The sequence below is a fragment of the Schistocerca americana genome, chromosome 2, assembly GCF_021461395.2.
Source record: "Schistocerca americana isolate TAMUIC-IGC-003095 chromosome 2, iqSchAmer2.1, whole genome shotgun sequence".
Lineage (NCBI taxonomy): Eukaryota > Metazoa > Arthropoda > Insecta > Orthoptera > Acrididae > Schistocerca > Schistocerca americana.
The window spans coordinates 1,014,666,113-1,014,738,201 of record NC_060120.1 but is presented as its reverse complement, the minus strand read 5'-3'; the positions used below and the strand labels follow the sequence as shown (position 1 = coordinate 1,014,738,201).

Here is a 72,089-nt window from a genome sequence, read left to right as displayed (position 1 = left end):
GTAAAACCAACTCTTCTGGTCCAGAGTGTATACCAATTAGGTTCCTTTCGGAGTATGCTGATACATTAGGTCCATACTTAACAATCATATACAACCGTTCGCTCGACGAAAGATCGGTACCCAAAGACTGGAAAGTTGCACAGGTCACACCAATATTCAAGAACGTTGGTTGGAGTAATCCACAAAATTACAGGCCCATATCGTTAACGTCGATATGCAGCAGGATTTTGGAACATATATTTTGTTCGAAAATTATGAAATACATCGAAGAAAGCGGTCTACTGACACACAGTCAACATAGGTTTAGAATACATCATTCTTGTGAAACACAACTAGCTCTTTATCCGCATGAAGGCTTTGACACAGTACAACGCAAGCGGCTTGTAGTGAAATTGCGTGCTTATGGAATATCGTCTCAGTTATGTTACTGGATTTGTGATTTCCTGTCAGAGGGGTCGCAGTTCTAGTAACTGACGAAAAGTCATCGAGTAAAACAGAAGTGATTTCTGGCGGTCCCCAAGGTAGCTGTTCCTTACCTATATATGCCATATGGGGGACAATCTGAGCAGCCATCAGAGGTTCTTTGCAGGTGACTAATAATGTCATCAGAAGATCAAAACAATTGCAAAACGAATTAGAAAAGATATCTGAATGGTGCAAAAATTGGCAGTTGACCCTAAATAACGTAGTGTGACGTAATCCACATGAGTGCTAAAAGGAATTCGTTGAACTTCGGTTACACGCGAAGTCAGTCAAATCTAAAAGCCGTAAATTCAACTGAATACCTAGGTATTACAACTACGAACAACTTCCTTCCTTGGAAGGAACACAAAGAAAATGTTGTGGGGAAGGCTAACCAAAGACTGCGTTTTATTGGCAGGACACTTAGAAAATTTAACACATCTACTAAGGAGACTGCCTACACTATGCTTGTAGTCCTCTTTTAGAATACTGCTGACTGGTGTGGGATACTTACCAGATAGGGCTGCCGGAGTACGTCGAAAAAGAAAGGCAGCACGTTTGTATTGTAGCGAAATATGGGATACAGTGTCATAGAAATGATACAGGATTTGGGCTGGACATCATTAAAAGAAAAACGTTTTTTGTTGCGACGGAATCTTCTCACGAAATTCCAATCACCAGCTTTCTGCTCCGAATGCGAAAACGTTTTGTTGACACCGACTTACATAGGGAGAAACGATCACCATGATATAATTAGGGAAATCAGAGCTCGTACGGAAAGATATATGTGTTCGTTCTTTCTGTAAACGAGATTGGAATAATAGAGAATTGTGAAGGTGGTTCGATGAACCCTCTGACAGGCATTTAAATCTGATTTTCCGAGTATCCATGTAGATGTAGATGTAGATATAGATGTAAATCTTAAAGTCGTTCTCTCTTCTCTGTGAAGTGCGAACTCGACACTAGCATTTCTTTGATTCCAATTTGTTTATTTAATGGCTTCAAACGGCATTGCAAAAATTGTGGGTAATGTAGTGTATGCCCACAATTATATCTCATCGAATATTGACACGTAATCATCTAACGCTTCTGTTTTATGTAAATCACTTTATTAATGTTAATGATAGCTGCACAAGATGTAACTTTCATTTCTGTTAATGTTTAACCTAATCTGTAATAACGTCATGATTACAGAAATAAATAAATAAATCTTGATACTGACCATATGGTAAATAAGTGGATATCTGGTGAAGGAGGTTTTCGTGCTATACAAATATTAGCTTCTTACGGTCACTGAAAGTTTCGCCAAACAGGTGCTTGCAAGACGAATTTCATCTATTTGCCTAAGAAAACATGGTAGCTGTCATTACTTATAACAAGAACAGATCCAACACATCCTCAGATTCATTAAAATAATTAAATTACTACATGAAATTAAAAGACATTTTTCTAGTGTTAGTCCATGAGGCTTCTGTGCTCATTCTGCAGCTCTCAAGAAGTATAATTGAATGTTTTTTCTCTTAAAATTAGTCTAAATTAGCTGAATGTCTTTAAGGTTCTTGACATCAAGATATGCATTATGAATCAACATGGAATTCGGCTGATGCATTATATACATACAACTCCTTAAAACAACTGACCTCAAATCTTTAAATAATAAGTTCAAATGTTTTTTATTCCAGTCTTTGATCACAATATCAATTCTTTAGACGATGAGCGGTTTCAGTCCGTAATGACCATCCTCAGATCTAAAATATATAAGTATATGCATCTAGTGAGCAATGTGTCTTTCAGCATAAAACAGCCATATGTATCACAATATACTGTCATACACCCAGGGAAATGTACAGATAAAATATGGTATAACGTACCTTTTTTACACCATATCCTAAGGCCATAATGGCACCGTCAAAACGTATACATATAATCAGCACAGCATCGTCACATGGATCTAAAGTAAGGTGTAGAATAAGCGCCGGCCGGTGTGGCCGTGCGGTTCTAGGCGCTTCAGTCTGGAACCGCGTGACCGCTACGGTCGCAGGTTCGAATTCTGCCTCGGGCATGGATGTGTGTGATGTCCTTAGGTTAGTTAGGTTCAAGTAGTTCTAAGTTCTAGGGGACTGATGACCACAGATGTTAAGTCCCATAGTCCTCAGAGCCATTTGAACCATTTTGTAGAATAAGCCACATCGTTCACATAGTGATTACTGCAACTGGCTACCGAAGTACAGTAGCAACCAGAAACCTGAACGAGATTTTCACTCTGCAGCGGAGTGTGCGCTGATATGAAGCTTCCTGGCAGATTAAAACTGTGTGCTGGACCGAGACTCGAACTCGGGACCTTTGCCTTTGCGGGCAAGTGCTCTACCAAATGAGCTACCCAAGCACAACTCACGCCACGTCCTCACAGCTTTACTTCTGCGAGTACCTCGCCTCTTACCTTCCAAACTTTGCAGAAACTCTCCTGCGAACCTTGCAGAACTAGCACTCATGAAAGAGGGAGATCTTCTGTAAAGTTTGGAAGGTAGGAGGCGAGGTAAGAAGTAAAGCTGTGAGGACGGGTCGTGAGTCGTGCTTGGGTAGCTTAGTTGGTAGGGCACTTGCCCACGAAAGGCAAAGGTCCCGAGTTCGAGTCTCGGTCCGGCACACAGTTTTAATCTGCCAGTAAGTTTCAACCTGAAACCTGTTTGCCTGCATCCTCCTTAGATGTCGCTACTGTGGGTTTGCATAGATGTACTCATCATTTACGCAAGAAAACATAATCTCATAAAACCACATTAGGTAAAATGCATGTATCAGACTTATTAAAACTGATGACTATCATGGTTTTTTTCTTTTCTTCATTGTGATTTTGATACCCGTACAACAACAGGTAGGCTGGCAACAGCACCATACGCCACTTATCAGCCCAAGAGTTAACAATGATAAAAATATAGAAGACACATGAGATTGAACAATCCGCACATGAAACAGTAGACACAGTAACATAAAAAAAAAACATGAAGCCGTTCACACTCGACGATAATCCACATGGCAAACTGTTGACACGACGCACATGTGAACGATTGAGTGTGACAGTGAACACTAAACACAAAACACGACGGCACACACGAGAAACGGATGGCGATGATCTCCAACGCGCGAATGTTCACATAATGTGTGCGAGTCCGGTGACCTGCCAAGAGGGGAGAAGGGTGAGGGGGAGGGAGAGCAAAGATGCCAATAGCAGAGGAGATGGGAGGAGGAGGGACAGGGGTAGGGGAAGCCCAGGGGAGGAGTGGGGAGAAAGGGAGGAGGGAGGGAAGGAGGAGAGATGGGAGAGAGAGGGTGCTCAAAGGAACAAACACAGGAAGAGGGAGGGAGGATCAAAGTTGGTAGGAGGGGTAGATGGAGGAGGGAATCATCAGGGAGGGGGAGCCGGCGGAAGCCACCTTGGGAGAGGGTCAGGAAGGTGGAGAGATGGAGAGCAGGTGGGATGTGGGTATACAGGCGCGGCAGCGGGCAGGGGTGGGAGAGGATGGATGAGACAAGCGGGTGAGGAGGATCGAGTTTCTGGGAGGTGTAGAGGTTACGTGTCCATTCGAGGAGATGGAGAAGGTGGGGGAATGGAATTAGGTCATACAGGATCCACGTGGGGGAGGGGAGATGGATGCGATAGGCGAGGCGAAGAGCATGGTGTTCAAGGATCTGAAGGGATTTGTAAAAGGTAGTGGGGGCGGAGATCCAGGCAGGATGGGCGTAACAGAGGATAGGGTGGATGAGGGATTTATAAGTGTGGAGTATGGTGGAGGGATCCAGACCCCATGTACGGCCAGAAAGGAGCTTGAGGAGACAGAGTCAGGAGTGTGCCTTGGCTTGGATTGTCCAGATATGTGGGGTCCAGGAGAGGTGACGGTCGAGGGTGACTCGGAGGTACTTAAGGCTGGGGTGATGATGGTGATAGGACGGCCATAGATGGTTAGATAGAAATCGAGGAGGCGGAAGGAAGGGGTGGTTTTGCCTACAATGATCACCTGGGTTTTGGAGGGATTGACCTTAAGCAACAACTGGTTGCACCAAGTGGTGAACCGGTCAAGATGGGAATGGAGGAGGTGTTGGGAACGCTGCAGGATGGTGGCAAGGGCAAGGAAGGCGGTGTCATCGGCAAACTGGAGAAGGTGGGCAGGGGGTGACTGCGGCGGCATGTCCGCCGTGTACAAAAGGTACAGAAGGGGGGAGAGGACAGAGCCTTGGGGGACACAGGCGGAGGGAAAAGAAGGTGTAGGAATCCGTGTTATGGATGGTGACGTAGGAAGGACGCCGGGAAAGAAAGGAGCCCATCAGACGGACGCAGTTAATGGGAAGGGCGAAGGTTTGGATCCATACGCTGTCATAGGCACGTTCGAGGGCCAGGGAGAGGAAGATAGCGGAGCAACGGGAATTAAGCTGTTCGGAAAGGAGATGACTGAGGTGAAGGAGAAGGTCATCTGAAGAGAAGGACAGCCGAAAGCCACACTGGATAACAGGAAGGAGGCAGTGCTGGTGGAGATGCTGGTGGATGCGGTGGATGAGGATGGATTCCAGGACCTTGCTGAAGACCGAGGTAAGGCTGATGGGATGGTAGGAGGAGACGGCGGATGGCGGTTTACCGGCTTTAAGGCACATCAGGATATGGGAGGTTTTCCACTGGTCGGGGTAGTAGCTGATGGACAAGACTACATTATAGAGCCTGTCCAGGGTGGAGAGGAAAGAGACAGGAGCTTCACGAAGGTGGCGGTAGGTAACACGATCGTGACCAGGAGCAGTGTTGCGTTTTGTGCGGAGTGTAGCAATGAGATCTTGTGTAGTGATAGCAGCATTGAGTTCTTTGTGTGCCATGTTGTCCAAGTACTGGAAACCAGGTGCGAGGGGGGCGGGGGACAGAGGTGTCAGAGGTGTCAGTTCGATCACAGACATCCGGGAAGAGGGAGTAATCGAACTGGGGACCATCGGAGATAAAAAAGACACCGGAGAGGTAGGAGGCAAATTGATTGGCCTTACTAAGGGTGTCAGGGAAGGGGTGATCGTCATGGAGAAGAGGATAGTAGGGGGAGGGTTTAGTTCTGGTAAGGCGATGGAAGGATGACCAGAACTTGGACGAGTTCATAGGAAGGGTAGCATTTAAACGGGTTCATGTCTGTCGCCAGTCCCGGCGTTCCTCTGCCGCAAGCAAGGTTTGGATGTGCCGCTGGAGTTGCTGGTGGCGTTGTAGTGTGTGGAGGAAGGCACGGTAGAGACGACGGGATTCACGGAGGAGGAGGATTCCCTGCGGGGGTAATGACGGTGGGGGTGGATGGCGACAGTAGAGACATGGGCCTCCACGGCCTCAGACAAGGTCTACTGGAGAAAGGGGGCGGCATAGGTAATATCATCAGGGTGGTGGTAGGTGAAGGGGTGGAGAGGGTATCCTGGTAGGCATTCCAGTCGACATGGGAATAATCATGGACGTACTTCGGGGGAGGGTCATTACGAGGGTCGGGGCGGGGGCGATGACCATCTGAATCGGTGAGGACAGGGAGATGGTCGTTACCAATGGGGTCCAGGACATCCACCGCTATGCGGCCAAGGAGGCTAGGGGAGGAGAGGATGACATCGGGAGTGGAGATGGATTTGGGGCGGGTGTGCCGGGGAATGGGGACGAGGTCGCCTTGGAGGGAGGAGACGAACCGATGCCACCGCTGTAACTGGGTGGCAGAACGACTATGGATGTTGAGGTCGGCGGCGATCACGTAGGAGGAGAAGGTACGGTCAATGTGGGAGAGGAAGTCGAAAGGAATAAGGGCGTTAGGGCGGACATAGATGGTGGCGCAGGTGACGGTAATGCCGGGGAAGAAGAGACTAAGGATCAGGTGTTCAGTGGGGTCTGGAAGGAGAGGTTGGAGCCGACTTTACATTAAAAAAAAAGAAACAGTTCGTGGGATCGGACCCTGTCACATTATGGAAATTATTAGTCTCCTTTAACCTAGCCTTGACCACTCAACGATGAGAGGAGTAGCCAGGGAGTGACTTGGCTTCCACGTTAAGCTGTGGGTCCCCTTCCCCCTGTTGTATATCTGAGGTAGATTAAGGCCACGTAAGTCGCCAACACAAAGACTTGCAGCTGGCCAGATTGCTACACGAAACTTCCATTATTATTGTTATTATCGTCACTTTGGGTATAAATCTCAAGTCGATGTGGATGTCCAGGTACGTTGGTGGATACCCACAATAATAATTACCACTTTGGTAAAAGCTGAGGTATAACATCAGTACAATGGTTACCATGTATTCGTATTATCTATGGTCTGTAGTAATAATTGTTATTGTTTCAGTTTATTTTATTACCCATTTTTGACACAGTGTCACTATGTTGGCAGAAATGAACAGTTTCTAGGGAGAATAGGTGTGTTGATGCCATATACTAGAATTAAGACATGAGTTTTTCCTACTTTTCCACACAGTTACAAGTAAGTAGGCTTCACCTTTCTCCTATTGTTCCACTGTATCTTTTGGAACCATCGCTCCATGTTCTGAGTCCTTTTTGTGTTCCACGTAAGACGTATCAATGTACAGTATAAAATCAGTGTGTCTCGATGTATCATTCCAATAACTTTTTCACGATTAGTACATTGACAAGTGTAGCACTTTAACACCATCTAACTGAATGATGAATTAACTGATTTAATACGGACTACTAGGAATTCCTACCCTGTGTCAAAATGTTCATCTCAGTGTATCCATTGCAATGCACGTCTTCAGTTATTTGCTCGATGTATTCCAGTTTCCATCCTCCTCTACAATTTTTACTCTCTACAGCATCCTCTCGTATCAAGGAAGTCATTCTGATGTCATAACAGATGTCCTGTCATCTTATCCCTTTTTCTGTTCAGTGTTTACCATAACTTTCCAATTCTACGCAGAACCTCATTATTCATTCCATATCAGTCAACCTACTTTTCAACATTCTTCTGCAGCATACCAACTCAAATGATTCGACTCGGTTCTGTTCCGCTGTTCCTACCGTCCATGTTTCACTAAAATACAACGTACATTCTCAGAAATTTCTTCATGAAATTAAGCCTTATGTTTGATACTAATAGACTTCTGGTGGCCAAGAACGCCCTTTTCACCAGTTGTTGTCTGCTTTTTATGTGTTTCTTGCTCCGTTCACCGTAGGTTATTTGCTGCCTAGTTAGCAGAATTCCTAGACTTCAACTACTTCGTGATCCCCGATTCCGATTTTAAGGTTTCTCTGTTGTTATTATTGCTACTTCCCATTAATGTTACCTTTCTTCTGTTTATTCTCAATCCATATTCTGTACTCGCTAGACTGTTCATTCGATTCAACATATTCTGCAATGTGTCTCCATAAAAAAATTCACTGAGGATAACAATGTCATCAGGACAGCAATGTCATCAGCGAATCTTGTCACGGATATCGTTTCACCTGGAATTTTAATCCCACTCTTGAACCTTTCTTTTATTTTCCTCATTGCTTCTGGATGTACAGATTGAAAAGCAGGGGCGAAAATCTAAATCTCTGTCTGACACACTTTTTAATCCGTTCGCGTTTTTCTTGGTGTCCCAGTCTTACTGTTCCCTCTTTGTTCTTGTACCTGTTGTAAATAACCCATCTCTCCTGTAGCTTACCCCCATTTTTCTCTGGATTTCGAAAGTATTCAACCATTCCACACTGCCGAACACTTTTGGTAGGTCGATAAATCTTATGACCGTGTTTTAATTGTTCTTCAACCTTGCTTCAATTACCAACCGCAACGTCAGAATTGCCTCTCTGGTGCCTTTACCTTCCCTAAAGCCAAACTGATCGTCATCTAACACATCCTCAATTTTCTTTCGCATTCTTCTGTATATTATTCCTCTCACAAACTTCGATGCATGAGCTGCTAAGCTAATTGTGAGCTCTTGCAGTCTTCGGGATAGTGTGGGTGATATTTTTCTGAAACTCATGTGGTATGTCGGTAGACTCATACATTCTTCAGACCAACGTGAATGGTGTTCCTTTTTTTTTTTTTTTTTTTTTTGCCACTTCCCCCAGTGATTTTAGGAATTTCGATGGAATCTTATTAGCACCTTCTCTTGTATTTGATCTTACGCCGTCCAAAACTCTTTTAAATTCTGATTATAATACTAGATCAGCTATCTCTCCCCTGTCGATTCCTGTTTCGTCTTTTATTTCGTCATTCAAGTCCTCGCACTCATAGAGCACTTCAGTGTACACTTTCCACCTATCCGCTCTCTTCCCTGCATTTAACAGTGTTATCCCAGTTGCACGCTTTGTGTTATCACGCTTGCTTTTAGTTTAATAGAAGGTTGTTTTGATTTTTCTACACTCTGAGTCAGTCCTTCCGACAACCATTTCTTTTTCGATTTCTTCACTAGCAGCCATTTCGCCATAGCTTCACCGCACTTCGTATTTATTTCGTTCCTAAGTGACTTGTATTTTTATATTCCTGAATTTTCCTGCCTACTTTTATACTTATTTCTTTCGTCGATCAACAGAAGTATTTCTTCTTTTATCCATGCTTTCTTCGTAGTTGCCTACCTTGTACCTACGTTTCCCTTCCCAAACTCTGAGATTGCCCCCTCTTTTAGAGATGTCCATTTCTCTTCTAGTAAACTGCCTACTGAACTATACATCAAAGTGTCTATAGCATCAGAGAAAATGAAGCGTATCACTTCTTTCCCCTAGTAGTACCGTATCACACTTCTTTGCACACTGACTCGTTCTGAGTAGTCTGCTATACTTCAGCCTCCTCTTCATCGTTACTACGTTGTGATCTGAGTCTATATCTGCTTCTGGGTACGGCGTACAATCCAATATCTGATTTTGGAATCTCTACCTGACCATGACGTAATATAACTGAAACCTTCCTGTATTTCGTGACCTTTTCCAAGTATACCTCCTCCTTTTCTGGTTCTTGAACAGAATATTTGATATTAATAGCTAAAATTTATTAGATAATTCAATTAGTCTTTCTCCTCTGTCATTCCTAGCACCAAGCCTATCTTCTCTGGTAACTACACTCCTGGAAATTGAAATAAGAACACCGTGAATTCATTGTCCCAGGAAGGGGAAACTTTAATGACACATTCCTGGGGTCAGATACATCACATGATCACACTGACAGAACCACAGGCACATAGACACAGGCAACAGAGCATGCACAATGTCGGCACTAGTACAGTGTATATCCACCTTTCGCAGCAATGCAGGCTGCTATTCTCCCATGGAGACGATCGTAGAGATGCTGGATGCAGTCCTGTGGAACGGCTTGACATACCATTTCCACCTGGCGCCTCAGTTGGACCAGCGTTCGTGCTGGACGTGCAGACCGCGTGAGACGACGCTTCATCCAGTCCCAAACATGCTCAATGGGGGACAGATCCGGAGATCTTGCTGGCCAGGGTAGTTGACTTACACCTTCTAGAGCACGTTGGGTGGCACGGGATACATGCGGACGTGCATTGCCCTGTTGGAACAGCAAGTTTCCTTGCCGGTCTAGGAATGGTAGAACGATGGGTTCGATGACGGTTTGGATGTACCGTGCACTATTCAGTGTCCCCTCGACGATCACCAGTGGTGTACGGCCAGTGTAGGAGATCGCTCCCCACACCATGATGCCGGGTGTTGGCCCTGTGTGCCTCGGTCGTATGCTGTCCTGATTGTTGCGCTCACCTGCACGGCGCCAAACACGCATACGACCATCATTGGCACCAAGGCAGAAGCGACTCTCATCGCTGAAGACGACACGTCTCCATTCGTCCCTCCATTCACGCCTGTCGCGACACCACTGGAGGCGGGCTGCACGATGTTGGGGCGTGAGCGGAAGACGGCCTAACGGTGTGCGGGACCGTAGCCCAGCTTCATGGAGACGGTTGCGAATGGTCCTCGCCGATACCCCAGGAGCAACAGCGTCCCTAATTTGCTGGGAAGTGGCGGTGCGGTCCCCTACGGCACTGCGTAGGATCCTACGGTCTTGGCGTGCATCTGTGCGTCGCTGCGGTCCGGTCCCAGGTCGACGGGCACGTGCACCTTCCGCCGACCACTGGCGACAACATCGATGTACTGTGGAGACCTCACGCCCCACGTGTTGAGCAATTCGGCGGTACGTCCACCCGGCCTCCCGCATGCCCACTATACGCCCTCGCTCAAAGTCCGTCAACTGCACATACGGTTCACGTCCACGCTGTCGCGGCATGCTACCAGTGTTAAAGACTGCGATGGAGCTCCGTATGCCACGGCAAACTGGCTGACACTGTCGGGGGCGGTGCACAAATGCTGCGCAGCTAGCGCCATTCGACGGCCAACACCGCGGTTCCTGGTGTGTCCGCTGTGCCGTGCGTGTGATCATTGCTTGTACAGCCCTCTCGCAGTGTCCGGAGCAAGTATGGTGGGTCTGACACACCGGTGTCAATGTGTTCTTTTTTCCATTTCCAGGAGTGTATTTCTTCTACTCCTTCCTTTACAACCGCATTCCACAATTAGATTGGCCGCTCCCTTTACGTACTCAATTACCAGCACAATATCATCATACATTTTCTCTATCCCTTCATCTTCTACCTGCGGCGTCGTCATGTATACCCGAACTATTGTTGTCGGTATTGGTCAACTGTCGGTTCTAATGAGAACAACGCTATCATTGAACTGTTCACAGTAACGTACTCTCTGCCCTACCTTCGTGTTCATAACGAATCCTACTCCCTTATAACGTTTTCTGCTCCTGGTGTTACCACCCTATACTCGTGTGACCAGAAATCCTTGTCCTCTTTCAGTTTCACTTCACTGACCCCCACTATAGTCTGAGCATTTATATTTGTCCTTTTATTTATCTAGCTTCCGTACCACGTTCAAACGTTTGACATTCCATGCCACGACCCGTAGAACGTTGCGCTTTCGCTGGTTATTCAATACTTTTCTGATGGTCACCTCCCCCTTGGCGTTTCCCTACTCGAGATCTGAATGGGATCCGGAATCTTTTGCCAATGGAGAGATCATCATTAGACTTGTTCACTAACATGTCACATGTATTGTGCATACATATTATGGGTCCTTACTGCAGTAGTTTCCATTGTCTTCTGCATCCTCATGTCTTGATCATCGCTGATTCATCCTGCTTTTAGGGACAGTTTCCCATCCCAAGAGAGTGGTTTCATCTTTTATCCGCTCCTCCGTCCTCTTTGACATGGCAGTTGGCAGAACGAGGGTGCCTTCCTACGCCGGAAGGCCTCTGCCGCAGTTGGAGACGCTTTTGTTCGAAATTTAAGCAGAGGTGAAGTTCTGTCCCGAGTCTCGGGACGTTTTGATTGCGAACTAAGAATTTGGAGGCTGATAGCGACCACATTTTAATATAACAGTCTATCATATTTTTTAACTGAAACTTACTATTAAAATGTGGTCATTATCAACCTCTACGTTCGTAATTAATGGGGTGTAAATTACAAGTGCGAAATCAGAGCATCATCGGCTATCGTGTATGTCATAGAAGAAAACACATGAAATGTGCCTCAGTTTTTACTCTCAACTCAATGGTGTCTGGTGTACTTTCTCAATAAAACTCACATAATATGATGTCACATAATATGATTTCGCATACTACTCACATAATACACTGAAAAAGTCTTACTTGGTGATACAAATCCTATGGCGTCAAATAGCAAAGATTAGTTTCCTATCTAAAAGGTAATGGTATTTGATTAGTGTTTTCTAAAGATCATTTTTAACTTCGTTAAATTCAACTAGTTACGTAATAAAGTAAGAACATATTGGCAAAGCATATTTTTATTCATCCGTCAGTAATGGTGGTTGATACAGAAAATTATAAACCTGAGATAAAAAAGAATTAGTGCTCTTGAAAGAACCCTATTGGATCGTGCTAAAAATAACCCGCAAAAAAGTGCCCCTGTTTGATACTACTTCAAGTGTAGAAACAGGAAATGAAGGTAGCAAAAATGCTTATTCAGCTTTGATGCTTTTGTTTGATTATAAATCTTCACATCAGTCTCTCGGAAGAATTAATTTCGTTAATTTTAAGACTTCTGTTTTTAATATTAATTGTCATAAGATTAACTTGATAAGATGTATTCTGAAAGCTATCTGCTTTTGGGTTGTTAGGGTAAAATGTAACACAGGCCAGAGTCCGTCGAGATAACCGTGAGAAACCTTCCAAAGGACGCTCAACTTGACGAGTAGAACCAACACTTAACAACCTGGAATTGGACGAATACAGTCCTCGTACCCTCAGTTTGGTACATTGTCTTGTAGTTAGTCATTTGGTTTCATGTTCCATGTATTATATCGCTTGATAAATTGTAATGAAGTGGAACGAGTCATTTTACCTTCACATCGCAAATTAATTTGTACATATGCTTACATGCTCAACGTTTATAAATCCTTTATTTCTTTTTAAAATGTATAGATGTTGGTACTTTCCACCCACCACCTTTTCCCCCTTACAATAATAGAAATTCTTCTACGGAATGGAAGGAATTGTCAAGGAGAAATTTTCTCTGTTTGTTTTCAAATTTTACTTTGCTGCGGCCTTGTACAATAGGTAACAAGACGCCTGGATCTTGTACTGTGTTGAAAAGATCTTAGATCACATTTCGGCAATGTTCTCTAAAGATCGGCATCCACCATGACTGAGAAAGAACACTGAAATCGCCGCTGCGTCGAGATAACGCTATAATTTAATGTGGACAGCATGATAACCAAACAAACCCAAGTTCCATTGTACTTGCTCAAGCCACAGTGTTGCCGTTGCACTCAATATTACTAAATCTGGGATTTAGTAGCATCACAGACAATCATTTCTAGAAATGGGTGTGAATTCTATTATGAGTAATGAATCTGTGGCACAGATTTCAGCTGGAGGGCGAGGGAGGGGGGGGGGGAAGAGGCAGGCAAGTGCCCCCCCCCTTGCTGTCAAACTAATTCTCCCCCCCCCCCCCCTCCCGCCGTAGTTGCGCATGCCTATGCTTCAGTACAGTGCACTGATACAGTGACATCATCATCATCACTACTTTCATCTAGCGATCCAGGAACTTTGTGAACGTTAAACATCCTTGATCTCTGTCATGGTGTAGCTTTCATACTGTAACACCTATTTTAGCGTTATAGAATATATTAGGTTGTGTACACTATAATGTAATGTAACAAACAAGATTTATTATTGATCATGTACTGAGTATGAACACTTTTAGTAGTATCACATTATGTGATGTATTTTTGATTTCTGTGACTTACAGAATGTTTTATGTTGTCTACGCTGATTGATTTACATAATTATGTAAGCTATTTTAAATATTTTATTTAAGTATGTGATATCTCGTTACGTGAGTTTTCGTGAACATGCACACCAAATAGCGTTGTTTTGACAGTTAAATATTATATTCATTTCACATATGCTCACCTTTCGTACACAGAATACGTGATGTCAGTCTAAAGACTGAAACTGGTTGTAATAAAGAATTGTTTTTTAACTGTTTTTTGGGGGTAACCATCACATTTTTAAGTACCTGTGAGTATTGGGACATTATCTTCTCAAAATAAATAAGGAGTGTGCCGGGAGTATTGATCAATACTCAGCGATATGACAGGAACGATCATTCTAAGCAAAACCGTCTTGAACATGGGCTCTAAAATTCATACCTTAACGGCTATAAGCACTTCTTCATCTTCGATACTATGAAAGAAACCTCTTCGATTGAAAGCTCTTTCGTTTACATATTTTGAGAAGTGGACCAAAAGAATAAAAAAATTCCAGTAAACATGCGCTCTAAAGTGCATATCTTAAGAGCTATTAGCAGTTTCATCTTCGCTAATACGAAACACTTCTCTTCTACTAAATAAATACTCATAGCTCTGAAAGTATGCATTCTGGGTACCATGTTCATTGGTGAACTTTTTGTTGTTTCCATTCATAGGACCTCCTCTCAAAATACGGCAAGCAAAGAGCTTGCAGTAGAAGAGATTTGTTTCACAGTATCGAAGATGAAGAAGCGGTCATAGTTCTTAAAGTACGCATTTAAGCGCCCATGTTTACTAGACTTTCTTCTTCAAATGGTCGTTCCTGTCCTATCCCTGATTATTGTCTATATCACCTGGGAGACCCTGTGGTGCACAAAAGTTTAATATCCACTGATGAGGATAAGAAATTTTGCGGGTGATGGTGCGGAAGCGGTTAGTATTACTGTTACTCTCGTAGACGATATGGAGTCACCGCTGTTTATTGTGTCTACATCTCATCTACATATACGTCATTACTCTGCTATTCACAATAAAGTGCCTGGCAGAGGGATAAATGAACCAGCTTCATGCTGTCTCTCTACCGTTCGACTCTCGAACGGCACGCGGGAAAAACGAGCATTTAAATTTCTGCGTGCGAGGCCTGATTTCTCTTATTTTATCGTGATGATCATTTCGCCCTATGTAGGTGGGTGCCAACAGAATATTTTCGCAATCGGGGAAGAAAACTGGTGATTGAAATTTCATGAGAAAATCCCGTCGCAACGAAAAACGTCTTTGTTTTAATGATTGCCACTCCAGTTCACGTGTCATGTCTGTGACACTATCTCCCCTATTTCGCGACAATACAAAACGAGCTGCCCTTCTTTGTACTTTTTCGATGTCATCCGTCAGTCCCACCTGATGCGGATCTCACACCCCACAGCAGTACTCCAGAATAGGGCGGTCAAGCGTAGTGTAAGCAGGCTCTTTGGTAGACCTGTTGCAGCTTCTAAGTGTTCTGCAATTAATCGCAGTCTTTGGTTTGCTCTACACACAATATTATCTATGTGATCGTTCCAATTTAGGTTATTTGTAATTGTAATCTCTCAGTATTTAGTTGAATTTACAGCCCTCAGATTTGTGTGACTTATCGCGTTATCGAAATTTAGCTAATTTCTTTTAGTACTCATGTGAATAACTTCACAGTTTTCCTTATTCAGGGTCAATTGGCACTTTTCGCACCTTAAAGATATCTTATCTAAATCATTCTGCAAGTCGTTTTGATCATCTGATGACTTTATAAGACGGTAAATGACAGCATCATCTGCAAACAATCTAAGACGACTACTCAGATTGTATCTTATGTCGTCAATACAGGTCAGGAACAATATAGGGCCTATAACACTTCCTTGGGGGACGCCGGATATTACTTCTGTTTTACTCTATGACTTTCCGTCTATTACTACGACCTGTGACCTTTCTGACAGGAAATCACGAATCCAGTCGCACAACTGAGGCGATACTCCGTAGGCACCCAGTTTGGTTAGAAGACGCTTGTGAGGAACGGTGTCGAAAGCCTTCTGGAAACCTAAAAATATGGAATCACTTTGAGATTACCTGTCGATAGCAGTTGTTACTTCATGGGTATAGAGAGCTAGTTGTGTTTCACAAGAACGATATTTTCTGAATCCGTGCTGACTATATGTCAATAAATCATTTTCTTCGAGGTACTTCATAATGTTCGAATACAAAGTGGTTCAAATTGCTCTGAGCACTATGGGACTTAACATCTGAGATCATCAGTCCCCTTAAACTTAGAACTACTTAAACCTAACTAACCTAAGGACATGACACACATCCATGCCCGAGGCAGGATTCGAACCTGCTACCGTAGCAGCAGCGCGGTTCCGGTCTGAAGCGCCTTGAACTGATCAGCCGAAAAGGCCGGCTGTTCGAATACAGTATATGTTCCAAAACCCTACTGAAAATCGACGTTAGTGATATACGCCTGTAATTCAGCGGATTACTCCTACTTCCCTTTTTGGGTATTGGTGTGACTTGAGCAATTTTCCAGTCTTTAGGTACGTATCTTTGTGTGAGCCAGTGGTTGTATATAATTGCTAAATATGGAGCTATTTTATCAGCATACTCTTAGAGGAACCTGACTGGTATACAATCTGGAGCGGAGGCCTTGCCTTTATTAAGTGATTTAAGCTGCATTGTTACAAAAAAATGGCTCTGAGCACTATGCGACTTCACTTCTGAGGTCATCAGTCGCCTAGAACTTAGAACTAATTAAACTTAACTAACCTAAGGACATAACACACATCCATGCCCGAGGCAGCATTCGAACCTGCAACCGTAGCCGTCGCGCGGTTCCGGTCTGTAGCGCCTAGAACCGCACGTGATTGTTACACCGAGGATATCTATTTCTATGTTTGTCATATCGGCAGTTGTTCTTGATTGGAATTCAGGAATATTTAGTTCGTCTTCTTTGGTGAAGGAGTTTCGGAAAACCGTGTTTGATAACTGTGCTTTAGTGGCACTGTCATCAGTGACTTCACCGTTGTTATCGCGCAGTGGAGATATTGATTGTGTCTTGCCACTGGTGTGCTTCTTGTATGACCTGAATCTATTTTGGTTTTCTGCCATATTTCGAGACAGAATTTCGCTGTGGAAATCATTAAAAGCATCTCGCAGGTGCGATCATGTCCACACTCCCACAGTCGAAGGACTGTATCGCTATTTGAAACGAGTAAGCAGTTGCTGTGATTGCGTTGAACAGGCCGTCAGCGGCTGGACGTAGACTATTTGAAGCCCTGAGGTGCGCTCGGCGATTGCAGACGGCCCGGCGGGTGGGCGGTGCGCACGGCCCACGGCCGCTATATACGGCGGAGCGGCCAGGTGACCGGCGACCCAGCGCTTCGCCGCCATGAAGCTGCTCCTGGCCGTGGCCGCGCTCTGCGCATGCGTGGTAGCAGTCCCCGTCCCAGAAGACAAGGGTAAGTCACGGGCCACGTGGGTGGCCTGCCTGTAGGCGCAGCAACAGCAACCATGTCGTCATCGCGGGTCACATTGCAACGTAAAAAGTACTAACTTTTACCCAAATCTCGAAATAATCGATGCGTTATGAGGACCATTAGGCATATAATTTTCGCTCGAGTTAACAGGTCAATGACATCGTGTTCAATATCTCCATGTTTACGATATTTTTCGGTGACCAAGGCTTCCTCATTAGCCCTCGTAATGGTGTCTGGGGTCTTTTTAGACACTGTGGCTCGTTTAGCTACAAAGTAACAGTTTTAATGTGGATGCAGACTTCTTTACCTCCAGATACGATTTCCATGGACTTTTGATTATACTCGTAAAATTTATCATTCTTTTACATAATTCAGGTGGACGTAGACTTCTCATCCTCCAGATATGATTTTTATGGACATTTTATTATACTCGTAAAATTTATGGCACCATCACAGCTCATAGTTTAACTTGAAATTTTTGCAACGTGGTCAGAAAATACCCCAGATATACAATATCCGATTTTCAATGTTATATTTCAACTTTATTACGAAAATCAAAAGTTGGCAACAATGCATCTTCTAAATCGACATTTATATGTCGATTGTTGCAAGCAATTTGTGGAAAATATATACTTGTGCAATGTTAAGACAAATTCGCAGTTAGGAATTGTGTTTGATACACGTTTTGAAATAGGCTATAGTCTCGAGTTGGCTTCAGCAGATTATAACAATGAATCAGTTTCTGTAAATGAGGATGAGAGTGATGGTGTTGTAGATATGACAGAGAGAGATATCTACAGATCAGAGACGAATGTGATATGAGTTAACGTGAAGAAGATGATAATGGTATTCGGGAAACTAGTGCACCATCTCTTTTATCTAGAAGTGGACATATAACATATGACTGAGTATCACCCGATGGGCGCAAGCAGGTTTCAAGAAACGCAAAAAGTGAAATTTCACATATTCTACGTCACCGTAGACCAATATTACAGACGTGGGAAGACTGTCTCAGAGGTTTTATCACCAGTCACATGCAGAATGTGATACTAATGCCTATCAATAATCGTGCAGATGACAGTAAAATTCTATACACGTATATTGAACGCTGGACTGAACTTCACTCTACAGAACTCCAGGCATTCTTTGGTCTATTAATAAAGGCTGGCTTATATAAGGTAAGTGGGAAACCTTGGAGTGAATTTTGGTCAGATGAGTATGGCTTACCTATTTTTCGAGCCACTATGAGATTTTCAAGTTTAATTAATTACAGTATTTAACGTCATATGTGGTAAATGAATATTTTGTGTTAAAATAATTTTTGGAAATAAAAAGCTAAACAATATATATGTTTTGATTTTACAAACACAGCTAGTAGATAATTACAACTTATGCATAACTTAATTGTAGGAAGAAACTATGGAGTTGTAATTTCAATATTGTACACGGGTGTTTCAATAACTCATTATTATTTTTGTGAAAATATTTTGCGTTTTATCGACATAAATATAATACGTTTTCCAGAGACACTACCATGCGAGGCTTATGTAACATAAACTTACCACAGGTAGAACCATAAGTACGCTGATGCTGTCAAGCAAGTCGAATTCATAAATATTTAGGAAAGCATGAATGAACTTTTCTTGTAATTTATGTTAATGCTGGACATGACCTCTGAGTAGCACTGTAGTGAACTAAAACAAAAATTTTATGAGAAACATTCATAAAATCAAAGACAGATAAGACTGTTTATGTCATTCCAACAAACGGTGGAGTGAAATAAGATTCAACATTCTGTTATGATTTAGTTATTTCTCCAGTTACTAAGAATTTCATTGTTACAGTATTGATACCGTTTGTGGTGAGCCCAGTGATGACGTAGGGGCTACTACCGGTCATTTCTAGTGTATTGTATACCTTCTTTTTTTAATTTTCCGCTGTTGTGTGGAAAAGATAGTTCTGTGTGCCCTGCGTGTCGATGGAAATGAGTTATGAGGTGTTTGAAACGCAACAGCGGTGAGGTGCAACAGGAATCAGGAATGTAGCTTCGACACAGTATTTGTAAAGTCCTATAGTGCAGGAGGAATCACGGACACAAAACATAACCGAATTTGTGCCTGGGAAGTGTAATGTAGCCAAACACGCGATGGACGTAGACAGCGTCTACAGGAACAGAGATTAGAGGATTTGTATCAAGTGTGACAGCAATATCGTAAAACGATCGATTTTGAAATAATTGATGCTTATCTCTTCTTTGCGTGGATGTTTCTGTCGAAACTGAAAATTAAGCTATTCATTTACCCTTATATTGTCCACCCTACAATTTGTAGGATTTTCCGCAGGCAGAGAAAGGGCACACAAAGATGGATTTTCGTAAAGCATGCGCAGATAGAAGTAATTAGAGAACAGGGATTAGATCGGTGTCCTGTGAGACCAACCCCGCTCTCATGTGTTCCAGCAGGGAAAGAGGAAACGAAAGGTTTAGCGTGTTATTTATTCTTCTAGCCTAGACTGCTGCGTTCCATTACGCATTGCGTAAGCAGTGAAACTAGTGAAAACTGAGTTAGTATACACTCAGGTAACATCTAAACAGTATACTATCCACTTAGATGTTCGACTGGTAAAGACATAAGAATAGGGGTGGGGGAGGGGGAGTGGATCAGGACGAATCCTATGGGAGTTTCCTCTGTTGAACGGGGCAATGATCGATGTATACTCAACCATCTTCGAAATCAGAACACAGGATTCTGAGTGGCTGACAGGCTTTCAGGTCGAACAAACGCTGCAAGTTTGTAGTAATGTAGGTTACTTAGCTCCTTTGTTGAAGCAATTTCAACACCAGCTCGTTAAATTTATTCTCTTCTTTTTTGTGAACAATCAAGTCATTTAATGACCAAATGATTACAAGAAATCAGTTATTGATTGTTGAGATGTACGGTGATAAGAAAATTATTTAATTCTATCCATGTGTAAAGGTTATAAGTGCAGATATTTCTAATGATGACTAAGGACGGTGTACTGATCTACATTACATCATTGCGGCATTTTCAGTTTTAAGTAGTACACTCGCTGTTGGTTAATACGTCTGAGTATATGTGGCAAGAGCAAGCCGTTAATGATTATTTTCCGCTGGGCAACAGATCAGGTGTTGAGGTGCAGACACCTGGACACAAAACCATTAGTCCATACTGACAGGCGCTGTTGACTCTGCGGCCCAGGTACGGCCATGCAGAGAACAACAAGTCGTAACGTTTGTGAATTGCTTGTGGGAAGACTGTTCGACGCAGAGAAAAAACAACCAACAGGCTAATATGTGTACATATTAAGGTGCTGATACCACATATAAAAAGTATCTATACTTTTGCTCATTAACATCCTGTTACAGCCTGAGTATGTGTGTGTGTGTTTAAATTGGTCTTGATTAATTTTGTGAGGATGCCATTCGCAATTTATTTCTCTGCAGGTTTTTCTGAGTGCCATGTTTGCCTATGTTTGCTGGAGTGAGTTCACTTGAGTATTCCACTGTTGCAGCCGATGCAGTGTTCCTGAAGAGACAGCTGCTGGTTCTGAAGCTGCTCAAACACATCGGCCAGCCCGTGGCAGACCCCGACCTCGTCAGCATCAAGGACTCCTATGTACCGCTCGACAACCTCGAGAAGTACTCGGTAAGTTCCGACGAATGATGAGGTGCTCTGTGAATATGCCTGAGAGAAATAGACGGACAACTTTGTAGACAAGAGGCAACTCAAGTTAGTTTACCGACGACTGACAGAGATCTCACGACAAATGTCTCTTAAGTACAGTTGCTACTATTCACCATCCACTAAAAGCTCCTGTTTCCATACAAACCGATATTGCATTGACACTCTGTGTTTGGTGGGACAGGATACAAGTTCGATTCACAAAGACTTTTTCTAGAGGGGTGTGTGTGCTTAGGGAGGGGGGGGGGTGCAGTTTTCCTCTCCTCCGCCTCTCTGGTTCCGCTCTTGTTTATACTGATTAAGTGCAGATGTAGAGCTCAGCATGTCTAATTTTTTCCGTTCCTCAGTTGACGGTTTTCATATCATTTGCAGCTGCAAATTAACAGATGTATAACAGCGAAGATGTAATCAATGCAAATGTTGGGATGAACACCAAAATGCTTCACTATGCGTCATCCTATTAGAATTGTCGTGATCTGGTCTCCCTACGACCTTGAGCTGGATCACCTAACGTGCTACATAGAGACCTACACGTTCTAGGTGCAATTTGAAATTTTTACATTCGCAGAGCAGTTCTATGTGTGAAATCAGTGTTCAGTTGTAGAGGAATTTATATGAGCGCGTGGGACTTTAGCTGCTGTCAACTTGCTGCACAGAAAAAGGCTAAACGAAACATTCTTCCTGTTATTACTAAAATTTGGCTGTTACGCTTTTGCCTCCTAAGCGGCGCACAGTAGCAGAGCAGAAAAATTTTATCACCACAGGATTGTAATCTGCTGAACTCTGTTATTCTGTATCGAACATCAGATTATAAAAATATGTTTCTGTTTTGCCTGTTTGATTTTTAACTGTCGTTTGAAACAACTGGTAATCGCCAATTTTCATTTTCGCATTATGCTGACATATCTTAGTTGGATTCCTTACTCGTACTGTCTACAGGGAGAAACAGGAATCAGGAACGTAGCCTAGATACAATATTTGTAGAGTAGTAAGGTGCCAGAGGAATCATGGACTCAAACACGCGATGGACGTAGACAGAGAACGTTAACACTAGCCGAGAATTGAGGACTGATTCAAGCATTCGATGCAAATTATGACGCAATTGTTTTCACAAAGAATTGAAGTTGTACATTCAAACTGCAATAATTACATTTCACTTCGGCGGAATTTCAGATTGGGTGCCGAAATGTGAATTATGAAAGTAAAGTACGTCAATGTTAATATGCTATACAAGGATCTGAATGAAACATAGGTAGAAATTTCTGGAAAAGGGAGTCACATACATCGCATTTCCATTTCTGGCTTCGAAGTTTGCTCAGTGTTACAGAGAGGAAAATACTGTATGCTAACGTCTGAATATATATATGAACTAAAACGGACAACATTCCGTCGTACTTAACAGGCTTGAATCAGCAATGTTTACCTCAGGATGCTGCGGACCAGTAAGTAGGATGATGGAATTCTCCGCATAGTACATTTCATTGCTATCAGTGTGGACATATTTCATCTCTCTGCTGAGTCAGTCCATTTCTCCATCTAATATCTTTTATGTGAACTGTTGATAGCCCCCAAGAATTTGTTTCCTCAAAGGTTGAGGCAAAATTCAAAGTTAAATTTCTGCCGTTATAGAAAAGAATGTATTTTGAGATCTCAATCTTGAGGATTAATGTTCAGTTCGCTTTACCTTACCAATATCTGATAGCTATTCGTACTGCTTAATGCGCGGCGAGCTGGCTGGCGAGACTTGGAAGTGAGCGAGACCGGTATCGAATACATGCGGCCGAGTAGCGATTGTTGGCCTGATACATGATTAAGCTTGAGGTTAGTTTTTCAACGGCTTTACGGTCAGGCTAATTCTTTGCTATTCCTTAATGTCTGCCTCGGAAAATACGACGCACAACCAGTTAACATACAATAATACACCCCCCCCCCCCCACACACACACAAATGGTTCAAATTGCTCTGAGCACTACGGGACTTATCTTCTGAGGTCATCAGTCCCCTAGAACTTAGAACTACTTAAACCTAACTAAACTAAGGACGTCAGACACATCCATGCCCGAGGCAGGATTCGAATCTGCGACCGTAGCGGTCGCGCGGTTCCAGACTGAATCGTCTAGAACAGCTCGGCCCCTCCGGCCGGCGCACACATACACACACACACACACACACACACACACACACACACACACACACACACACACGGATTGCGCACACAAGTACGTTCTTTTAGGTTCGCTGACGCCTGTGGTGACAGGAAAGGCAATCGGCAACACCGTGCTCTACGCTCGCTCGCGGTGGTCGCCTCCGGCCTACAGAGTCTTTCGACCCTTGGGGTCACAGTACACAGCTAACTGCAGCTGATGATGGGTATTTGTCAGCCCAAAACCGATCGTAAATTTTAAAAATAGAGGCCTTATAATTGAAGCTGTGATTTCCGTTTCTATTACCATGCAGAGTTGCGGATGTTTCACCAAATGGATTATTTGCACAAATAAATTCGTCAAATTCTGAAGAAACTGGATCCCATAACACTGGATAAGTGTTAACAAAGAGGCAGAGACAGAGATATGGTGTCGGTGTTCTTTCCTTGATTATTTGTTGATTATATTTCGAAGTGGTGTCTGAGTGTTAACTTCAAAACAGCGGATCAGAGTACATGGAGGGTTTAACATTCCAGCATAAAAGCCACTAGGTAATGCTGAAAACATGCTGCTTCTTGCAGTGTCAGGTTATAGTAGCTAATTCCTTCTGTAGGGGTCAACTGTGCTTTTGTGTTTAAGCCACGGCTTACACCGGTTGGGTCCCAGAAGATGTTACGTATTCATACAACGCGCTTTCTGCACTGTACCGAGGGACTGTATAACTGGCCCTTAGCACTATAGAGATCTGGCAATAATTTGCTGTCAAAATTTCATTTACATGGATGTACCGAAAAGATAATATGTAATCTTTTTACCTGTTATTGCCGTTAGTCGTTTATTTCCACTCTGGTAGAATCTGCGAATTTTCACTCTACAGTGGAGTGTGCACTGATACGAAACTTCCTGGCAGGTTAAAACTGTGTGCCGGACCGAGACTCGAACTCGGGACCTTCGCCTTTCACGGGCAAGTGCTCTACCAACAGAGCTTCCCAAGCACGACTCACGCCCCGTCCTCGCAGCTTCAATTCCGCCAGTACCTGGTCTCCTACCTTCCAAACTTCACAGAAGCTCTCCTGCGAACACTTGCCCGCGAAAGGTAAAGGTCCCGAGTTCGAGTCTCGGTCCGGCACACAGTTTTAATCTGCCAGGAAGTTTCAGTTATAACCTTGTATGTGGTTTATTGGATGTACCAAACAGGAATTGGCATTCACCCGTTCGGGTTTATTCAGCTCACCTCATATGGACTCGTCCTCTATTTTGTCTGTGGGAAAGTTTTTTATTTCTGGATGCGACGGGGAATCCCCCTGGCGGAGACGGCACGTACAGTACGCACGCATGCAAAAATCAACTTTTGGTTCGTTCAGAAATCAACTTAGAATGTGTTCAAAAATGTTCGGAAACCGACAGGGATGCTCTTCAAAATTATGTGAATAATCGATAGACCAAAGCGTGCTGGATGCTAGGTGCGTTGTGAAACAACGTCTTTTCTTCAAGAACATGAATTTTTTTTATTTCTGGATGCGACGGGGAATCCTCCTGGCGGAGACGCCACGTAAAGTACGCACGCATGCAAAAATCAACTTATGGTTCGTTCAGAAATCAACTTAGAATGTGTTCAAAAATGGTTCGGAAACCGACAGGGATGCTCTTCAAAATTATGTGAATAATCGATAGACCAAAGTGTGCTGGATGCTATGTGCGTTGTGAAACAACATCTTTTCTTCAAGCTCATGAATTTGGCGCCCTCTGAAATTGCCGCCCGGGGTAGATACCCCGGTTTGCCCCCACTGCCGCCCCTAGATCCGGGCCTCGTTTCTGCACAAGAGTCGCTCCGCAGTCACCTCAGTGAGCAGTGTGGCAGCGTTGTGGGTGTGTGGAGAGGTGCACTGGGCGCTGAGACGTCGGCCGTGTGTGCCCGCAGGACCCGGAGGCGGTGCGGCGGTGCTGCAGCTACGTGTCGACCGGGCGGTCGCTGGCGAGGAACGCGGTGTTCAGCCTGTTCGACGAGCGCCACCGCGAGGAGATGGTGGCGGTGTTCGAGGCGCTGTACGCGGCGCGCGACTTCGACGCGCTGCTGGGCACGGCGGTGTACCTGCGCGACCGCCTCAACCCGCGCCTCTTCCTGTACGCGCTCAGCGTGGCGCTGCTCCACCGGCGAGACTGCCGCGGCCTCACGCTGCCCCCCGCCTACGAGATCACGCCGCACATGTTCCTCACCACCGACGTCGTGCGCCGGGCCTACCAGGCCAGGATGCGGCTCGTGAGTACACAAGTCTCTTAATATCTTTTAAGAGGGGTGGCACATCAAACGGACCGACTTGGAGCAGGAGTGGCACCACAGGACATTTCAATTTCCACTTGCTGTTGTTGTTGTTGTGGTCTTCAGCTCTGAGACTGGTTTGATGCAGCTCTCCATGTTACTCTATCCTGTGCAAGCTTCTTCATCTCCCAGTACGCACTGCAGCCTACATCCTTCCACTGTCTGTGATGTTGTTGTGGTATTCAGTCCTGAGACTGGTTTGATGCAGCTCTACATGCTACCCTATCCTGTGCAAGCTTCTTCATCTCCCAGTACCTACTGCAACCTACATCCTTCTGAATCTGCTTAATGTATTCATCTCTTGGTCTGCCTCTACGATTTTTACCCTCCACACTGCCCTCCAACGCTAAATTTGTGACCCTTTGATGCCTCAGAACATGTCCGATCAACCGGTCCCTTCTTTTTGTCAAGTTGTGCCACTAACTACTCCTCTCCCAAATTCTATCCAATACCTCCGCATTAGACATGTGATCTACCCATCTAATCTTCAGCATTCTTCTGTAGCACCACATTTCGAAAGCTTCTATTCTCTTCTTGTTCAAACTATTTATCGCCCGTGTCTGACTTCCATACATGGCTACACTCCATACAAATACTTTCAGAAACGACTTCCTGACACTTAAATCTATACTCGATGTTAACAAATTTCTCTTCTTCAGAAACGCTTTCCTTGCCATTGCCAGTCTACATTTTATATACTCTCTACTTCGACCATCATCAGTTATTTTGCTCCCCAAATAGCAAAACTCCTTTACTACTTTAGGTGTCTCATTTCCTAATCTAAATTCCTCAGCATCACCCGACTTAATTCGGCTACATTCCATTATCTTCGTTTTGATTTTGTTGATGATCCACTGTCTATACTTGTACACTGTCTATACTTGTACAGCCCGCATCTCGTGGTCGTGCGGTAGCGTTCTCGCTTCCCACGACCGGGTTCCCGGGTTCGATTCCCGGCGGGGTCAGTGATTTTCTCTGCCTCGTTATGGCTGGTTGTTGTATGCTGTTCTTAGGTTAGTTAGGTTTAAGTAATTCTAAGTTCTAGGGGACTGATGACCATAGATGTTAAGTCCCATAGTGCTCAGAGCCATTTGAACCATTTTTTTAAATTTATAAAACTTTGTCAGCGTGACCAGGAAGGATTCAGAATTCACACTAATAGCAGTGGAAGTTGTAAAACATAACGAAATAATGTTTTTTACATGTGAAATTTTTTTTTACGTGTGAAATTTTGTCATTTTTTTCCACTTACTAATGGCAGCATTTGTTGCTATGGGTACACTTTTCTTCATAAGTAAGAGAGATTCTTCGATGAATTTTGCACAGCATACAAACCATACTTAAAGGCGTATGGAACTCTAGAATTTTCCAAATCTATTAAAAACTGTGCTAAAAATTGAGGTAATTAACTACAAAATTTGTGTTTCTTCTAAACATGAAGTTTAAAATACAACAGCTCATTCGTTTTTCCACAAATTAAATAAATTCTAGAGTTTCATACACCTGTAAGTATGGTATGTATGCTGTGCAAAATTCATCTACATCTACATCCATACTCCGCAAGCCACCTGAGATGTGTGGCGGAGGGTACTTTGAGTACAGTACGCACACATTCAACAATCAACTTATGATTCGTTCAGAAATCAACTTAGAATGTGTTCGAAAATGCCTCTTCAAAATTATGTGAATAATCGATAGACCAAACTAATTTATGAAGAAAAATGTACCTATAGCAACAAGTGCAGCCATTAGTAAGTGAAAAAAATGATGAAATTTCGCACGTAAAAAAAAATTATTTTGTTATGTTTTCGAACTTACACTGCAATGAGTGTGAATCCTGAATCCTTCCTGGTCATGCTGACAAAGTTTTATGAATTTATTTGTAAAAGTATAGACACTAGAAATTAAAATGTCCTGCTCCAAGTCGACCCGTTTGACGTCCTACCCCCCCATAAGTATGTTCCCAAATCCTCCTCCTGAGACCATAAGGCAGGCCAGTTGGGAGCTCATATGGTCTTTGTTTGCAGCGTCACACGTACTTTATTTCATTTCAGGAAAAGCGAAGAGTAAGACACGGTTATAGAAAGAAACAACAACTTTATCTTCACCAGCCACTAACTATTTATTTCCACAACGTGTTTCGGAGATTTCAACCTCCATTATCATAGACGTGATATTTATCAACGTAAATCCACCTGATGGTGGAGCTTTAATCATACGATACGAACTGTGCAAATAAATAGATAGTCACGTGTAACAGAAAGCATGTTGTTTCATTCCATGCCAGTTATAGCGACGAAATACATTACCAAAAATGTTCGCATTTGTATATACTTCCACAAAAAAAATGGGACATTTAAAAATTAAGGTCGTTCACATTAGGGCGCATGATGTTAATAGCATCTCGTGTGGACCGATAGTTTCTTTCTCCTCGTCCCATTTTACGGTATTTACTGCCACTTAGTTTTCCTACCTTCCTCTCTCTCCCAGACTTTCTTTCTCCATTCATTTTATGTTTCTTCATGTTTCCTCGTAGTATTACAAGATTAATGGCTTGCCAATGTTCACTTCGCCTTTCCTTCGTATGTCCTTAACAATGGTTTTGCACTGCCATACTGACCCATAGGCTTATCGTAGAAGATACCGTAGAAGGGAGACTGAAGAAACGCTAATCAATATTTTTAGAATCAAAGAAAGGTTTTGACTATGTTGACTGAACCACACGTTCTGTTTTGTGTCCAGGTGAAATTAGCTTCGTCCGGCTACCACTGTGGCCGTACTCTGCGAAACGCCTCATCAAACTATAAGACAAGAAATACAGGGTTGTTCAAGAAGAAGCACTAGATTTCAAGCATTTATTGGTACCAAACTACAAAAGATAGAAACTCTTTCCATGAATGTTGGAATTGCGTTTTTATCCTTTGTAGTATGGAAACAATATACGTCTGAAATCTGTCCCCTATTTTTGACAAGCCCAGTATTAGTTTATTTTATTACGTAAATGAATGAAGGATTTATTTAAGTTCTTTGCCACAGGTTTGCTGGATAATTTACAACTGTCAGTGATTACGAAAGCATTACTAAGTTACAAACTCTTCTCATGCAGTACAACGTTCGACATTTACAACTTCACAATGCGTTTAACTACTTGTTGGCCCTACACTACGATGGAGACTGCTATATCTGAGGTTACTAACTGGTGTGAGATCTTCATCCTCTAAACTATGTTGATTTCAGCATGAGAGCCCTGCTATTCTCAGAGGGGAGAAGTGGTGTTCAGGAGAGCCTCTCATATGTCCAAATGTCTTTGCGGATTGCAGCGAGCCGTCACAAAATCTGTGGTATAGATAAGTGTTACCGACTTTCGTATGGCACAGCGATCTTTGGACGACACCATACTTTGTCTTTGAAACTCTCAAGAGAGCTGCGATAAAATACAGATATCGAAAGATTATTTACAACTTGTACAGCGCAACAAGACGAGATATTCCGAGCTCTCTAATATCCAGAACCTTTGAAACACTGAATACCACAACGGAATTTTAAGATAAGTGTTATTGTTGTAACACCGACGAAGCAGCACATGGGTATTAATGTCAGCACCAAGGCCTGTTCTGTCTGACATGTCACTCATAAACTGCTGCCGAGAAGAATGTGAAGAAAAACAGAAGCAAAAGAGAACAGTTACCAGATGCTGAACAATTTCAAGTACAAAATGTACAGAAGGAAACAGCATTCTTCTGGACAGAAAAGAAAGAATGAGGAAAAATACAGGCTATCATCGTGGTACTACTTGACTTACAGAAAGTGCTCGAAGAAGAATTAGCAACAGAGTAACAGACATGCTGTGGAGAATGGTGAAGAAGGGAATAGGCAGAAGGCGAATGTTTAACATGTACATATATGAAGAATTACTTTTAAAAACTGGAGTACAAGAAAAACTTGTTCACAAGTGTTGGGCATTTGGGAACGTTACGCTTTGATGTAACCCACAGAAAATGTAAAACGAGAAGATATATTAAAGTTAGACTTTGAAGACGACATAACATTCCTGAAAACAGAGAAGACTTAGAAGAAGTGTTAAATGTGGCGGACACCACTCATAGCCCAAGAATTATCACTAACTACACATAAAACAAAAGGAAAACCGATGAGGAGTTGTACGATGTAGAATAACGACCTCCGTAATATCAGAATGTCAAAGACGCATTCGTACAAGTGGGAGAAATGAAAAAAAGCTCACCTCTCAAGGAAGAATGGTTACATATGCTGCAGAAATCCAAACGATAACTGGAAGAAAACGCCCTTCAATAACACTAACAATTAATTGGATAACGCAGCTTTTGTAATGGTGTGTGTGTGGTGCACAATGTGAATGATGGATCCTGAGAAAAACAGAGACGAACTGGAAGCACTCGAAATATTTTACAACTGTTGGATAGAGATCCACAAGATTTCGAGGTACTAGATCGAATGTAAGAGGACAGAAATGTGTGGTTAAGCGTCACCATGAGAACCTGTCAAGCCTCTGGCTCAAATGGCTCTGAGCACTATGGGACTTAACTTCTGAGGCCATCAGTCTCCTAGAACTTGGAACTACTTAAACCTAACTAACCTAAGTACATCACACACATCCATGCTCGAGGCAGGATTCGAACCTGCGACCGTAGCGGTCGCTCGGTTCCAGACTGAAGCGCCTAGAACCGTACGGCCACACCGCTCGGCCACTCCGGCCGGCCCAAGCCTCTGGAAACACATTCTGGAGTAGAGAGACAAATCATATTTTGTCTTCTCCTATATTACTTACGCTTAGTCCTGGAATGGTCCCTTAAAAAAATCCGAGGCCGCCCCCTTCGCCCTGGCCTGCAACACTCAGCTGCTCGTCTACCTTTATCATCTCGCTGAGGACGACACGTCCTAACCTACTGTTGCTTGAAAGATCGGATATAACTTGCTAAGATAACCATAACTAATATTCGAATATGACAACTGTATTGTCAATTTAGGAGGGCAAGTCAGAAATTAAAGGGGGCTGTTGTTCAATGTTCTTTGCCCAACTTTCCACAGGTTTTTGATTTCGGAGGCCAGAAAGTTGTTTGGTTGCATCTGTAACCAGTTTTGCACCTCATCAATGACCCCTTCTTACCCTGAATCCTTGCTTCAATGAAGATAAGATATGGAAATCGCTTGGAGCCAAGTCTGGGCTGTACGGCGGGTGTCCCAGCAGTTCGAATCCTAACTCTTTTATTGCTTCGGCCGTCCGCTTGGCAGACTGTGGCCGAGTGTTATCTTGCTGCAGTATTACTCAACGTTTGGATCTGAATGCAATTTCCAGTTTAGTTCGCAACACGTGACAATAGTTCTCTCTGTCTCTGTCAGTCCATAATGGCCTGGGGGACATCGGCTGGTACGTATTTCTTGACTCTTGAGTCGTGATAGGCATCTGGCACCACAGTGCGCTTGCTTTCTACGAATAATATCGGCAGGTTTAACACCTTCTACAAACAAACAGCGAATCACTGCCCTCCTTGGTGCAGATGGACTATGGAGCTGTCATGTTTCACGGTCTTCTACAATACTACGACTAACGCGGGAATAAGAGTGACACGTTAAATAGAATTGTTGCAGATGAAAATACTTCAGCCCTGGATACTGGCAGTGTTACCAACACCCAAGGCGAGAAATTGCGAAAGTCCGTTTACTTTCTGACTTCCCCTCGTCAATACCTACATTAATCTATATGTTACAATTTTTGCGTTACATGTCGTACACCAAATGTTAATTATTGTCTGCAGAAACCAACTATCATCCCTATGAAATTTACTGGCTCGGTGAACAACCCGGAACAGAGGGTAGCGTACTTCGGCGAGGACTTGGGGATGAACTCGCACCATCAGCACTGGCACATGGACTTCCCGTTCTGGTGGAAGCCGACCTACGACCAACCCAAGGACCGCAAGGGAGAACTCTTCTTCTACATGCACCACCAAATGACCGCCAGGTATGTGTTTGAGAACATGCAGTTATAAAGCAAGGCTGCCTACCGTTATCACGTTTACAGTCACGGCGCCATGCCGTGTAGCACATCAACTTGGCACTCACATATGAGAAACATGTTTCCAATACTCGGCAGTAGTTTTCTTGCTCTTAAAGTTCGCTTGTCTACCCGACTGAGCTACGAATAAAAGTTCGAACACGTCTGACCCTAGTCGCATATACACAATTTATTAAGTTCTAGGTTTCGCAGGCTATGTCAAAGTAGGTTTGGTGTGCTGACGTTTCGTACGAAGCAACATGTCACATTTTCTGATACTGGATTTGTAACTATTTACTCTGAGGATATTATCAGTCCATGATATTTACAGACAGTTTCAAGTTCCCAGGTGGTCAAAGCAATCTGGGACAAAAGATCAACAACAAGTCTTTCTTTGATCAGACAGCAGGTTGCTCACACCTGCGAGATTCACAGGTTCGTTATTGGAATACACCCTGTGTTTCAGTTGCACGTGAATTTTCTTTATGACAAAGCGAAAATTTACAAAGTAACCTAATGCATAAACACAGGCGTATGCCAAGGGGCCATTCTCATCATAAACTGTTTTATTGAATGGTTTCTAGAAAATTATGATATTTTATCTACTTGACATCTCACCCACCTAGTTCAGTCTAGTCACATGGTTTTCATATATAATTTGGTTAACCATGACTCTCTGTATCGAGTTACGTACTTAACAGGTGTAGAATAAAACAAGAGAATACCTCATATCGTTAGATCTGAAGGTAGTGCTTGTATTTCCAGTGCGGTCTGTCATAACTCCCCCCCCTCCCTCCCCCCCCCCCCACCCCCCAAAAGCGAGGATCCTTCAGAGGATACATTTGCAATGTCGTTGCTGGACTATGTGTTAGTGTGCGTTATAATATCAGTGGAAGAAATCAGCACATTAATTTGTGTTTATAAAATTCGCACAGTCTAATGGTGAATACGTTTATTATGGAATAAGTAGCCTGTTTCATCTTGACAAATTAAAATTGGACGCTGTTGCGTCTTACATTAAAACTGAGCCATCTCTGAAGTCATGAAACTCTAGCTAGAGGATCAAAACGGATCACTAATTTCCCTTTCAGAGTAGCGGCAGGTGGCTTAGCCATCTTGGCTGTTATACAATCATTCTCGTTTTTATCACAAGCTCAGCTGTTTTCAGATGTGTACCATTTTGAAGTGTTTCTCCTACCGTCCTAATTTTATGTCGTCACCCCCTGCGGGTACAAAAATGATGGCGTTGTTTAAATATACATGTATTTGTTTTTTTTAAAAAAAATGCCAAAACTAGAAGAAAATTTACGGTGATGATCTGTCCGAAAACCAGTTCCTATAGATATGTGGGCCGGTGCAGATCCGCAATTCAGCGTTTGTATTTTAATTACAGATGATGCAAAAGTCACAAAAGATGCAAGAGTAAATTACCGCAATACGCATGCGTGGACAGGTGCAAATCCTCGAGGCGTGATGCACGTAAGACATCAGGATTGATTGAGTATGTATGTAAGGGTAGAAATTATGATGATGAATTTTGCTTTGCGGGGCGTGGTTGTCAGCGCCCGTACAAATCCCCAACGTGTCCACATTCCAGTCTCGCCAATTACTGAATGACGATGAAATAATGAGGACAACACAAACATCTAGTGTTTGGGCGGAGAAAATCCCCGACGCGGCTGGGAATCGAACCAGGAGCCCCGTGATCCAGGGTCAACAACGCAAAACTTTTTTTTCATTGTTATATTTTGTTCGTTATTATTCGTTGTTGCATTTGGGAGTAAGTTCCTATGGGACCAAACTGCTGAGGGGTTGCATTTGTTGGGGGAGTATCTCCCGTGACACCTGTTGAAGTTTATCGCTGGTCCCTTCCCTCAGCTTTTTATTACAGAGAGCAGCTAACCGTCTCACCGAACACGCTGAGCTACCGCGCCGGCGCAACTGGATCGCGAGCTGTGGGCGACAGGAATTGTCGATGACGGACTGATGGGGCCATAAACTTCAACAAAAAGATTATCAGGTGCTATGTATCACTGATTTCTAAGCGATGAATCACCACGCTGTTGGAGAACGTTACCTTTGCGGAAAGTCAGCGACTGCGATTTATTCATGGTGAAACACCACCCCATTTTCTACGGTTCGTGTGATAGTACCTGAACGCAACGTTTCATGGGTGACGGATTGGCCTACGAGGTCCAGTAGCATCGTTTTCCCGTTCACCGGACGTGAATCCGTTAGATTTCCGGCTACGGTGACATTTAAAGGCGTTGGTATACGTCCAAAACCATTGACAAGGGGGTTGTTGTTGCAGGAGTGTGTGACCAATGCACGTGAGGCAATCCCAGTGGAGTTAGGTGTATTTGAAAGCAGTGCGTAGTTCACTGTGAAAAGAGCTGAAGGATGTGTCAGGATAGGTAGTAAACACATCCAGCACTGCCTATAGTATCTGCTTCCACATAGCAGACAGATGTGTATTAGAGGACACTTTGGCCCATATCTCAGCAAATATTACTTTCTGGAGATATCATTGTAGGAATTGGTTCAAGTGGCTCTGAGCACTATGGGACTTAACTTCTGAGGTCATCAGTCCCCTAGAACTTAGAACTACTAAAACCTAACTAAGGACACCACACACATCCATGCCCGAGCCAGGATTCGAACCTGCGGCCGTAGTGGTCGCGCAATTCCAGACTGTAGCGCCTAGAACCGGTCGACCAATCCGGCCGGCTTATAGGAATTCTCTTTTAGTTTTGACGCATACTGCATCCTATAGGTTAGGTTAGGTTAGTGTTGTTTATTGTCCCGTCGACAACGAGGTCATTAGAGACGGAGCGCAAGCTCGGGTTAGGGAAGGATGGGGAAGGAAATCGGCCGTGCTCTTTCAAAGGAACCATCCCGGCATTTGCCTCAAACGATTTAGGGAAATCACGGAAAACCTAAATCAGGATGGATGGAGACGGGATTGAACCGTCGTCCTCCCGAATGCGAGTCCAGTGTGCTAACCACTGCGCCACCTCGCTCGGTTGCATCCTATAGAAATATGCGACACTTCTGTTAAACACCCTGTAACACATTGCACAGAACATTGCTCTACAGGCTACCCGCCAGGGCAGTGGAGAGCGCTAATGCGCTGCTTCCTGGACTCGGGTAGGCGCGCCGGCCCCAGACAGAATCCGCCCGGCGGATTAACGACCAGGGCCGATGTGCCGGCCAGCCTGGATGTGGTTTTTAGGCGGTTTTCCACATCCCACTAGGTGAATACCGGGCTGGTCCCCTTGTTCCGCCTCAGTTACACGGCTCGCAGACATCTGAACACATTCGCACTGTTCCATGGATTACACTCGACGCAGACAGTTGGGGTACACTAATTCCGTCTGGGGGGGTATGGGATGGCGGCAGGAATGGCATCCGGCCACCCCTTAAACATTAACATTCCAAATCCGATTAACGATGGCGGGACAAGGTTCAAGCGATAGATAGATAGATCGATTGCTCTACACAGGCTGATTCGAAACTTGCAAACGACAAATCACCAAGCTCAGCTGGTCATATGATTATATAACAGCCACGGGGGAAAACGGAACTGACTTTCACTAAATTCGTGGCTGTGGCACCGGACATGAAAGAAAGTGGACCTCCAGAAACTCGCCGGCCGTGAGGCAAAGTGACAGAGAGAACTCTTTGTGGTGCAGATTCGACGCCGAGCGGCTGTCCAATGACCTGCCGCCGGTGCGGCCGCTGGGCTGGTACGAGCAGATCGAGGAGGGCTTCGCGCCGGGCGCCATGTACGAGAACGGCCAGGAGTTCCCCATGCGACCCGACCGCGTCAGCTTCCGCGACCTGCCCTGGCTGCGCATCTCCAGCATGCAGGCCTACGAGGACCGCATCCGGGACGCCATCGCTGCCGGATTCGTCAGAACGGTAAGATCTGACACGGAACACGCTGTAGAGTGTATGCTGTGATGTAAAAGAGGATCGTCTTTAGAAGTCTTCGAGCTCTGTTCAGTTGATGTACCTCGATGTACCTCGATGTGTACAGCCCCGGTCGGGGCACATATTTTCAGCTGTCCACATCGAGGTACATCAACAACACCTGTCGGCAGCTGAGGTTGTCAGTTAGTCATCATTTATAACATAAATTAGTCTAGTAATCGCGAAGTCGCTGTTTCGAATCTCACTAGAAGCGACCTTTTTTAATCCCTTTTTTTTAAATTGTGTATTTATTGTTGTATAAAAATATTAATAATAATAATGCCGTGTGGCACACCACACCAGCCTGGAGCAACTCTTTCAATTGGACGCCGCTTCGGCCACTTGCATTTCCGTCAGCCCCTGGCATCTCGTTTTCCCCGGACTGTCACCCATCCAAGGACTAACCGAGCCCAACGTTGCTTAACTTCGTTGGTCGGCCGAGAACGTGGCAAGGCCGTTGGGCAAAATGTTAAACAAAAATATAGAATTAATCATTTTGAATCTAATATCTTATTAGTTTAAATTACTGATTGCATGAAAATACGAGTATTCGCAACAAACTAAAATTTGGTTCAAATCAACCATAAAATAAAAACTCCTTCATTTATAGCCAGTCAACAGTACTATTAATGCACAATTTTAAACATGGCTGTGAGCCAGCAGGCGTACAAGAACGTGATTTGTATAATACAGCTAACCAGTTGCAAGAAGATGTAACTGACCTGGTTTCAACACCGACTACGGGTGTCTTCATCAGTAAAAACAAAATCAATTACATGTAGTGACAGATGAAAAAAGATTTACAAGAAAACTGCTCTCGGAATATAAAATAACTTCTTAAAATCATTTTGTGGCAGTTCAGCGTGCTACACATGTAGCTATAATTTTTACTGGCAAGTGCCATTGTTACGTCAGTTCCAATACCTGTAATTTTTATATGGTTTTAAATATGAATTTAAGAAGTTATTTTATATGACGAGAGCAATTTGCTCGTAAATCTGATTTTAGATATAACTATTTTTGGTTTTGCTGATGAAGACACCCATAGTCGGTGTCGAAAGCAGGTCAAGATAAATCTTGTTGCAACCGGGTTGCTGTAGTATACAAATCACATTACTTATGTACATAATTTTTTCATTTAACACTAAGAAATTTCACATGTATCCATTAAATTCTAATTTCTCTTCATGCGGTTGTTAGTTAAAAATAAAATGATGTATTTCTTTTAAAACAGTTTGATCAATATTTGTTAATTAGCGTTTCCATTCCATAATAACTAAAGAAGTTAAATAAAAGCAAAAAGGAGTTGGCAAGTAGCGAGATTCGACTCCAGCAGTAAACTAACATCGCGCTAGACAGCCAACAGCGACTACGTTAATAAGTTACAAAAGTTCTATACATAACAACGCTCGGAAACCTCCGTATCTTCAAACGAGAACTGCGACATACTGGTTTAAAAATTGATAGCCGTGCACTGACCTTCTAGTTCCATAAGTATGAAGAAAATCGAAGTGCCCAGAACGTAACGGCGCCTTGTTGCGCTCCCACTGTGCTTCCCGAGCAATCCTTCTGAAAGATCTCAAACTTATTACAACCCCAACTTCACTGATGGAACAGATTAATATTTCTGTCAGTACGCAGAGGATTTCATATTAAGAGATGCTGATAGTGAACACACTGAGTTTCCCGTCTTGTGAACGTGTCTTCTAGACTCTGTCGGATGCTAGGTTTGAAACGATAAATGGGAAGGGTGAGGTTAAAGAGAAAAATTAACACACGTTTATTCCTCGTGCGTTGTTGTTAATTTCACTTTATACTTAGTGATCAAAAATGAAGCTAACTGTGTGAATACATAATGAAGCTTACGAAAACAGATACCACCTTCCTAATCGATGCTGCCCCCTGCTGAGAATAAGCACTTAAAAAATGAGGAATCCATTTTTCTTCTCTTCGCAATTTTTACCGTAAAATTTCAGTCTACAACCAAGGAGAGCCTATGATTTTCTGTTCCATTTTCTATCTGTTTTGTCAAGAAGCATTTCATGGTATGTTTCCCATCCCTGCCAAACTCGCAGAGAACTTTGATACATGGGTATTAAGTGTTGATCCGTTTTGACTCTGACTGGAATTGGTTCCCACAAGGTAATTTATTCGAGACACTGACTTAAACGGTATATGGACGTTGAAGTTAAAGTATGGATATGAATTTTTACATTCTACGATCGTAAGTTAATGAATATAACAGATGAGAGTGTCTGAGACATCAGTTGTGACACCAGAAAATAGAAAAAACTGATGCTACATCAGATTTCTTTGTTTTCATTATTCTCTACATTTATGGAAAATATTTATCTCTTAAACTCTTTATTTTTACGATCTGAGGACGTAAAAGTAAATATTTATTGAACATATTTTAATTCCGTCCTTGGAACTACAAAAAATGCATATTTTTGTCACCATAGTAGTTGCAAAGACGGAATTAAAATACGTTCAATAAATATAAAGCAAAAGACGGCAATACGACCGAACAAATGCAGAATTTAAAAGTTCGCATACAGTGCGATTTTTTCTACCGTGTACGAACTCAAGAGACTGATCGGCGAAAGAATACGGAACAAAATTGGTCTAATGAACTTACATCCGGAAATGCATGGTTTCGATGCTAGAGAACATTTATTCAATCATACTTTGTTTCAGAGACTGCGGTCTAATACGCTCTGTACCACGCAGCCACAGTCACAGTATGCATGGTTACCTCCTAGAGGGTGGTATTGTTCCACATACGTCATGCCGTAGCGCCCTCTCCTGCCATAGTAATTGGTAATGTTGTGTCCGATTCACTTCTCTTGCTGTCTCGCTGTGCAGTGGATGTGATACAGCGTTGTACGCAATGGGTCCGTATTCGAATCCAGAGCGTGCCGACAGAGCGTTTACTTACGGAAAGGCAAATGACAACTAGCGGCGGGCAGCAAGGTTGTATCGCGAGATCTATCCCCGCCGACAACAACCAGTGGATTCAATGTCTTCGATAGTGTTTCGCCCTTTGTCTGAGACAGGACGTTCACGAAGGAGGAAGTCATGAAGGACGCACCCGAAATGCTCGGACACCAGACTTGGAGGAAAATGTGATTAACACTGTGGAAGACGACCGCCGTATCAGTACCAGGCAGTTGGCCTGCCAGTGCAGAGTAAGCCAGATGACCGTGTGGAATATTTTCCAAGACAATCGTTACTGCCGGCCGGGGTGGCCGAGCGGTTCTAGGCGCTACAGTCTGGAACCACGCGACCGCTACGGTCGCAGGTTCGAATCCTGCCTTGGGCATGGATGTGTGTGATGTCCTTAGGTTAGTTAGGTTTAAGTAGTTCTAAGTTCTAGGGGACTGATGACCTTAGAAGTTAAGTCCCATAGTGCTCAGAGCCATTTTGAACCAATCGTTACTACAATTGTCACTTACAGCGTGTGCAGGGTTTACTAGCTACAGACTTTTCACTTCGGGAGCAGTTTTGTCACTGCTTTCTTCACCAACAACCATGGTTCCCGGATTTGTGTCATCCATCCTACTCACAGATGAGGCCACCTTTACGCGAAGTGGTGTCTTCAGCTTCCATGACAGTCATGTGTGGGATGGTATGCAGAACCCCCGTGATATGGTGACAGCGAATCACCAGCATCGGTGCAGCTGGAATGCGTGGACCGGGGTAATTGGTGGCGGTATTTTGGGACCAGTCTTCCTTTCACGTCGCCTAACAGGCCGGAACTATCGGCGTTTCTTGCGGGTGGCTTTGCCTTCCCTGCTGGAGAAAGTGCCGTTGATGATTCGAAATGTTAGATGGCTGCAACACATCTCAACCCGTGCGATTCCTAGTTATGGGGCCATCTCAAAAGTATCATGCATGCAGAAACCATTCCAGATGTGGAAACACTGGAGCAACGTATTTATGTTGCCTTTGACACTGTTCCGATGCATCCTGGTCAATGTGAACGTGTGAGACAGAACATGCTAAGGAGCATACACACATACGTTGAGGCACATGGAAACCATTTTCAATACATAATGTAACTGCGGCTGCATCGTACAGCGCTTATTAGACCGCAGTCTCTGTCACAATGTATGATTGAATAAATGGTCTCTAGCGTGGAAACCATGTATTTCCGAATGTAAGTTCATTAGACCTTCTTTGTTCCGTATCCTCTCATCGAACAATCCCTAGAGTTTGTACACGGTGGAAAAATCACCCTGTATAAAATTACAAGTTACTGTTCAACATTAGAATTTTTCTGAACTTAATAATTCGTGTTTCGCAATTAGTTGAGTATTTGTGGAAGACGTGAGACCGACCCTCCTACTGCCATATCAAACGCTAATTTAAGTGTTGACTTTTGCCATAAATTTCACATTATGCACCAGAAAAATGGTTTATTGATCGTAGGTCCCACTTAGTAAGCCGTCAAATTACGTCTTAGAACATTTTCAAGAGCTGGTGTCACTGACGTTAGTTCTGTTTGAGACTGCAAGGAGACAAGTGTTGCCTGAGAAGTCAAACACTGTTGTACATTTTCAAGAGCTAAAATTCATCGGCTTATGCAAGCAAGTATAAAAATAATGTTGCAATACAGTGACACAGAAAAATATTTAGTAAATAATTGAAACTTAATTATAGTGTTCATTCAAAACTTATGAAGGTGTTGAGAAAAATGCTTGGCAAACAAGCTACATTATTTCACATCCATCCGCAGGCCTTCCGAGGTCTCTATCAAAATCACAGTAATCCAAATTTGCAATCAGAAAGTTGGAGCCAGAGCAGCTAAGTAATTTGTGTTATTTACCAAACCTTTATCAAAGATATCGACTGTAAAACATTCATAATTATAGTAGCTTTCTATTTATATTAATGAACGAGGATTAATACGAAGGTACTAATACTGCTTTATTGAAGCAGTTATAGTGACTGGAGTACCCATACGAAGCAAATGTAATCAAATTAGTGTTCCTTACTCGACGAAAATTTCGGAATCTGTAATTAGGATTGCATGAAAAAGGCTGTTGCAGTTTTCCGAGCGCTGTGATACAATCAGTGCTGTTGGCCTGGTGAAATAATTTATCACCTCCAAACGCTGAAAAATTGTAAAGCAGAAACGTCCATCTGCGCGATTGTTTCATCGCAGCTGAATGCTTTTCGCTTTCCGATAAGCTTTAGGAGGCCATGACTCATAACGAATTGACGCAATCCTATATGAGCGTAAGGTTTTAAATTGTCACGTTCATTTAACGTGGAATCTGAAAACACTGCTTTGATTCGTAATGAAACTGTGAAATGACATGAGAACAGGAATAAATGTATTTCGGTACACAACAGTACATCGTACGCTCATTACGTGGCGTCTTCAATGTAATGGATTTTAATGTGTACAATACAACATTCCAAGTACACAGAGCTCAAGGTGAATAAAGAGAGCTTGTTTTCCGAGGCAACTACTGAGGCGATGTTTGCAAATGCATTGCTCGGTTATTACGTTGTGTGTAAGATCACACTTTTTTCCCCATTATGAGGATACTTCTGGGTACAAGTTACTGAGACAAACAAGTCGCGCGTTCATAACAAATTTAATGAAGTATGCGCTCTATTGGACGGCGTATACATCATTGTTAGTAATCTGACACATAGGTCCAGTTTCTCGTTTATCAATTAATCGTTCAACTTAGAATGTGTTTCACACTCTGAGAAATATCAGGCTTATGTACGGTTCTCTCGGCACACCGTGCGCAAACGTTAATGAGGCATGAACCGGGACGACAGAGATCCAATCCCAACTGTAATCACCAGATTTATGTTCTGTGTGGTTTTCCTTAGTCGATTTAGGCACTTCCTCTTCTCTGTGCTACGTCCCTAACCCTTATTTCAGACGGGACATCGGTACGTAATCTTCCTTCCTTTCTAGGAGTGTGAAGCTATGTGTGTGTGTGTGTGTGTGTGTGTGTGTGTGTGTGTGTGCGTGTGTATGTGTGTGTCTGTGAGTGAGTGATAGGGAGAAAGAGAGAGACAGACAGATAGACGCACCTATGTGTTTTTTTGTATTTCGTTCTTAATTTTTAGGTTCTTCGGATGGGAACTGCATTGGGGTTGGACTATCCAAGCATGTATAGCTGTCGAGGTCCTGAACTCGATGCGCTGAAGAACTCCTAATAGTTATCGAATTGCCCTACGATTTTGCTACATATATTGTTTTCGAGTATTATGAAATATCTCCAAGGAAACGATCTAACGACACATAACCAGCAAACAGTCAGAAAATATCTTTCTTATTAAAGACAACTAGCTCTTAATATATACGAGGTAATGAGTGCTATCGACAATGGATTGTACGTTGATTCTACATTTCTAGATTTCCAGAAGGCGTTCGACACAGTGTCTGAGAAGGAGTTTCTAATCAAATTGTCTATCTATGGAGTCTCAGTTGTATAACAGGATCCATGATTTTCTGTCAGAAAGGTCACAGTTCGCAGTAACTGACAGAAGGTCTTTGAGCGAATCAGAACTGATATCTAAGGTTCCTCAAGGAAGTGTTATAGATCCTATGCTATTGCTAATCTATACAAACGATTAAGAACGCAATCTGAGCAGCCGCCTTACATTGCTTGAAATGAAGTTATCGTTTACTGTCTAGTAAAGTCGTCAGAAGATCAAAACGATTTTCAAAATGACTCAATTCAGTCAGTTGACCCTAACAATACCAAATGCGAAATTCTGCACGTGAGTACTAAAAAAAATCCTTTAAATTTCGATTACACGGTGCATCACACAAATATAACTCGAACTGCCGCCAATCTATAAAAAATTTTCTGAGGAAGGTGAAACAAAGTAGTGCTTTATTGGCAAAACTCTCAGAAGATACAATTAATCTACTACAGACACTGCCTACGCTACACTTGTCTTGAGATACGATTGACGGAAAAACCAATGAAGTTCAAAGAAGGGCAGTTCGTTTAACTTTTTCACCAAATAGGGGAGAGAGTGTCACGGATACGGTGTGCTAATTGGGGGCATAATCATTCAAGTAGAGGCGTTTTTCATTGCGGCGAGATCTTTTAAGGAAATTTTAATCACCAGCTTTCTTCTCCGAATGTGATAATACTTTTGTGGCTCTCACACACATATGGAGAAATAGCGACCATAATAAGAGAAATCGTTACTCACACGGAAATATTTACGTTTTCATTTAGAGCAAGTGCTATTCGAGAGTGGAGCGGTAGAGAAATAGTCTGATAGTGGTTCTGTAAACCCTATGCCAGACCTTTCATCTACATGTACATGGATACTCTGAAAATCACACGTAAGTGTCTGTCAGAGGGTTTATCGAACCACCATCACAATAATTCTCTATTATTTCACTCTCGAACAGCGCGCAGAAGAAACGAACACCAATATCTTTCCGTTCGAGTTCTGATTTCCCTCATTTTATTATGATGATCGTTTCTCCCTATATAGGTCGCCGTTAACGAAATATCTTCGCATTCGGAGGAAAAAGTTGGTGATTGAAATTTCGTAGGAAGATCCGCCGCAACGAGAAACACCTTTGTTTCAATGATGTCCACCCCAAATCCTCTATCATGTGCGTGACACTCTCTCCCCTCCTTCTCCACAAAACAAAACGTGCTTCTGTTCTTTGAACTTTCTCGATGTATTGCGTTAATCCTATCTGGTAAGAATCCCAGACCACGCAGCGTTACTCCAAAAGAGGACGAACAAGCGTAGTGTTGGCAGTCTCTTGGTAGATCTGTTGCATCTTCTAAGTGCTCTGCCTATAAATCGCACTATTTAGTTCGCCTTCCACACAACGTTTTCTGTGTTCCTTCCAATTTTAGTTGTTCGTAATTGTAGTTTCTAGGTATCTAGTTGAATTTAGGTCCTTTAGATTTGGTTTATCGTGTTACCGAAGTTTGACGGATTCCTTTTAGCAATCATGTGGATGATCTCATACTTTTCATTATTCAGAATAAGTTGCCAATTTTCACACCATATCTTTTGTAAATCCTTTTGCAGTTTGTTTTGATCTTTTTATGACTTTACTAGACGATAAACGATAACATCATCTACAAACAATCTAAGACGGCTGCTCAGATTGTCTCCCAGATCATTTATGTGGATAAGGAAGAAGAGACTGGCTAAAACAATAACTTGGGGATCGCTAGAAATCACATCTGTTATACTCGATGACTTTCCCTCAGTCACTACGAACTGTGACCTCTCTGACAGGAAATTACGAATCTAGTCACAGAACGGGATATGGCTCTGAGCACTATGGGACTCAACTGCTGAGGTCATTAGTCCCCTAGAACTTAGAACTAGTTAAACCTAACTAACCTAAGGACATCACAAACATCCATGCCCGAGGCAGGATTCGAACCTGCGTCCGTAGTGGTCTTGCAGAACGGGATAAACCAGCAATTTGACTACAAGTCGCTTGCGAGGTACAGTGTCAGAAGACTTCTGGCAGTATAGGACTACGAAATCAATTCGAAATTCCTTGTCAATAGCACTAAACACTTTGTGTGACTAAAGAGATAGTTGTGTTTCACAAAATCGATGTTATCTATGTCGGTGCGTCAATAGACCGTTCTCTTCGACGTAATTCATAAAGGTTGAACACAATATACGTTCCAAAATCCTGCTGCATATCGACGTTAATGATATGAGCCTGTAATTTAGTGGATTACTCCTACAACCTTCTTTGAATAGTGGTGCAACTTTCCAGTGTTTTGGGTACGGATCTTTCGTCGAGCGAGCGGTTGTATATGATTGTTATGTACGGAGCATCAGGATACTCTGAAAGGAACTTACCTGGTATACAGTCTGGATCGGAAAATTTGTGATTTAAGTGTGAATTGCAGAGTGGTCATGTATATGTAGCTGCTTTCGCCGTCGTGTGAGTTGATGTCGCTTTGCTTGTGCCGCAGCCGACGGGGGTGCAGTACCTGAACGAGACGGACGGCATCAACGTGCTGGGTGAGATCATCGAGTCGTCCAGACACAGCGTGAACCCACTGTACTACGGCCAGCTGCACAACGATGCCCACGTGCTGCTCTCCAAGATCGTCGACCCTGACCAGCGCTACGGGGTGAGTTCGCACGTCCCGTCGCCACCGCTTCTGTTTTTACATAACTGTAATCTCGCTTCAGAGTACGTTTTATAACATATATGACTTTTTCCCTTGTCAGGGTACCCTTTTCCTCTAGCTATCTTTATAATGTAGGAGAACTAGTTTCCTTCAGCTGTATTAAAATACACTGGTGTTCAAAATTAAAGCAACACACGTAAATTTTGCAAGGCTGCGTTTATTTTTTCACAAAACGGTGTAAACAGTTGGTAGTAAAGTAGAAACAACGTAAATAATACAGAACTGCTCTGTAGGTATCAGCATGGGTTTCGAAAAAGACGATCGTGTGAAACCCAGCTCGCGCTATACGTCCACGACACTCAGAGGGCCGTAGACACTGGTACCCAGATAGGTGCCGTGTTTCTTGACTTCCGCAAGGCGTTTGATACAGTTCCCCACAATCGTTTGATGAACAAAAGTAAGAGCATATGGATTATCAGACCAATTGTGTGATTGGATTGAAGAGTTCCTAGATAACAGCATGTCATTCTCAATGGAGAGAAGTCTTCCGAAGTAAGAGTGATTTCAGTTGTGCGGCAGGGGAGTGTCGTAGGACCGTTGCTATTCACAATATATGTAAATGACCTTGTGGATAACATCGGAAGTTCACTGATGCTTTTGCGGATGATGCTGTAGTATATCGAGAGGTTGTAACAATGGAAAATTGTACTGAAATGCAGGAGGATCTGCAACGAATTGACGTATGGCGCAGGGAATGGCAATTGAATATCAATGTAGACAAGAGTAATGCGCTGCGAATACACAGAAACAAAAATCCTTTATCATTTAGCTACAATATATCGGGTCAGCATCAGGAAGCAGTTAATGCCAGAAATTATCTGGAAGTAGGCATTAGGAGTGATTTGAAATGGAATGGCCATATAAAATTAATCGTCAGTAAAGGAGATGCCAGACTGAGATTCATTGGAAGAATCCTAAGGAAATGCAATCCGAAAATAAAGGACGTAGGTTACAGTACACTTGTTCGCCCACTGCTTGAATACTGCTCACCGGTGTGGAATCCGTACCAGATAGGGTTGATAGAAGAGATAGAGAAGATCCAACGGAGAGCATCGCGCTTCGTTACAGGATGATTTAGTAATCGTGAGAGCGGTGCGGAGATGATAGAGAAACTCCAGTGGAAGACTCTGCAAGAGAGACGCTCAGTAGCTCGGTACGGGCTTTTGTTGAAGTTTCGAGAACATACCTTCACCGAGGAGTCAAGCAATATATTGCTCCCTCCTACGTATATCTCGCGAAGACACCATGAGGATAAAATAAGAGAGAGATTAGAGCCCACACAGAGACATACCGACAATCTATATTTCCACGAACAGTACGACACTGGAATAGAAGGGAGAGCCGATAGAGGTACTCAAAGTGCCCTCCGCCACACACCGTCAGGTGGTTTGCGGAGTATGGATGTAGATGTAGATGAACTTGACAACTACAGCATGTGTAACGGTAGACATTGTTCGTTTTTTCCAACCTAACGTGTTTGCGCACACATTTCGACAACTCGTTAATCTGCTCAGTATGGAGTGTGACCACGTCTGGCACCAATACAAGCCTGACGACGAAGCGGCATGCTGTGAGTTATGTCATGTCTCATGTTGGGGCGCTAAGGCTCAATATTCCTGCAGAGCGCATTCTTGGAGAGTGGATGGTGAATGCTGACGTGATGCAAGCCGTCTCCCTAGCGCATCCCAGACATACTGTATGGAATTTCAATCGGGAGAGTGGGCAGACCATGCAGTGCGTGCAGTATCTTCCGTTTCCAAGGAAACATCAACCACGCCTGCTCTGTGAGATCGACCATTATCGTCCAGCAATACGAAATCTGGGCCCACAGCGTCTCGCAACAATCGCTTTACGACCCAATATTTCGTCACGACACCTGACAGCAGTTGAACCCTTGCCGATTCACCCGTACAATTTAATTAAGAGATGTTCGAGTGGTCAACATAATCCCTGCCCACATCATTAGGGATCATCCTCGATATCGGTCTCTTTCCACAACATTTGGCTCCCAAAATCGTGTTCCACGTTCCCTCCAGATACGAATCCATTGAGAATCACTCTCCAGACTAAATCGGGACTTATCTGTGAAAACAACATTGATCCTCCTTTCGACCACACGGGTGGCATGTTGATGACTTCACTCTAGTTGCTCCCTTATGTCAGAGGTAGACATACAGCAGGTGTCCAACAATAAAGGTCCCTCTGCCGAAACCTTCTCTACACTCTTTGCCTGGATACAACACGTCCAGTGGATGTTGTGAGGTCAGGTGCAAGTTGCCGTGTAGTACTAAGGCGGTACCGTCGTGCCCTTATAGCCAAATAACGATCCTCTCTTCTGAAGTCACACGATGTTGGCCCTGCCCTCGTCTTCGGGATAGAATTTCGGTCTGTATTCACTGTCGCCACATCGGACAAATAACAGAACAATTCACACCAAGCCATCGCGCCATATCAGTGTGCGACTGTCCTGCTTCCTTTCCTTCTCTGGCCCTCCACCGCAGAGAGTCAGGCAAACATCTTCTCTGTGCCATACTACAACGTTTGTGATTGTGTACACGAGGATTGTGGATGTGGGGCTACCCGGCAAATACTATATCGTTTCATAGGCGCCCTGACATCACCGTTGCCATGGTTGCCCATTGACCGAAATGTTTTCTTCCGTGCAGATCACGATCGTACAGACATCTGGTTGACAGTTTGTACGATTATATCGTGAATTAGACACAGGACGAAGAAACCCGTTTGTTGCTTTAATTTTTGACACCAGGCTATACTACGGCTATTACACCTTTTCTTAGTTCGCTGTTTGCCTTGCTCGATTTCATTCATTCTAAATGACTAGTCCGCCTGCTAACAATGCTACACATAATATAATTGTATTGAAATGGATGTTGACAGGATAAGATGCTGCAGCAAGAAGAAATCGATAGATAAACTATGAAATTTGTCACATATTTATGAATTCCTAGCACAGTTCAATGCACCGTTCTACCCGAAATCGGCAGATGTAAAAGAAATTGTTAGAGTTGCACAGGGCAGTATTACACTGAGATAACAAAAGTCATGGGGATGCAGAACGCACATATACAGATGGCACTGGTATTACGTACACAAGCTTTAAAAAGATAGTGCACTAGCGCAGCTGTCATTCCTACTCAGATGACTGATGTGAATAGATTTATGCACTGATTATGGCCACAAGACGGGAATTAACAGACTGAATGCGGAATGGTAGTTGGAGCTAGACACATTGGACATTCCATTTGGGAAACCGTTAGGAAATTCAATATTTCAGTATCCACAGTGCCAGGGCTATGTGGAGAATACCAAATGTCAGGCATTACCGACGGTCTTCACTTAAGTACCGACAGCAGCAGCCTTTTCGTAGAGCTGTCAGTGCTAATAGACAAGCAAAACTGGGTGAAATAACCGCAGAAATCCATGTGGGACGTACGACGAACCTATCCGTTAGGACAGAGCGGCGAAACGTGGCATTAATGGGCTATGGCAGCAGGTGGCCGACAAGAGTGCCTTCTCCAACAGCACATCGCCAGTGGTATTTTTGCTGAGCTCGTGACCATATCGGTTGGACCCTAGATGACGGGAAAACCGTTTTCTGCTCAGATGAGTCCCGATTTCAGTTGATAAGATCTGATGGTAGGGTTCGAGTGTGGCGCAGACCACACGAAGCCATGGAACCAAGTTGTGTCAACAACTCACTTTGCCAGCTCGTGGTGGCTCCATAATGGTGTGGGTTGTGTTTAAATGGAATTTAAAGGGTTCTTTGGTCCTACTGAACCGATCACTGATCGGAAATGGTTACGTACGCCTACTTGGAGACCATTTCCAGCCATTCACGTACTTCGTTTTCCCAAAAAACGGGAATTTTTTTATGGGTGACAATGCACCATGTCACCCGGCCGCAATTGTCCGCTACTGGATCCAAGAATATTATGGACAATTCGAGCGAATAATATGGCCGCACAGATCGTCCGTCATGAATCCCATCAAACATTTATGGTGCATAATCGAGAGGTCAGTTCGTGCGCAAAGTGCTGCACCGGCAACACTTTCGCAATTACGGACAGCTATAGAGGCAGAATGGCTCACTACTATTGCAGGGGACTTCCAAAGATTTGTTGTGTCCACACCACGTTGAGTTCCTGCAGTACGCTGGCAAAAAGTATGTCCGACACGATGTTAGAAGGTATCCCACGACTTCTGTCACCACAGTGTTCTGTATTCAGTTCAAGATTTAAATCACTGTTCCGGTGACTCAAGTTAGAAGCACGTTAAGGCTGCTCGCGGATGGTTCTGCTGTCTGTAGGAACGCAGATCTATATGATTCGACGCTTAACACAGCGACTGTACAGACATTCAGTACAAACAAATGGGGCACTGAGAACCATAAGGGACCAAAGCACACCGCCGTCGATTTTGAGACTGTAGCATGTATGCACGATCCTGACATCTGCTGGTCTTGCAGTGAACCAGCTTTATCAGTGCGGCACCCATATACTGTATGTACGAACATTTGCGAAAAGCTGCCGCACCGATTTCTTTGATATTCTCTTCCATAAGGACCCAAAGCACAAATTATCATTCTTGTAGGTATGCTAATTAGCTACACTGTGAAGGAAAATTACATTTTGCTCTGTTGTGAATGTATTACATATCCAATGAGGATAACAATCATAATAAGTCTTAACTACATTATTAAACTGTAACGATTCATAGTGGGTAATGACATCTACCTGTTACTAGGAAGCTCTGACGATATCCCTGAAGAAAATCCGAAATTTTGCTGGTGGGGTTTGGGTCACAATGCATTTGCGATTAGGTTTATTATGGTTCGATGTATTAGCGGCGTTACTTGGTCATGTACCATTATTTATGCACTAGTATTTAATATACATGATTATCTTTACCAATAAATACTGGTCATTGCAACTAACTGTGGTGTTTCGGTACTTTTTCTGCACTGCATAAAGGGTTTTTAATTCTGAAGGGGAGGGGACGGGGAAGGGGGGCGCATAAAATTCCGGGGGCGAAACGAACAAAAGGCTACTTACAGCTTGTATAGCAGCCAGACGGTAGTTATAAGAGTCGAGGGTCATGAAAGGAAAGCAATATTGGGACGGGGCTATGTTATTCAGTTTGTGCATTGAGCAAGCAATTGAGTAAAAAGGAGAAATTTCGAAAGATAGTTCAGGGATAAAAATAAAAGCCTTAAGATTTGTGGATGGCTTCGTAATTCTGTCAGAGACAGCAAATGACTTGAATGCGCTCTTGAACTGAGTGAATAGAATCATTAAGAAAGATAATAGGATGAATACATCAAAAGTAAAACAAGAGTAATGGAATGTAGTAGAATTAAATAAGCGATGTTACGAAAATTAGCTTAGGAAATGAGACGCGAAAAGTAGTAAATGAGTTTTAGTATTTAGGTATTTGCCGAAGTAGGCAAGCCGTAAAATGCACTCTGTTAACAGCAAGAAAAGCATTTTTGTAAAAAAGGGATTTTTTAACATCTAATGCGAATGTGTCTGACGTGGTACCTCAACCAGAAGTGAAACATTTACCATAAGCAGTTCAGATAAGAAGAGAATAGAAACTTTTAAACATATTGCTACAGAAAAATGCCTAAGATTAAATGGGTTGATAGAATAATCAATGAGGAGGCACTGAACAGAAACGGGGAAAAGTAAATGAATGGCACATCTTACTAGAGGAACGATCAGCTGACAGGACCCATCTTGGGGTATCAAGGAATAGTTAACTTGGTAATGGAGGAAATGAGTGCGGAAAGAGGCAGAATGAAAAATTGCTGAGACAGACCTAGGCATGAACACTGTAAGGGAGTTCAAATGGACCTAGGTTGCAGCAGTTATACACAGATGAAGAAGTTTGAGGACGATAGAGTAGCAGGGAGCGCTACGTCAAACCAGTCTCGGGCCGAAGACCGCAAAAACAGCTACATACTTGTTACTGAACCGAACTTTTCTAAAAATCTGAAATTATGACTCAAATACGTTTGATCCTTATTCTGAGGAAAGAGTGCTATAGACGCCACAGTTGAGTTTGTGTGTTTACAAGTGGAGTAACTCTTGTCGTATCGACAGATGCCGCCCGGCGTGATGGAGCACTTCGAAACAGCCACCAGGGACCCCGCCTTCTTCCGGCTACACAAGCACATCGACAACCTGTTCTACGAGCACAAGAACCGCCTGCAGCCCTACAGGCGAGAAGAGGTAAGGCTGCCCCCACTTAGTCGTCAGCTCTCCTCCGCACATCACGGGTTGTTTGTAATCCTTCAAATGATCGGATAAAATTTACAGAAGTGGTAATACGAGAAATTGATATTGCAGTTTTTGGAGTATAACTTGATAACAATTGATTTTCTTCGTGTACCAAGTAAGTGTAAATTTGTACTGGCTGGGCTTTGTAAACCTGTCGCCCGTGATCCTAAGCATGCAGTCCTGTTTCACAGCCGAGCCTGTAATTACAGTGAGTTCTTCCTTGTTTATTTTGGTTCTCCTTCCCTGTGTTTGTTTATTTAGCTACGTCATCTAAATTTCAACCTTTAACTCTATCAATTCTGCGTAAAATTTATTCGTGTGGTCCACGACAGCATTTCGTACATTGCAAAATATGAAAGATAACACTTCGCCACAACCTTCAGGACCTGCTGCCACTCTTTGCTCTTTGCGTTTCAGCTGAACTTCCCAGGCGTGCAAGTGGAAGCGGTCAAGGTGGTGGGCACGTGCAAGGCCAGCGTCCCCAACCTGCTGGTCACCTACTTCGACGAGACTCACGTCGATCTCGGCAACGCTGTGGAGTCCGACTACAAGACGGAAGTCAACATCAAGGTGCGTAAACTGAGAGGAGCTGCTGCAGATAGTTGAGCCTGTTTGCCCAACAACAGGCCTTCGATTTTCGGATTCTCTTAGACGATTGAAATGAAAGTGAGCTAAGTTTTCAACAGTGGAGTTATGCAAGCAGAGGAAGGCCCGAACACGTGCAGTAACTTACGTACACTAGCTGAAAGTCGACAGATTTTTTTTTAGGGATTATCTTGCGCGTTAAGGCAAACTATTCTACCCGTTTAGCTTCGACCATTCTGAATATGAATGATACGTACACTGTACTCGTGGATCACCAGAGTCCCATCATAGACCACGGGTCTCCAACCCGCTGCCCGCATGCGGTCCAAGAAGGGAGCGTTTATCAAACGGGCGGTATAAAAAGAAAAATCCCGTTTATATAGAGTTATGAAAGTAATAAAATCTTGTACATGGAAGTTCTAATTAATTTCATCTTGCTTCGTTTAGAGTATAGAGTCATAAATTAATAAATTCTAAATTACTTAAATGTATTAATTGTGTATCGGCATTTCCTTTAACGCGTTGCTAATTTCTCCTGCTGGTGACGCTTGGACAAAACGATACCTGTCAGATGTGGCTGCAGTGCTCAATGCCAGTAAATGATCATTGTTGAACATCTCTTAAACTTAACTTGCAATTTCCCGCCCGGTTAGCCGCGCGGTCTAACGCACGACATTCCGGATTGCGAAGGAACGCCTGGTCCCCGGCACGAATCCGCCCGGCGGACTAGTGTCGAGGTTGGATGGTTTTTAGGCAGTTTTCCATCTTATTCCGCCTCAGCTATACTATGTCGGCGATTGCTGCGCAAACAAGTTCTCCACGTACGTGTACACCACCCCTTACTCTACCACACAAACAGATGGGTTACACTCGTCTGGTGTGAGACGTTCCCTTGGGTATCCACCCGCGGCTGAACACACAATAACCCTGAAAGAGTTTCTAGGCCCCCAGTTAACATACAATACAATACAATAACCTGCAATTTCAATTACAGCGCCTCAGAAATGTTTTGGAGTACTTGGAGAAACAAATTTCGTCTGGTATTTTAAACCGATAAAATTATAGGCAATTATCGAGGCCAGGAAACATTACGTTACACGTGTAAAGCTGTTGTATACACGCACTGTCATCGTATGTTTGACTTAGGGCTGACTGGTTTATGTACCATTTTCTTAATCGTAAGAAGGTACTGTCAGTTCTTGTTCCACCACCTTGCTCTGGCTATTTCAGTTTTTATGGCATTCATTAATGGTGTAGATGTGGGCTCAATGTTACATTTTGCCCCATTATTTAATGACCATTTCAGTACCAAGTCCCGAAAATACTCCTGCTGGACATATTAAAAAAGTATTCTAGACATCCTCGAAGGAAGCAAATCCATCACTTCCCAGTTTATGAACTTCATCAAACACGTGGGATTTGCATGGAAAGCTAATGAGACATATCGGTGCACTTTACACCTGAGCTTCATCCTAACTAGTTCCTCAGTACTATGAGTAAGAGCGTATGAAAGCTGTAAGTATGATCTTATGTGTGTACTGTTCTAGTAGTAATACATATAAGCAGACGTGCTTAGTTCAGTTTCATTTCGCTCACTTCTGCAGTGCTTCAACTTAGTATAAACAGTTCAACTGAGTGGATGGCATCTTGAACGGAGGCCCTACAGATTTCTTTCTCATAGCAGCATCCTCCTGCCCCCAATACGTCCTTAAAAATCACCTGTATGTCCGCTTCAGGAGGATTTTCCTTCTCCATTACGCAACTCGACCTACGCCTCTAAGCGGAGTAGCAGCTATCATCCTAGTGATGTAACCCTTTGGATCGCAGGCTGTGGTGAACCGCCTGAACCACGAACCGTTCCGCTACGTCATCACCGTGAGGTCAGAGCGCGAGGTGAATGGTCTGGTGCGCATCTTCCTGGCGCCTAAGCTCAACTGGTTCGGCCAACAGGTGCCGCTCAAAGACCTCCGCTGGAGCACCATCGAGCTCGACAAGTTCCCCGTCAAGTGTGAGTACCTGCTCTGCCTGCCTGCATAGTTACACAGTGGAGTAATTAGTTCAGAACAACCGCGGCGCCTGCCATTGGCCGTTTCCGTCATTAGCGCAGTTTTGTAATAGGAGAAAAAAATTCTTGAAATTTCTCTATTTGTCTGCAGGTTGTTCTATACGTGTGACGCAAATGGTTAGTCATCATCACTAATTTTTACTAAGTTAACACATTTTCAAGATGATGCATGTGGCAGATTTTGGTTTTTACAATGGGTTATAACAGTCCACTCGTATTAAATTTCTGAGTACGAATAAAACTGATTTGACATATGATAAATTACGCTCTTTACATGACTCTATCTGTTGTCAGTTTTTAATATAGGTAGAGTTTTATTCTTGGAATTGCAGTATTTGAGTACATACTGTTTGACAAATAACCTGTTGATGTTACTCAAATGGTTAGTCATCAAGATAGATTTTTACTGTTTCAACATACTTTGGAGATAAGTACGATTTGTTGATCTAATTACCATTGGTTCAGCAATTCCAGTAACCTATGTCTTCACACTTCTTACTTTTACTGTACGTTAACAGGATAATCTATATTGTGAATGTTTTCTACCTCGTCAGAAAGTTATACAGCGCTGGAAAAGCTTATGGACAGGACATGTAATAACTTGGATGAGCCACAGAATTACAAGATCTCACCTTATCCTGCCACTAACTTTAAGTGCATGACTGTTGTTGCACCATTTTTATGTTAGGTCTCGTTTTTGTTTTATTCTGTAATATAATTTGTACAATACCATAATTTATACAGTGTGACGTTTTCAGTCTTTAAATAGTGATCTGGTCAACTTAGACCTTGATGTATGCTTTCCATTATACCTTTTTCTGTGTGTTAGAATGACATGATTGTTATAAAAATATTAGTGTGCTACATGACGATAGTGGAGATAAGATTTAGCTTTCATTACGTTATTTGTTAGATTTTGTAACTGATTAATGTACGTATCGATATGTCTTCATAGGTATATTTTCAACATAACGAAATCTTTGGGCCGTGATACCAAGTCAATTTGCATTTGTTGTTGTCATCTCATATGACTAGGACGTTTGCCGCACTTGTAAACGCTAAGAATGAGTTTTTCATTTCTTGTTTTACGTGGATTAAAATATTGTGTGTTTTTTGTTTCAGTATTAATGACAAATGAAATGTTTTAAGTGATTTTCGTAAGTATATTATTATGTGATTTCTAGGCACCAATTTGCGTTGTCTTAATGTGGTTCTATAAATTGCAATGTTCTGTTGTTAGGTACCAGATGATGGCTTACGCCCGAAACCGGCATTACTAACAAAATCCAGTTAATGTAGTTCAGTGTCATGAAAAAAGAGGAACGGCAAAAAAAGGGAAGTTATAGAGAGTGAACTATGAGGGAAAAGTAGAAGAAGAAGGGAAAAGAAAGGATTGGAGGAAACTAAAAAGGGGGATGGGTAGGTAAACACAGAGCTATTTACAGGAACATCCGAAATTTAAGAAGATAACTCTATGATAACTGAAGGACCTACAGAAAAATGATACATATCAGTAGGTAGAGCATCTCACGAAATATCGATTCGTAATACGACAACGACGTAGCTACACTAGGCCGCAGACATATCATCTGCTACATATTGTCGCATCAAATTATTTCACGCTTACAGAGAGGTAACTCAGTTAATACATTTCCAAAGCAGACTGTTGCGCCTTCTCGAGCAATTCGCAGCAGCTACTTCAAAGAACTGAACGCACGTCTTGGCGTTTCCGTGTCACAAACGGTACTCAGGACATGTAACGTCAGTAGAATACTTGTAAGTATTCTCTACCCATTGAAATGTGCCTGTCTTTTGTACGTCTTGAACTTTACACATAATCTTCTTCTGAAACACTGGAGGTACTTAACGAATAATCCCGTAGAAGGATTTAATGACGAGATTCGGGCTGGACTGTGATGAGCAACAGAACTATGGTAAATCCACTTGGCACACAGAACTTCATCTCTTGTTATTGGCTACTAGATACAGCTATTTGCATTATTCGAAGTAAGCGATCACAGTGGAACAGAAAAGAGTGTATTTCGTGTGTATTGTTTCATGCTAAGACAATAGTCTAAGATAACAATCGTGACACTCTCTCTTGTTTTTGTTACCACAGTGATAGCAGCACCCCAAGCGGCCAGCAATCAACACTTTTGAATACGACATCGGATAAATGTGAATACTAACATTTATATTGATTTGCAATATAGTTTTTACAATTGGGAGTGTATGTAGTGGCGTAACAATCGACAGTAACTAAAGAATGACACAACATATGTCATTATTTAGATGACTAAGGACCCTGAGAGATACAAAGCAGTTCATTACAAGACAGTTTAATACTATTCTCTTGTAACTTGGAGACATTTACTAAATTACGTCGTTTTCCTTTAATAACAAAAACTTGATCGTATACACCAGAACACTTGACCTTCTGCTGAAAGACGTCGTATATCTACCCAAAAAAGCAGAGTTTTGTTCCCTACACTTTCAGCCAAATCACTGAACGTGGAAAGTATGAAACCTATGTGGAATGTAATATCTACGTTATTTAACGTATCAAATAATCCACTACAACTGCACCTTAAGGGAAAACCAGAGAGCTGTGATAATATATCGTCAAAAATCAGTATAACTGCTTCCTAAGGAAACCTATTGCCCAGTTGTTGCTGAATCTGAGACACAAACGGAACAAAATCTTCAATACATTTACAAAAATATGCCTGTATTAGAAAGTCGAGTGAAGCGTGAGAATGACCGAATCACTGGATTCCACAAAAAATTTTTAAGTGTCAGAGAAAGTGACTATGATAGCAAGAACAGGCACCAGAAATATACGTTTCTCATGCATGAAATATGTTTATAGCCTCTTGCTTTCAGCGGAATAAGCTACAAATATACACAGTATTTCCTCATGAATAGGTTCTAGCTCATGTCACTGAATCAGTGTTACTTGGCTGTTTGTACGTGTATTGAAGATACTTCATCTCTCTTGGTTATTTAGTTACCCACGAGCGCAAAAATATAACAACTATTTCGTTACGTAAATAGAAAATAATTACAAACAAATATTGTCCTTACGACGCATGTGACTTCTTTCTCACCGTTTGGAGCGCTAGTGTCACTCCAGCAGTCAAACCGTAACAATTTTCGAACCAGATAGTGTCGTGACTGTATTGCACTGTGCTAAGACTTCGCATTGAGCGCCAACTAATCACCGAAAAAGGAATTGCGTTACTGTCGCAAGCAATACGACTTGAGACAGTGTACTGTTCCATGTTGTGAACTTGCATTATGAAGAAAGAGGTATTAAGATGAGTGCCTTTTACTTAACTATACCCAATAATTTGAACAACGAATCATTACATATCACTAAGAACTTGCAATTTTAGAAGATTTGGTTAGTTTGGATTTTGAAATTGAAAGCTTGCTGACTTCTTGTTGAAACAGGCAACCAAAGAGTCTCCGACTTAAAATTACTCTTGCCTAAAATATTCAACAATTAACTGAAGCGCGTAAATTGCGATTTTGCTTTATTGGTGCATTCAAATATAGCAAACTAACAAGGAGCGGTAGGTTACGGTGAGGACTAATCAAGAAATGGTCGGAGGTCGGCGGGGGATTGTGCGGGAGGGGGCGGGTGGGGGCGGGTGGGGGCGGTAGCGGACGGCCGGCAGCTTTAAGTCTGCCGCAGGCTCCAACTACTTTAGTCACGCCTGTGCATTTGTATAATTAAACCCAGTGGCATCTTCGCGCCATGGAAGCTTTACTTGAGCTTGCAGAGAGACCACAAAGCGTTAAAATTCCAAATTCGCATTTGGAACGATAGCAATTCGAATCTTCAACCTACTCTCGGACGACAGTACTCCATGGATATCACAGTTGAACAAATGGTTTTTAATGACTGGAACATTATAACGGAAGGGAGAATATTTCAGTACTTTCAAAACTGACGAAAACAAAAGAGTGTCACTCAACACACCGTGGTACACTGTGAGAAAACTTCATTATAAGAATGTAATTTATAGAAAATGATAGGAAAGGAAGAGTAGATAGTCGTTGGTAAAGATACAACTATTACAGGCGACGGCGATATTCTCCCTAAAGTAGGTATAACTAAAAGATACGAAAGAAGAGAAAGAATTGGGTGAGTATGCAACCAAGGGCTTATGATCTTCCGTTGTGTTCACTGCGGTTACTTGCTGGAACATAATAACACGGGAAAAACATTTTTTGCCATTTATTTCACTAATTACTTACTTTTGCGACCTCGGTTTCGAGTTGTCTCACAGTTGTCTAGCATCAGTGGCAAATATGTTATTCTGTATACCAGCATAAACATGTTGTTGTTTTTGTTGTGGTCTTTGGTCCAGAGACTGGTTTGATGCACCTCTCCGTGCTACACTATCCTGTGCAAGTTCCTTAATCTCCGAGTACCTACTGCAACCTACATCCTTCTGAATCTGCTTAGTGTATTCATCTCTTGGTCGCCCTCTACGATTTTTACCCTCCACGCTGCCCTCCAATACTAAATTGGTGATCCCTTGATGCCTTAGATCATGTCCTAACAACCGATTCCTTCTTCTAGTCAAGGTATGCCACTAATTTCCCTTCTCCCTAATTCTATTCAATACCTCCTCATTAGTTATGTGATGTACCCATCTAATCTTCAGCATTCTTCTGTAGCACCACATTTCGAAAGCTTCTATTCTCTTCTGGTCCAAACTATTTATTGTCCACGTTTCACTTCGGTACAACATAGACAAAGCAAATAATTTAAAAATATCCAAGAAAGTAACTGTTGATACGAAACATACAAATAATTAAGTCCTAATTAAAACAGATTACTGGAAAATGCATTGATAGTGGGGCTGGAAAGACAAAATGTGTATTAGCTAATAGGTGGGGTTTGGCAGAATTAGGGAATGGAGACTAACTATAGTCTGTATGATCAGCCAGTACCTGTTCTGGATTGTCCTAGTGATGCCTCTTGATCTCCAGTATTTGAAGCAGAGAGGGTTTTTGTCAGTTGTATTTGAAACGGAAATTATGACGCAGTGTTCTACTTGATCTGCCTTTGTGTACTGCCACACAGATGGTTCATCAAAACTACTATTTTAAAGAGGGCTTTTAGATGATATTGCGAACAATCGTGTTCATGAAAATATTGCTGCTGTACTAAATGTTAATATGTTCATCTTAACTTCAATATTTTCAACATTTACATATACCCTCTCCAGTAACCTGCGCAATTCACTTGTCTGTAATGTACTCGGGGACAATGGAAACCTTTTGTCTCGCTGGCAGCTCATGGCACTGCGGTACTTCACCTCGCTAGCAGTACTCTTTGTCTGTAATGTACTCGCAGACGATGGAAACCTTTTGTCTTGCTGGCAGCTCGTGACACTGCAGTGCTTCACCTCGCTTGCAGTACTCTTTGTCTGTAAATTCAGACAAGGCATTCATATCCTTGTTCTCTTCTTTCTGCTAGTGTTCTCCAACTTGCAGTGTCTCTCGTATCCAATTTTCCATCTTCTTCCATCCTGCCAGTCGTTTTCTTGCATGACCTTGTCCTGCATCGCACACCTCACTTCATCGTTCCAAAGCAGCAAGTATCTTACCCTTTACTGTGTCGTGTAGGTCTCCAGTGCCATATTGTAGAGGACCATCTTTCCTCTGGCTTTCTTCTAAGATGTACATACCAAGTCAGCCGTTATTTTCAATTGTGTCTACAATAACTCTTGTAATTCCCATTTATTCTCGTAGCACTTCATTTCTTATTTTGTCTCTGCTTGTTACCTCACAACTTTGTCTCCAAAACGCCATTTCTGTTGCCTTTAATTTCTACTCATTGACCCTAGAGACTTCCCACAGTTCAGCACCATATAGAGCAGTGCTGTCAACTATAGTGTCGTCTATACTCCTTCTCAAATTTTTTGGCGTTATTTTATTTCAAATAATGGAGTGTACCTGCTTGATTGCTGTGTTGTCACCGCCAGACACCACACTTGCTAGGTGGTAGCATTTAAGTCGGCCGCGGTCCGTTACTATACGTCGGATCCGCGTGTCGCCACTATCAGTGATTGCAGACCGAGCACCGCCACACGGCAGGTCTAGAGAGACTTCCTAGCACTCGCCCCAGTTGTACAACCGTCTTTGCTAGCGATGGTTCACTGACAAAATACGCTCTCATTTGCCGAGACGATAGTTAGCATAGCCTTCAGCTACGTCATTTGCTACGACCTAGCAAGGCGCCATTATCAGTTGCTATTGATATTGTAAATAATGTACAGACAAGAACTACGTTCAACATTAATGGATTAAAGTTAAGTATTCTACCAAGTACCACCTTTTTTCTAAGTTCTAATTACCTTGTCCTGTTCCAGACCTCACGCCAGCCTGCGTGAGCTTAAACGCGTGCCTTTCGGCTTCCTCTCAATTTAGTGGGTTGGTCTCCTGCCAATCCCCAACAATTGCCACCTTTTAAATCGCTATTCTGTGCTTGATTTCCTCGTTGTTTCCACCTCTAGCCAAAATGATTGTCCCTAAATATTTATATGAACGGCTACACTTCACTATAGATCCATCATCCATTACAAGATCCCTTCCTATACCTCCGACAGCCAAGTATTCAGTCTTTGTACAATTAATTTTCATACCCCACTGTTCACAGTCTTCTTTAAGCTTTCTCACCATATTAGAGGTGCTTAAGATACATCACAGGCTCAAATGATAGAGAAAACGTGGCCGTTCAGTTGTTGTATCAGTCTAGTCAGCAGAAACGATGTCGTAGGCCAGTCGGGGAGAGACACCCCGCAGACAAGCCCACCAGACAGCGGAAATGACGTGTGGAACGCAGTGGAAGTGTGATGTATGTGTGTGTGTGTGTGATGTTGCAGTGAGGGTGGGCGAGAACGTGGTGGTCCGCAGCTCTGAAGACTCCTCGGTGACCATCCCAGAGCCGCGCAGCTTCCCAGACCTCGTCAAGGACGTGCAAGCCGCCATGCGGGGAGAGCAGGAGTTCGCCCTAGACAAGGTCAGTCCGGCTACAGAACCTAACTGACCCACAAGTCTCCGACGCGTTCCGCAAAAGCCTAGTGTACGTTTAGACGACAATGGCTGGCTCTGAGCGCTATGGGACTTAACTACTGAGGTCATCAGCCCCCTAGAACTTAGACCTACTTAAACCAAACTAACGTAAGGACATCACACACATCCATGCCCGAGGCAGGATTCGAACCTGCGACCGTAGCGGTCTCGCGGTTCCAGACTGTAGCGCCTAGAACCGCACGGCCACTCCGGCCTTGGACGACAATGCTTGCCGGCACTACCAGCTATGAACTTGTAATTTAACCCCGGTTCGATTCCCGGCGGGGTCAGGGATTTTCTCTGCCTCGTGATGGCTGGGTGTTGTGTGATGTCCTTAGGTTAGTTAGGTTTAAGTAGTTCTAAGTTCTAGGGGACTGATGACCTAAGATGTTAAGTCCCATAGTGCTCAGAGCCATTTGAACCATTTTTTTTTGTAATTTAATTTCTTTTATACCTGCTACATTTCATACGGCATCAAAATTAAACACGTAAAAGCTATCAAAAGGATGATTTTTATTCATACAGATAAGTGATTGTACAGTCTAGTAACGTCATTGAGACTGTTACATACAGTTTACTACTAGTTACCTGTGTAGCTTCTTCAGAGACAAAGCGATATAATTCATGGATTGCGCGTTACATAAAAGAAATTTTGTACCTATAATCGACTAGTTCATAATAATCGTGTCGTAAGTTGTGAACAGAGCGATTATGTTGGTTACCTGGCATGTTGTTTCTAGAGTCGTATCCTACAGCTATCCTTCACTGGCTGGAGCCTCAGATTATGAAAGGTTTCTCATTACAGCTATTCGGCCACCTAAATAAATGTGAGAGTATAGAGTTCATTTTCACCAGGGTTTCCGTAAATTTTCTGGTCCCAGTTTTAAATGTCTTCGCAATAACTTAACGAGGGCGCCCATAAATACGTCAGTTAGAAGATGGCGTTAGTACTAATAATACCTTATGTTACCACTTGTCTCCGCAGGATTCCAACATTTTCCTTCATTTGATTTACCTATTGAAAAGTGGTGTTCAGTCCCTTATCTCGCAGGGTCTCCGTTTTCGTTATATTTATTAAAAGTTAACAAAATCATCACTGACCTGCATGTAGTTAAGAACACAGTTATCTGGAAGAACGTGAAACTGTTTGCCCTCAGTAACAACCAGTCTCTGTTGCAGTTCTTCTGTAGTACTACTCGAGACAAGGCGACAATAAAGACTGTAAAACGTTGTATATATGAGGGTCACTCCAGAAGAAATGCACACTATTTTTGTAAAAATTGAGTTTTTATTCTGCATGTGTGAAAGTTTTACAGTGTGTAGATACATCCTTCCCGCTTGTTTTCAAACTTAGTTTAACCTGTTCCCGTGAGTGGCGCCGTCACAGCATGTCTTCAAGATGGCTGCTGCACTTTACGTTCGTCAGAAGCAAAGTGCTGTCATAGAATTACTATGCTGTGACAACGAGACAGTGGGAAACATCCACAAGAGGTTGAAAAAGGTGTATGGAGATGCTGCTGTCGATTGCAGAACAGTTAATCTGTGGGCAAGCAGGTTACGTGATGAAAGCGTGCACGGCAATATTGAGGATTGTCCTCGCAGCGGCAGGCCTCGTACTGCACACACTCCAGACAATGTGTAGAGAGTTAAGGAATTGGTGACTGCTGACAGACGCACCACAGTGAACGAATTGACACGCTACGTTGGGATAGGGGAAGGAGGTGTTTGCAGAATACGGAAAGTGTTGGCGTTAAAAAGGGTTTGTGCCAGGTGGGTTCCCAGGATGTTGACAGTGGCTCACAAAGAAACAAGAAAAAAGGTATGCAGCGAACTTTTGGAACAGTACGAGAATGGTGGAGATTAATTTCTTGGAAGAATTGTGACAGGTGATGAAACATGGCTCCATCATTTTTCACCAGAGACGAAGAGGCAATAAATGGAGTAGCATCATGCAGATTCACTCAAGGAAAAAACATTCAAAACCAGGCCTTCTGCTGGAAAACTTATGGCTACGGTGTTTTTCGATTCCGAAGGACTCTTGCTTGTGGACATCATGCCAAGTGGAACCACCATAAATTCTGATGCATATGTGACGACACTGAAGAAACTAAGTCGTGTTCTACCACATCGGCAAAGCAGGATGTTTTGCTGTTGCACGACAATGCACGGCCACATATCAGTCAAAAAACTATGGAAGCGATCACAAAACTCGGATGGACAGCACTGAAATACCCGCCTTACAGTCCTGACCTGGCTCCATGTGACTATCATCCCTTTGGGAAACTGAAAGACTCTCTTCGTGGAACAAGGTTTGAAGATGATGACTCCCTTGTGCACCCTGCGAAACAGTGGCTCCAACAGGTTGGTCCAGAATTTTACCGTGCGGGTATACAGGCGCTGGTTCCAAGATGGCGTAAGGCAGTTGAGAGGGATGGAAATTATGTGGAGATATGAAAATATTGTTCCTAAAAGATGTATCTACACACTGTAAAACTTTCAAACATGTAGAACAAAAGATGGATTAAAAAAAAGTAGTGTGCATTTCTTTTGGAATGACCCATGTACTATGAATGCGTGGTGTTCATACATTCGGACATGGACAGCACGTGGACACGGATGGAGCCTTAGGATAGGTGGCTCTAGCTGGGAATGTAGGTCGGCCGAGGGGTGTACCAAGGTAGTCTGCACAATGGAGAGTGTGTCTGGATGGCGCAGTGGTTAACACACCTTCAAGGAGATCCTGGGTTCGAATCACAGTCCGGCATATATGTTTCGACGCTGACTCCGCGTAAAGGCCCGATGCGGCTGACATCATGAATTCCCTTGTGACACTAATAAATCTAATGTTAATGGTCAAGATCTTCGTTCCGTGATTAAAACACTAATTATGCACACATATGCGTGAAATACAATTGCTTCGCTTCTCAGTACTACCTAAAATACGAGAGAGGTTCTTTTTTTCTATCCATGTACTTCGCGCATCTTATTACAGAAATTACTGGTATTTCCTAATACCTTATCCTCTCAGCGTTTCAACTGTTGTTCAGGCTTTTCGTCTGAGCTTTTCCTTGTCGTATATGAGTTTTGCTGTTTCTCTAACGCCCTCAGGGCCAATGTGGCGCAAAAGCATAACCTTCCTCCTTCCTTTTGCTTCAGTAATTCCTATTACTCTGCTTTCTCAGCCAAATTTTCCATTGACGATTTGTTAATTCCAATGAATAAGCTTCCTAATTTGATCGGAAATGAACTGCCCCTTGTCGACAGTCAGATGAGTAAATAACGCAAACTCGTTATTCTGTTGCAGTACCACCGCCACTGTGGGTTCCCACACCGCCTGTTGCTGCCCAAGGGTAAGCAGGAGGGCATGCCCTACCTGCTTTACGTCACCGTCACCGACTACCAGAAGGACGTGGTGAGTATACGTCATAATTAGTCCAACCCACATAGAAAAGCAAGGCAGACACGTATATTAGATACTAGTTACAGATCAACAGATTCATTTGTTGAGAAGTCAGAGATGGAACCAATAAAGAATAAACGGGAATATTGGAAGATCAGGGATCTTGTAGCAGGTGATTGGCCGACACCTCGTAAATGGAGCTGTCATGTGTTCGCTCGTAGTGGAGAGGTACCTTGCTACTAGCAAAAACTGCGCATAAAAATGAGAGAAAAGCAGCTACAAGATTGATATGAAAAGGAATTTTTGTCACGGATGGTTGGGGGAGGAGGAGAGGCAGGGAGAGGGGAGGTCCCGAAAACTTGGGATTTATTGAGGTGGACTCAGTACGACAGTTCCTGTTCGCGTAGCACAAATACTATGACGTGAGATAAAATATCCGTGTTGATATTTTCACTGTTTATTATCGCAGTGCCTTAAACCATAGAGGGAGCGACCTACAATAATAAGGACTGTATAATCAGATGACACTTGTTATGGATCCCAGCGTTTCAATGCAGTACCACCGTCGTAGCTGATATGATTAAGCAGGTATCTGATAGTTGCTTTACTAGATTCACCATGTATTGCACTTTAGGGGTACAACATCGGGAACTCGTTACTTGTCTTCAGAAAGATACGTTGTTTTCGTAGATTAAAACAGAGACGTCGAAACTGAATAGCGTTTCAAAATAAGTTGCTCCTGATATAACATGCATGTCCAAGAGGGTCAACAGCTGCAGCAATTAAAACAAATGTGATAAACTTCCTGCAACCTGTTGTTTACCCTTTGCAAGTGGCTAGACAGTTGCTCTGGCGAAAGTTGTAAATATGTTTTGATTTACAATCTGCCCACTGGCAGCGAGACAGAATCGAGATTCTGTATCTGGAAGCTAATTGAAAAGAAGCCATTAAAAGAATTAAAAGTTCACAGTGCTTTGCGTAAGCTATATCCGCTCTCGGAAAACAGCAGAAAAAATATACTAGGATTTTCTTTGTATTTGGTCTATTTCAATTTCTTGTGACAGTGTCTGTCTGGAACATTCACTTAAGAAAAAAGATATCCATTCATAAAGCTTGTCTGCGTGTGGCTAAGACGGGTTATTGATCACAATTAAATGAGAGAATTAATTCAGTTCACCCATACCAGTTCGATGTCATTACTTCCGCGGAAACCAATTTCCTCGCCATTGTTTACCTGCGTTTGCGCTTCGGGAGAAACAAAAGGCCATTGCTCATAATTTTCTGTGTTGTCTGCTTCTTTACATTTTAGACGCTGGAGTTGTACAAAAGAGTAATTACGCTTTATTGCAGTAAATACTCATTGTTTGAATGTTTTCAGTCCAGTGTGACACCAATTTAACAAACTAAAGATTTAAAAATGGATACTGTCACTGAAGATGTAAAGTCAACAACGTAATGTGCCATTTATGACAGGTCTTTCCACACGACATGACATGAGAGGCTGCGTGTGATAAGAGATAGAAAAATATGTTCGCTATCAGAGAAAGAAATGGTAAGAATTAAATAAATTTCAGCAATTAATATTTTTCCTATTCGTGTCATCTTCGAAGCACTTACATCTCCTCTGCCTTCGACCCGGCTTTTATTACGAATGATATAATAAATCAAGAAATATCGGTGATTAAATCTATATTAAGTATATGTACTACATCCAATGAAATAAATTACATCCATGGAACATGAAACTGTGCCGTGTACAGCATATTATTTTTAAAAAACGTAAAGGGCTATTCGTGCTCTTGTCTTTACATAAAGTTATCAGCAGCTGTCATTTCTTTATGATGGCCGCACAGAAAGCATTTTTATTAATTTTTTGCATATCCGTCTCGTTTGTTGTTATCCGTATACGAGCAGATTGCCGCAATGTACCACTACAATAAACACCAGGTCTTTAAAACCTATGACCTTATATTCTATTCTGCAGTGTTTTACTTGTCTATAATTTCGGAAAGTCGTTATCCAAATCGCGGGACTAATTTTAACGAGTATTTTTAAAAGTTTGAGCAACACACTGTGCCTTTTTTCTAAATGTATTTCACTGGTCACGGATTTAATAACTAACAAAGCAAAGGATTATAATCCAATTCAGTTTGTGTTATTCTAACTTCGCCGAAGACTATACTACAAATATTATGAACACCAGCAGGCATTACCATGACCCGTATTCAAATCCTCTGCATATTTCTCAGGTCTCTGCGATTTCCCTCAAAAGAGACTACAGCAAAACTCATCTCTCATCCCTCCCAAGGGATGCACACTGAAATACGACCTGCTTCCGTTATGAATAATGTTATTTATTGTCAGCCCTTGTTTGTTGTTACTCTGCTACCACCAACTGCGTGGACGAGGACATCATATTATCAAATTTTATGATGAGGGAGAAAATATTGTCGACGAATAACGTTCTGCAGCTGTTCTCTCCCGTTGTTGCTCTGTTATAGCGGCGTAAGTGGCCGATGTAACTATTCGGTCTGGTTTGGTAACAGGTGAAATGTTGCCAATGTAATTTGGCAGATAAATGAAACACTTGCTGGAATCTTACATCACAACGCAGATGGATTGAGGCGGACACAAATAACGGAAACGGTAGCAGCAATAATAGAAAAAATTGTACTATTCCATGAAAAGTAGATCAAGAGAGATGCATGACGGGCTGTTGCTTTAATGTGAAAACACTGGCAACAACAGAAGTGAGAGAAGAGTGAAAGAACGAAACGTGACCGATTGAGAAACGAAAAGAGAACTAAACTTAATTGGGAGGATATAGAAGCATTAGCTTTACTGCTTGAAAGAGATAAACTGCCTACTTACGTTAATTTTGAGACAAAATTATAGGAAATTGATCGTAGAAAGCACTTCAGCTTCTTCTTAAATGTAACGGGGCAGTGAATACTGTGGCGATGTTTTTTCCAGAGGCGGATTGTTGCAACGAAGAAGCAGTTTGTACATGTTCTTGTTTTACTCGTATGTATGGGTGCAGCGGGGTTACAAGATAAACGAGACACTGTGTTCCGATAATAATGAAATGACAGATACTTAATCTCTGACGCGATGTAATGGCGTGCGCGCGAACTCAGGGCCGATAAAGTAGACGTGGTGTATGATAGTCATGTGACTTGTCTCCGGGTGAAATCATCCTAATTGGCCGTATGAAGCACTGATAATTGTTATAGTTAGTTTTAATCTTCTATAACTTACAATTCTAGCGCTGTGGGATTACATCGCAATAGTGGAAGTTCGGCGGGACGGGTGATTCCAAAAGGATATGGACCACACAGCCTGTGTAAATGTACCCCGAAACTTCTGGCGGAGACGGGAGGGGGGGTAGGGGGGGGGAGAGGGGGGGGGGGGCTAGAGGTAAACGGAAATCTTCCTGCACGGTATTTTATCCTCAATTGGGAAGCTGATCCAAAGAAACACCCAGTGCTCTTGTGACTTTCTGATACGGTATTGTGATACCGTCGAGAAGAACAGGAGGAAGTTGTTTGTGGACTATTTTTTGAGGAAGTACCAAAATGTCTACGAACTTCTTCGCATTTAGCTTAAGGCATAGGTTTTGTCTCATTTGACTATTGAAGACAGACCATCATTCATCAGGACAATTGAAATATTTATATCTTCAGGTCTAGTAAATCCGGAGGTCGTCGGCAGAGGAAATTTACCGGAGGACAGAACTGACGAGATGTCATTGAAATACATGGAGAACAGTACAGGACGTAAAACTGACCACTCTGGCACTCCTGAGAGAACCTGCTCCGTGGAAGACGTTTCGTTCCCACAAGCAACACGCTACTGTCTTTTTCGAAAGAAGTTTTCAGACCACTTCAGTGCACTATCTAAAAATTTAATTTTTAATTTGTTTATTAATTTCCTGAACAATATGCCAAAATTGACGGTAGCAAAAGCGTAACAGAAAACCAACAGTGTCAATATCGTGACTCCCCGACTCTTCATTGCGAATCCCATGTCACTAGTTACCTTAATAACCAATTCTCTCCTCTCTCTCCGTCCGAACAGGCCTTGGAAGGCCCAACGGTACCGACCGGCCGCCGTGTCATCCTCAGCCCACAGTCGTCACTGGGTACGGATATGGAGGGGCATGTGGTCAGCACACGACTCTCCTGGTCGTATGTTAGTTTGCGAGACCGGAGCCGCTACCTCTCAATCAAGTATCTCCTCGGTTTGCCTCACAAGGGCTGAGTGCACCCCGCTTGCCAACAGCGCTCGGCAGACCGGATGGTCACCCAACCAAGTGCTATCCCAGCCCGACAGCGCTGAACTTCGGTGATCTGACGGGAACCGGTGTTGCCACTGCGGCAAGGCCTTTGGCTTCAATAACTGTTTAGGCTGTAGTAATTATGAATCGTAATCATATTTGTCAGAAAAGTTATTAAGTATGTAGCCATTGCCTAGTCGACTATATATTCCAGGGCTTCGGATTTAGGGGATGAGAAGCTAATGTCCCATGAAGCTGTTCCTATGAGGATTGAGACAATATGCTAGCGAGGTCCGTGATATGTTGTCCCAACCCTGAAACCTCACATACTAAGTACATGAACCAACCATTTTTGTGTTCTTCCTTAGGTTGACGACAAGATGACTCCTGATGACATCGAGAGCCTGACCTCCCTCAGCTACTGCGGAGTGCTGGAAGGCAAGATACCCGACCGCAGGCCGCTCGGTTTCCCCTTCGACCGCAGAATCGAGTCTGTCGATGAATTCATGACACCCAACTCCAAAGTCATCGAGATCACCATCAAGAACGCCAAGTAGCAAGTTATGCCCACCTGAGAACCAGACATGCCCACCGGACTCGAACAGAACAACACAGTTAACAGCTTCAGCAACTAGAGCCATCGTGGTGCCTGCAGTCGACGACCAAATCCACCGAAACACATCATAAAGTCGATGAACTGTACAGCATTTGGTGGGCAGACAATAGCTGTCAACAGAGAATCTCATTTGTATTTTATTAACGATACAGTTACACCCAGGCAAGAATAAATGTGCGTGAGTTGTAGATATCTGCTCTTAACATATGGTCTGTCGAATGTAAATGAAGATATCACAAGACCATAGTTTGTTGCCTACGCTGTAACATGTGTTTTCTTCTTACGTAATTGAATAAATAAATCTCTCTCAAGCAAAATTGTTGTTAATTCATTTTGTCATTCGTACCATTTTTTTTCTTCGCTCCAGAGAAAGACGATGAGCACTTTGTTATTTACCAGTGCAAATGATCATAAAATGCTCCTATAACAACAGTTACTGCAGTAGCAGTGATTCATGTTGAATGTTACTTAAGTTCCTTCTGGTCCATTGATGAATGAATGGGAAATTTTCATGTTTCACAAACTATACACATTAATTGACATCCTAACTGGACACTCGTCATGCAAACAAAACACGGACAGACGTCACTGATCTCTTTGACTTCCAAAAGTAACTTCAAAACTGACTCGTCGCAGCATCTCTGCATCACTTTATGAAGAATTTTACCAATCTCTTCCAAAACAAAACATTATTACTTTTGTACAATTTTGATGTTACAATTAAAATTTATAAAACACAAAGAAACTTGTGTTACAGCCGAATAAGGTATAAAAGACAACATTCAATGACAATCTTTTATAGTAATATCTTTAGTTTTCCATAAGAAAATCATTCTGAACTTTAATTACAATAATGTTTCTCGTATTATTTTAGTTACGTAATTGATTACAGTTTGGATTTGGTTACTAATATTTAATGGTAGTACAGAGCTCGTGCTTTATCCGGTTATATACATAAAATGCACAAAAAGGCCTCAAATTCTGGAAACCGGAAAACTGTGAGATGCAAACAATTGGAGAATTAATTAGAAATGTAAATACAAGGAATATTAATTACAGAGGGAGACATAAAAGCAAATAACAAATGAAAGTACATCATTTGCTAATAACTTTTAAGCTGTTTCTCAAGATAGTATGGTCTTCTGTTACTGGATATTTAGATTACCATTTTGTTAATTAGAAGCATTGATTTTTCATGCTAACGTCTCTGCAGTGTCTACTTTTTTATTTATAAGGACATATTACTTCAATTTCTTTATTAGTTATTTAATGTAGTATATGTACATAATTTTTTCAATGACAACAATCCACCGATAATTACGACAACGCACGTCCTTCCAGAACATTCCACAGGCCATCGCAACGAATATCAAGTTTTTCATCAAATAGGACAGAATTATATATATATATATATATATATATATATATATATATATATATATATATATATATATATAGTGTTACAAAAAGGTACGGCCAAACTTTCAGGAAACATTCCTCACACACAAATAAAGAAAAAATGTTATGTGGACATGTGTCCGGAAACGCTTAATTTCCATGTTAGAGCTCATTTTAGTTTCGTCAGTATGTACTGATGTACTCTACTTCCTCGATTCACCACCAGTTGGCCCAATTGAAGGAAGGTAATATTGACTTCGGCGCTTGTGTTGACATGCGACTCATTGCTCTACAGTACTCTCATCAAGCACATCAGTACGTAGCATCAACAGGTTAGTGTTCATCACGAACGTGGTTTGCAGTCAGTCCAATGTTTACAAATGGGGAGTTGGCAGATGCCCATTTGATGTATGGATTAGCAAGGGGCAATAGCCGTGTCGCGGTACGTTTGTATCGAGACAGATTTCCAGAACGAAGGTGTCCCGACAGGAAGACGTTCGAAGCAATAGATCGGCGTCTTAGGGAGCACGGAACATTCCAGCCTATGACTCGCGACTTGGGAAGACCTAGAACGACGAGGACACTTGCAATGGACGAGGCAATTCTTCGTGCAGCTGACGATAACCCTAATGTCAGCGTCAGAGAAGTTGCTGCTGCACAAGGTAACGTTGACCACGTCACTGTATGGAGAGTGCTACGGGAGAACCAGTTGTTTCCGTACCATGTACAGCGTGTGCAGCCAGTATCAGCAGCTGATTGGCCTCCACGGGTACACTTCTGTGAATGGTTCATCCAACAATGTGTCAGTCCTCATTTCAGTGCAAATGTTCTCTTTACGGATGAGGCTTCATTCCAGCGTGATCAAATTGTAAATTTTCACAATCAACATGTGTGGGCTGACGAGAATCCGCACGCAATTGTGCAATCACGTCATCAACACAGATTTTTTGTGAACGTTTGGGCACGCATTGTTGGTGATGTCTTGATTGGGCCCCATGTTCTTCCACCTACGCTAAATGGAGCATGTTATCATGATTTCATACGGGATACTCTCTCTACCTGTGCTGCTAGAACATGTGCCTTTACAAGTACGACACAACATGTGGTACATGCACGATGGAGCTCCTGCACATTTCAGTCGAAGTGTCCGTACGCTTCTCAACAACAGATTCGGTGAGCGATGAATTGGTAGAGGCGGACCAATTGCTTGGCGTCCACGCTCTCCTGACCTCAACCCTCTTGACTTTCATTTATGGGGGCATTTGAAAGCTCTTGTCTACGCAACCCCCGTACCAAATGTAAAGACTCTTCGTGCTCGTATTGTGGGCGGCTGTGATACAATACGCCATTCTCCAGGGCTGCATCAGCGCATCAGGGATTCCATGCGACGGAGGGTGGATGCATGTATCCTCGCTAACGGAGGACATTTTGAACATTTCCTGTAACAAAGTGTTTGAAGTCAAGCTGGTACGTTCTGTTGCTGTGCGTTTCCATTCCATGATTAATGTGATTTGAAGAGAAGTAATAAAATGAGCTCTAACATGGAACGTAAGCGTTTCCGGACACATGTCCACATAACATATTTTCTTTCTTTGTGTGTGAGGAATGTTTCCTGAAAGTTTGGCAGTACCTTTTCGTAACACCCTATATATATATATATATATATATATATATATATATATATTAGGAAGCACTGAATTGTCTGATAACCATCCGGATGCATATAAAAAAAGATGATATCTCATATTTCATGTGAGTCCTGGGGGAAACTGTACCGCTATA

The 72,089-nt window shown here is 42.8% G+C and overlaps 1 protein-coding gene and 1 pseudogene across 1 annotated transcript; one reads left to right on the top strand and one right to left on the bottom strand.

Annotated features, from left to right (window-relative positions):
- Positions 1–17,135: 17,135 nt before the first annotated feature.
- LOC124596217 (hemocyanin-like) lies at positions 17,136–69,080 on the top strand. The gene is made up of 12 exons (XM_047135271.1): positions 17,136–17,208; positions 20,758–20,891; positions 24,993–25,331; positions 31,187–31,392; positions 35,118–35,346; positions 44,355–44,516; positions 50,699–50,827; positions 51,293–51,445; positions 53,288–53,468; positions 60,428–60,564; positions 63,922–64,029; positions 68,662–69,080. The coding sequence occupies exons 1-12, from the start codon at positions 17,139–17,141 to the stop codon at positions 68,848–68,850; spliced, it is 2,037 nt and encodes a 678-aa protein (XP_046991227.1). The 5' UTR covers positions 17,136–17,138; the 3' UTR covers positions 68,851–69,080.
- LOC124597183 lies at positions 68,290–68,407 on the bottom strand (annotated as a pseudogene).
- Positions 69,081–72,089: the final 3,009 nt, after the last annotated feature.

Bases quoted from the DNA above. Each gene is read 5' to 3' on its own strand.
- LOC124596217 (XM_047135271.1), top strand. From the start codon at position 17,139: ATGAAGCTGCTCCTGGCCGTGGCCGCGCTCTGCGCATGCGTGGTAGCA. The intron at 17,209-20,757 runs GTAAGTCACGGG...CCACTGTTGCAG, and splicing joins CCCCGTCCCAGAAGACAAGG to CCGATGCAGTGTTCCTGAAG. The intron at 44,517-50,698 runs GTGAGTTCGCAC...TCGTATCGACAG, and splicing joins ACCCTGACCAGCGCTACGGG to ATGCCGCCCGGCGTGATGGA.